The sequence below is a fragment of the Daphnia magna genome, linkage group LG2, assembly GCF_020631705.1.
Source record: "Daphnia magna isolate NIES linkage group LG2, ASM2063170v1.1, whole genome shotgun sequence".
In the NCBI taxonomy this organism is placed as follows: domain Eukaryota; kingdom Metazoa; phylum Arthropoda; class Branchiopoda; order Diplostraca; family Daphniidae; genus Daphnia; species Daphnia magna.
This window is the reverse complement of record NC_059183.1, coordinates 10,168,156-10,239,906: the sequence shown is the minus strand read 5'-3', so window position 1 is coordinate 10,239,906 and position 71,751 is coordinate 10,168,156. Positions and strand designations below refer to the sequence as shown.

The window sequence follows — 71,751 nt, the reverse complement described above, 5'->3', positions numbered from 1 at the left end:
TTTCGTTGAAACCCCAAACATCCAATTACCATAGGACGATTGAAATTTAGCATCTTTCAATTTCTCCCCTGTTGTTCAGGGTACTCCCAAACAGCCAGAGCTAACTATTAGTCATCCATCGATGCTTAAGTTAACTTGATCCATCTCTCTTATTCATTTTGCTTTTTTCTAACTATAGCAATTAATTTGTCCAGTTGATACAGTAGATGCGTGATTCCGTGTATATATATCTTGTCGGCGAACAAAAGAAAGTTTCGGACACGTTACACGCTTGCAACTGGGGAAAACAGTGGGATGAAAGTGGTCTAGCAATTAATGAAAACAAACAAACAAACGAAAACAGTATCTGTGAGCACGTTTTACATCAAATGAGTGAATTGTATTTCAACAAAGGCAAAATCTTAAACATATTTAGCCCCTTTGTGGAATAATAGTTCTTCCTTATGCCAACGTTTCCCCACGACTGTGTAATAACCACCTCACCCCCTAGCTATTCCTCTTCAGTGCTTTTCGTTTAAAAAGTTGCCTACTTCTTCGACGTCTTCGATGACTTTGAATATTGGCTCACATAACGTGCAAATTGTTCGTCTCAAAAATAGGGTCAAGAGGAGACAAGAGTGTAGAATTTCTCGTCAATGAAATATTTGGACAGTTGTATGAGTTTCCCCTTTTCCGACGTATTCCGTGTATTTTTTTTTTTTTCTTTCTTTATTATTATTATTATTATTATTTTCTTCCCATGCCCGACTCCTTATCTCTGCCACGATTTCTCTCCTGGAATTGTTCCATTTTAGATTTTTTTTTCTTTATTTTAATCCTTTGCCAGAGGAGGGCGGGGTTATTTTGGAATATCTCTCCCGACCTATAGGGTATCCAAAACCTAAGTTCTACATAGGCCCTCTTGATCATGTCTGTTACAACAAACGCAAAGGATGAGTGTTGCAGAAACATATTCTAATACAATACACTTGTCAAATTTTATTTGAAAGCTTTTAGTTTAGTGCGTCAGAGTGTCGTTCAAATAAAATGTGCATGTCTGAAACGGTCTGCAGAAAGCAATGGGTAATATAAAGTGATCTTGCATCTCATTTTAGTGTTGTCTGTTCTTCAAACAAAAAAAAGATGCGATCAAACTGAAATGTTACCTTAGACTAATTTTTTTTTTTTTTGAAGTGTATTAATACTATTGTCTGGAAATACCTCTAAATGACTAATCGGACAGTTTATTTTGTATTTTTTCACATTTTTTGTATTTTTTAAAATTTTTTTAGATTTTTTCATATTTTTATGACCTCAGAATCAATGGCAAAACTGTCCCAACAAATGTTACAAACTGTAATTTTGGTAACAGACACATGGTATGAACGACAATGGTATGACTGTCCAAATAGCTGAGGATCGTACAGATCTATTGTGATTTTTTGCTTAACCAAACATTCTTCGCTAATGTAATACTTATCTCAGTAAAACGTGCGGAGTGGGAAAAGAGACGAACAAGGGATGCATACGGTCAACATCATGCAATCCATAATGTACATTTAACCAAAATGTATTGTGTGGCTAACAATAGAGAGTAGAATCTACTGAGTAGGCCTACAGCTACCAAACATTACGAACCATTAATTTGTAATGAAATACCTGGGCTTTCGTCGTCTCCCTATCAGCCACATTAACGAAAACTTACGCATGTCATGATTCACAGCATTATATTCTGCGTATTAGTTATTTCAGACACACGTCATTTAAAAAAGAATTAAATAAGGTGAGCGCATAAATTCTACTGACAAATTGATGTAAAATCCTTTTTTCCATGTGCGGTTGGATAGGATTTTGACGAATTGTCCTAGCCTACTTAATTTTGGAGGAAAACGTGGAAGACCTTTTTCCTGCTTAGGCAAACGAATGCCCGGGTTCATTGTAAAATAAGGGATCAGTGTGAAATTCGATCTCGTCTTTGATCAATGTCAAGTCGTATAAAATTTGTTCTATGAAATTGAGTTTGCTAACAGCAATTTGATTGATGATGGATTGTTTCGGGCAAATGGGCGAAACGCTGCAAACGTCAGCACTTGCCAGTAGTTTGTTCTCTATTTCAATGCTCATCGAGTCAGTAGCTCGACCTATGTCGGATGAAACAGAAGCATCCGTTTCACCCCGAGTTTGCCCTCTACCATCGCCCATGGCTGCCGCAGCCAATGCTCTCCATCTTTCTTTGTTGCTCTGTACTGGTAGATTGATCTGTTCGATGCTAGGAACTCGCTCCAACTCGTCTTTTTTTCCGAAAAGAGTTTTGGTAGGTTTAACAGCCCGTAGATTAGAACCACCTACGTTCGTAAGAGTTCTCGCTATTGGGTGAAACGACAAGTGCGCTGCTAAGTTTACAATTGCCAAGTAAGTATGGCCGTGTTGTTTGAACGATTCTACCATCGTACAAGTCTGCCACTGTGCATTGCGTGCCGTCTTGTTGTGATCCGTTGATTCGCGTGAATGCGAAACTCGTTGACCGTCGGCAGCATTCGTTTCAACTAGGGTCCGCATCACAGCCTCCTGTATATTTTTTTTTCAAAAGGCTTTAGGCTTGATTTAAATTGTAAGTGATTCATACGGAGTACAATTATCGTGTGGTGAAAATAAAATGTTACCATTGGATGTCCCTTTCTAAACGTTGATTTGGTTGCGCTGGTTAATATTTCATGGTAGTCAGTAACCGTGTTTTGCCATGTTTGGTTTAACTCTTGAAATTTACTGACCACTCTGTCAAAGCCTTCCACGTCCGATATAGTGTTCTACGAAGATACAGTTTCATTCAGGAAGGAATAAACAAGAAAACTAGTTGATGTCTAGGGTAATATACTTCCCCATGTGCGTAAGAACTCCTTTCTGACCTGGTAGTTTTGCAAGAACTCCAGCTTGGTCATTAACTGGGTTAGATCGCCTTCAAGCTGCTGCATCTGAAAAAACATGGCTTAATAAAACTATAATCTGCAGAAGCTGTTTTTTTAAATTGTGTTATGTACCTGGAGTAGGTGAAGGTGTTGCTCCTCGCTCAGTTTTCGACATTCTTCTTCGTCATTTTCCAGAGCCGATAAAACAGATTCACGAATTTTCAAGTTTGTCTAACGGAATTTCGAAAGTTAAACTTCTATATAAATGAAAGCATAATTGATACGACTCCTTCGACTCAACCTGAAAAAGCTGCAAGCTTTGTAGCTCTTCGTACTCAAGTTGTTCTCTCTTTTCTGCTATTGCTGTTCGTTTTTCAAATGAGGTCACTTCTTCTCGTAATAGCTGTTTCTTACTTTTTGCCAATTTTTGCTCCAGCTCTGTCACCGCTTCTCGTCGATCCTATCAATATTCTGCGTGCAGTCAGTTTTTTAAGTAAAAAAAAAAAATCCATCACTTACAATTACGCGCATAGCAGTGACGGCATTCGAACGGTGTTTATTCCGAGAAGGTCGGCTTAGGTCCAAACAGAAAAAGCATTTTTTAAAATTTGTAATTTTTTCAAATATAAAATATTTTAAAAATACTTATGTTTACATACTGCTTACATTAGTTCACTTTGAAGTTCCATTGTAAATGTCTGGCGACCAAAAGCAAGCCGAAGCACAAAAATGTTATCAATTGATTGTTGAATTTCACTATGACAACGGAGACCGAGCGGTATTGCCGAGGCCAGCGCGCTATCTGGCACAACAGTTGAAACTTACCATTATTACATGGTTTTGTTTCCGCTAGAGTCTACTTTACTCCCGACTGTTAGGACTTAAGTTTTCGATCAAAGCTTTTTTTTTTTCATATCTGAATAAACCTAGCGTGTCTCTAGTGACAGTTCTTCAATTGATTTTCAAAAAAGTTCTTCAAATAAAGATTTAAAATGATCTGATGGAAGTGCAACCAAGTGCCTTCAGAGGCGTGAATGGTTTTGCAAAATTATATATTTCTGTTTTCCCGTGCTTTTCCTGTACCCTGCATGTTGGAAAGCGTTGAATCGAAATTTTTAGGAGATACTTCAGTTTGGTCGTGCACATGAAACTTAATGGATGAATATATGATCTTACCTTCTCCAACGTCAGCATATGCTAGCATATGCTGCTGTAGAAAGGCATCACGTAGTGCCTGAAACTGTTACAGGACGAATTAAGACAATAACACGTTCACATCATTTCCAAATACGAGCCACTATACTAGTTTTCTGAGGCATATAAAAACAAATAATGACGACTCTTCTGGAATGCATCTCGTATCGTTCCTTTGAACTAGGCTAATTTGTTTCTTCACAAAAAGAGAAGAGTATACCGGGGGGTTGTCAACTCGTCATTTGGGTGTACGAATTTTTAAATAAAAATTGAGACGCTTGCTGCAGACTGTAATGAGCTATAAATATATCCAGTAACATTTGGTGAAAATTGAAACGTGAGAAAATAGGAATAAAATAGCTCAATGAATGGAACCTTAAAGCTATCAGCAAATCTGATATCGCCACGGTCTCCAGATCATTGTTTCATGTGAGTTTCGAGGGTTAAGCTTTGTTGAGTAACAGAAATAAATATATCCGCGGTTTAACTTGTGATGGCTATTCTACACATTCCCATTAGTATTAATCTATTTAAGACAAAATAAATTGTAATAATATCTTTTTAAAATGTCAACTACAGTGTTGACTGTATGGGGCAGATACGTTTCCGGCTATGTATCAATTTGGTTATACTATGCCCGACGATACATTGCTATACTATAACACATATCCCGTACGTATCCACCTCAATATGAGAGTAAACAGAACCTTTATATACCTTGAATCTAGTGTCGAAACATCGTTCACAAAGCCTCGATGCAGTTTCCCATTTAATTTTAATTGATTTCATTTACCCAATGTCATAAATGAACATTACGGAATATTCAATAACGCGTACGATCGATTCTGTCTGTAAAAAAAAATAACTGTGTAGTAATGTGGAAAAAACATAAAAAATTATTTAGGCGTGTTCTGGCTATCCCACGTCGAACACGGTACTAGCCGATACTATCATACCACTAACTGCAAAAAGGCTTAGCCATTGGGATAAATTTTCAGTTTCAGTATTTCACCAATAGGACATGAAATGTCTTTTTAAAATCTATAATTGTATAGGCGCTCATGTAACCCACTGGTTCGCTTCGTTGTCAGGCCTTCTATGTCCAAATGGTCTCTGTCACCAAGTCCTTTTTTCATGGGTATGCACAAGCAGCTATTATATTTGTTATCTCATTACTACAGAACAGGTTTAACTGCTAAATAAAAAATTCTAAATTCAAGTGAAACGTGGCAAATCTGATTGGTGAAATTTATTCCTGCTGAATATTCCGTTACCGAAAAGTAAGAATAACAACAATTTCAAAAACCTGAACCATACAGTGGAGAAAAAGGAGGAATATAGAGGGCTTAAATGGCATTTAAGATAATGACAGACATTTTAATGCTATATCAGTTTGCATATCGTGAAATATTACTTAAGTCAATTTTACTAATTTGATAAGATGTTTTACGGGCAGTGCAAGTTTGAGGCGCAAAATGTTATGTCGTAGGGATTTCGTAATTCAATTGTAGGAAACGTCGGCTCCTCACGGACATGAATTGGACGAGAACCGACAATATCACCCAGTTCTCGAGAGTTGAAAGTTGCAACCCGTTTACGCTCATCACTAAACCGGGGAAGGAACTTTTCAAAGAAGCTGATCATCTCTCCCGGTTTAACGTCACTAACGAATTTTTTAAAAGTTCGAATATCAGTAAAATGTTTCCATTATGATGCATGTCGTTAGTTATGATCACTCACTGGTATTTGACTGTTTGGGCACGAACCAGACCCGATCCTTCAAATGTGAATTCACACTCCGTCAGGGTAACTGGCACTGGATTCATGAACGAGAAAGTAGCGAAGCATTCCTGGCCTATCTGGGGATTTCCTCGCACCTGGTAAACGGAGGTTATTTTTAGCATTGAAATTATTTTCTTCCTGAAACAAATAATTGTTTGGGCTTATGCAGTTACCTGAATATCCAACTTTGGTTTATCCAGCTGGAAGTCGTCTTCTGCGCTCTACGATTGCTTAGTCTCTTGCACTGAAGCCATGGCGAACACCTTAATGTGACCGTAATCGACAATTCTGCCACGGTATTCCTCCCAGCTCATATGGAGTTGCAGAGTTTCTCCTATTTGAATTGAAAAACAATAGCTTAAGATACTGGGCTTTCCAAACATTAGAAAAAAAGAACAAAACACTGACGGTTTCCCGGTTGAAGGACAAACTAGCGATCGCTGCGTCCAATACGGCGGGCAGCGACTCCTGTGTAATAGACGGAATGGGCACATATGTATGTCATAATGGTTCTCGTTTCTTGTGAACGGTTCTGTGAAGTGGCATTGACACCGAATTTTGAAATACCGAGTTGAACAGACTAATCAAATGTTTAGAATACCTGAATTAGCATGCAACTTTTTCTTGCTCAACCAAGTCGAATTGAACGTCTTCATAGGAAGTTCGGAAATCAAAAATGAGCTGGGCCCGTTCTAAACTCCAAGCTGAGCTCATTGCTGTCATACGATAAGCAGGTGTGTACCCTGAATCAGCTGGATAGCGTGATTCATCGTAGCAGGGTTTGCGGGTGATGTTCACCGCACTTAGTTGACGCACTGATGTTCCTGGATACTGGATCATGTTCCTTTCTCTTTCCCTATCTCTTCTTTCCAGATACGGCGAAGTCATCCCTTGGCCTTTGAAAATGCGCCGTTAATTAAATAGTCAAAGAAAAAAGAAAAAAATCCTGTAGGAAATTACTAAAGAGGAAATTGAAAAATCCATCAGATAGTCTTTGGTTGCGAGACGTGTTATCTAGAGTCTTGTAAATGCCAGTGATATCTTCTACGATAGCATCGCTGACATCATTATCGGCTCCCGGTCGCTTGGTCAAAATCAATCGCCCAACCCTATTATCAGCTACTGATTTTACTTGCATAAATAAAATTTTGAAGTACTTGTTTACTCATATTTGTTTACAGGGATCTTCTTAAATCCTCAATGAGACATTTTGTCTTGTTGGAAGTGAGGGAGTTCAGCGTTGATTTCAGCAAAAAGCTGACATCAAATAGCTGGCCCATTCCCCAAATGCTAATGGTTTCATTGGATTCTTTCAATGTCCTTATCTTTTTGTAATACAATAAAAAAATGAAGAAAAATATAAAAAAAAAACTAGTTTTCATGCCTGATTGAATTCAAATGACACACATAACTTTACTGCAAATAATACATTTGCATGTGGACAACCCAAGCGTTCATTTAAGAAGACCAAGAAGACCATCAGAACTTTATCGTAGATAAACTACTGAAGGTTTTATGTCTGTGGTTGCACAGCTTTTGAAGATTTAAGGCTGAAAATTATTCAAAAGTCAGGTAAAAACTAGTAATTGACACATTTGAAGAATATGTCAGCACATACTGCTAATTTTCTTATAGAAAACTTTATAAAAAATAAAGTGTCTACAAGGTAGCAGGTCGAAAACATTCCAAATGATGATGTTTTGAGCCCTTGTAACGATTGGCATAAGGAAACAAATGATTAATGAGTAGTAGCCAATTCTACTGTTCACACAAAGATGAATGAGGTTGATTTATACATCCACTCCTAAAAGGCATTAAGATTGTGTTGATGAGTTTTTGTTGCTTTTTAGGAACTGGATGAGTAGCCTCTGTACTTCATGCTGATTGTGCTGTTATTTCTTGGGTTGAGTCCTAGCAGGTTGCATAGATTTTGTTCCATGTTGTGAGTTGTAAATTAACTGTTGATTTCTTGTCTTTCTAGTTCAAATGCAGGACGTGCTTTGTTGACTCATCTTCATCTTCGCATAACTGGCAGCTGGCAGGTGGAGTCTAGCTGGTTGTTGAATCGAGCCAGGTTGGCTTTCAGCCTGTTGTGCCCACCAAACTTTGTCGTTCTTCTTTGTTGCTTGGGGGTGTTTTGAGTAGGTATGAGGGAAAGGAAGTTTGTTAATTTTTTATTTAGATTGTGTTGATGAGTCTCGTTGCTTTTAGGAACTGGACGAGTAGCCTCTGGACTTCATGCTGTGTGTTGCAGTTATTTCTTGGGTTGAGTCCTAGAAGGTTACATAGATTGTGTTCCATGTTGTGTGTTGTAAAGTAACTGTTGATTTCTTGTCTTTCTAGTTCGAGTGCAGGACATTCTAGAAGGACGTGCTTTGTTGACTCATCTTCATCTTCGCAGAACTGGCAGGTGGGGTCTAGCTGGTTGTTGAATCGGGCCAGGTTGGCTTTCAGCCTGTGGTGCCCTGTTCTGAGTTTGAACAAGACTCTTGTGATGTTTCGTGATTTGTGAGAGTGCCAATTCAGCGCTCCTGTCTTCGTTCTTGTGTGGGTATTATCTTTATATCTTCCTTTGTGCAATTCGTTGATGTTTATTTTCCTTAGGTATTCTTTAAAGACTGCTGCTTGTTCGGCTGAGGAGAGAAAGTTTTTGAGGCATCTGCTTGGAAGTAGCTGGTTGCTTTCTTCTGAGGCTAGTCGGTCGGCCGCTTCATTGCCTGGAATACCAACGTGACTAGGTATCCAGTACAGATTGATTTTGGTGCCTGCTGACTTCAGGTTATCTGCTGTGGTGAGTATGGCGTTAATGATGGGATGTTTTTCTTTTTTTGATGATTCTATTGATTGGACGACCGATCTTGAGTCTGAGAATATTGTAAGTTCGGCCACTTCGTCGTCTAGATGGTGAACTAGTTCTAATGTTCTGTTGATGGCTTCGGCCTCGGCTGTGAAGACGGATGAGTTTCTGGAGAGGGTTGTTGCTTCCTCGATGTTAAGACTGGGGATTATTACTGCTGAGGTGGTTTTTCCTGTTGATTTGTTGAGTGAGCCGTCTGTATAGGCGATGGTGGATGCGTTGAAGTGGTTGTGTTTGATCTTGTTAAAGAGTGCTCGTGCTTCTGAGGGATTGTTCATTGACATTTGTTTGGAGAGAGGGAAGTATCTGATAGCGATTGGGGGTTCCTTCCAGGGTGGTCTTTCTTGTAGATGGGGGTGTTGTTCAGGTTCAGCTTGGAATAGGTCTATGTCGGCTAGGATGGTGCTGCCCATGGCTATTTTGAGCGACGGGACGTTAAGATCTTTCCAGCTTTTGGGGGTTCTTCTCATCTCCCAGCATCTTTTGTGCAGGGGGTGGTCTTGTAGTTTTTCGATTCTGAAGATATAGCGGGCGGCTAGCCAGGTTCTTCTAGTGTCTAGGGGTGGGATGTCGAGCTCACATTGCATTTCTTTGATTGGGGTTGATTTAGGTGCTCCTAGGATAATCCGGAGGATGTTGTTCTGGACGGACTCGAGCTTTTCTTTTCTTCCTTTGCTGGATGATCCGTACACCGTTAGTCCATATTCTAGTCTGCTTCTGATTAGGGCCTTGTAAAGTATGCAGAGTGAGTCTATAGAGGGTCCGTGATTTGATCTAGAGAGGACTTTGAAGAGATTTTGAATTTTAATTGCTTTGCTGATGGCTACCTCGGTTTGTTTAATCCAACGCAGACTTTTGTCGAAGTGGATCCCTAGGTGTTTGACTCCATTAGCTTGGGGGATTCTTTTGCCATTCAGGAATAGTAGGGGTTCAATTTGGGTTCTTCTCTGTCTGCTGAAGTTTACTAGGATGGATTTTTCTGGCGAGAATTTTATTCTCCACTTTTTGCTCCATTTGCTGACAGCGTCTAGATGGGGGGTGAGTAGTTCTTCCGCTTCTTGGCCGTCGCTTGAGTGGACGTGACTTTCAATGTCGTCAGCAAACATGTAGGTTTCTCCTGGTGGTTGTAATGTTGGGAAGTCATCTATCATTACCGAAAATAGGAAGGGGCTGAGGGGCGATCCTTGGGGGACTCCGACTTTATAAGGGGCGGTCTTCCGATAGGGTGTTGCCTATTCTTACGTTGTAGGATCGATTGCGGAGGAGGTTGTTGAGCCAGCCCAAGATGTTGCCGTTCACGCCTTTCGTGCTTAGCTTGTAGAGGAGCCCTTGGATCCAGGTGGTGTCGAAGGCTTTAGCGATGTCGAGGAAGATGGCGTAGGTGTTGAGGGGCCTTATATTGTTGAATCCGTCCCGGATGTAGTGCTCGAGTCCTGTTAGGTTGTCCAACGTGCTTCTTCCTTTCCTGAAACCGCATTGAGTCTTCAATCTCAGGCCTTTTGTTTCGAACGACCATGATAATCTTTGGTTGATAATTTTCTCCATTATTTTTCCAAGGCAGGATGTGATGGAAATGGGGCGGTAGGACTCTGGTTTTTCTGCTGGCTTGTCAGGTTTTCGAATTGGGATGATGGTGGCCGTTTTCCAGTCTGGAGGGACGAAGTGAGTCGTGAGCATGCGGTTGAAGAGGTGAAGGAGGTGCGTTTTGTTGGTGTCCGTTAGATTAGCGATCATTTGATTGTGGATTAAATCTCTTCCCATGGAGTTGCTGTTTAGTTGTCTGGTTGCGTTGTTTAGTTCATTGTTTGTGATTTGGGAGTTGAGGGCGTTGGGTTCGCTCGATTCGATTCCTTTGGTTATGTTGAGCTCAAGTCTTGGGTCATCTGGGATGTCTTCGCTTTGGTGGTCATATTGGATGGAGAAGATTCTGGTTTTTTCTTTTGCTGATGTAATGATTTGATTTGTAACAGGGTCTTGTATTGGGGAGCAGTTGAGGTCTGGGGCTCGTGTGCCGTTGATCCACGCCTTGGTAAAGCCCCAGGTTTTGGTTGCGTTGCTTTTTGGGCTGAGGTTGTCGATAAACTTGTCCATTGAATCTTTTTTGGCCTTGATAATTATTCTTTTTTTTTCGTTTTCTTTAATTCTCCAGGCTTCTTTGTTGGACTCGCAGTTAACTCCTCCTTTGCTGGGGTCGCATCGATTTCGTACTCTTCTTGCTTGAGCTACTGCTTTCTTGCAATTTACTGTCCACCACGCTTGGGCAGGTTCCGGTCTAACTTCTTCGGTTGGCTTGGAGAGCTTGATTCTGCTGGCTTTATTGGCTTCCATGATGGCGTTGTAGTAAATCAGGTATTTGGTTTCGGTGTTTTCTGTTGTGTAGTATTCGCTGTTGTAGATAATTCTGTTGATTTCGTCGTTCCAGGTGATCCAGTCGGCTTCTTTGAAGTTCCAGGTTGGTGGTCGTGCGATGGATATCGAGGGTTCGGACTTGACTTTGATGTGGATCGGGAGATGGTCGCTGTTGAGGTGGGGGCCGGTCGTTATTTCGGATGTCAGGGCCAGATGTGGTGACATCAGTGTCAAGTCAATGGTTGAAGAGGTGAGTGTAGTTGGGTTTTTCCTTGTGCCTAAATTTGGTGGGGTGGCTAATTCTAGGTCGTTGTCTTCTTCTAGGATGTGGGCGATGGCGCGTCCGCTTTGGTTAGGGTGGCTGCAGGTCGTCTCCCATCTGCCGTGATGGGCGTTGAAGTCGCCTCCTACGATTAGATTTCCGCCTCTGCCCTGGATTAGCTGGTTAAGTTCTTCTTCTTCGATTGCGCTTCCGTTTGGTACGTAAACTGAAAAAATGTCCAAGAGGTGGTTCTGGTTGTTTCTTTTTATGGCTATAGATACACCAATTGCTTCTAGAGTTTTAAACTGGGGTGTAGGTATTTGGTGAAACTGAAGTGACTTGTGGATTAATATGGCGACTCCGCCGCCTGGACGGTCCGTCCGGTTTTTGTGAGCTACATGATAATTTTTAAATTTAACTGAAAAATTGTCTTTCCAATAGGTTTCTGAGATTAATACAATCAAGGGTTTGAAGAGATGTAGGTGGTATTTGAATTGAACTAAATTTGCTTTGGTTAAGCTTCTTGCGTTGTATTGAATAATCAACATCATTTGGATTTGCTGGGTGGTAGGGTTGCTAAGTTGTTTTTGTTTTGGAGTCTTTTAAGGTACGGGTAGGTGAGCTTGTCTTGGGGGGTCTTGGGGGTTTGGATTGGCTGTTTGTTCTTTTCTCTTGGGTTAGGGGGGTTTGGTGCTTCGTGATGGTCTTCTTCCATGGTAGCGCTCGGCTCTTCTTGGTGATCCCCTTCCATGGTGTCGCCTGTATCTGCTAGCGAGGGGAGATTTTGGATTAGACCTATCAGTTTGTCTAATTTGTTGTTTGTTGAGCTTTGTCCTTTGTTGAGGTTGGATAGGGTGTTTTGGATCTGGTTGACCGAGTCTTCGAGGCCGTCGACTTTTTTTTCTAGTGTTCTGATTTTCTCCCGTTCCGTTCTAAGTTGGGTCATCTCTGCTTGGATGGCCAGGATTTGGCCTTTTAGTATCTCTGCCTCCGGGTTTGTTTCTGTGTTGGGCAGGTTTCTCCTGACTGCTTGGCTGTAGGTGGATTTTTGTTCATCTATTTGAGGACGTCCATCGTTGATGGTTCGGGAGATAGCTCTCATCTGTGAGAACTTGGGGCAGTTGGGTGAGCTTGAGGGATGGTTGTTGTTGCAGTTGACGCATTTTGGGGGTGCGGAGCATTTGGTCATGTCTTCGTGAGGCTTCCCACAGTTTGGGCATACCTCTTCGTTGCTGCAGTAGTTAGCGGTGTGACCTATCTTCTGACATCTCTTGCATCTGAGGGGATTGGGTCTTTGGGTTTCAGGGTGGAAGACTAGGCCATTGAGGAAGATTTCGTGTGGGGGAGGACCTTCGAATTCTAGGGCGACAGTGGTGGATGGCAGTTTTTCTGTACCTTTGGTGGTGGTGAAGCGGTGGACATTGGTTACCTTGTATCCTTTTTGTTTGAGCGCTTGGTGGATGTCTTCGTTAGTGTCGCCTGTCGGAACTTGTCTTATAACCATTTTCTGCTTAGTGTAACTATTTGGGAGTGAGCAGGAAACTTCTATGCTGTCGTTCAGGACTGATGTGGTTTTCAGTAGTTCTTCTTGTTGTTTGGTGGAGGTGGGGCGGATGATTAGGTCACCTCCTTGTGCGATTGAGACTTTGTCGAAGCGGCCATATTTCAGTTCGAGCTCTTGTATGATTGACGAGATTTGATCGGATTTCATGTTCTTAAAGGTGGTGTTCTCATCTCTTTTCATGAAGATCGGCGGTAGCGTGTTGTTCACGTGGGAGCCCATGGCTCTAGAGGGGGGGAGGATCGGGCGGGATCGGCCTGGTGCCGGGCTCTTTCCTTGTCTGTGCAGGAGCGGGGGAGTGGCGCTTTGTAGAGAGAAGGGGGGGTGGATTTTTAAGCACTTTTCGACACGTCTATTCACTTTCAGAACTCCCGCGACACTCGAGTCCCCCTAAAAGGCATAGCAGTTGACATCACTAAACGTATGGGTACCCTAAGACATTTTTTTACAGTGTGTGTAAGTTTTCTTAATTCAAACAACAAATAGAGTTGGCTAACGTCCGAAGTTGCCAGTTCGATGAAATTGTGAAAAAAAAATTGGACATGAACTAGTAAGTAACAGTTCTTGCAGAGTAATAGCACGATGTACCAGGAGAGGTGGGCAAACGCAGTAGGGCTTCCCCGCTTAAAACTGTGCCAACTTTCGGTAATTGTTCTCACTTCTGCCGCTAGGTTCTCTAGTGTTAGTGGCCCTCAGATTTGGCGCGAATTATCAAAAGTAAAGCGTCTGCCATCTTGTCGATAGTAGATTCCATTTCGTTGTTTCATTTGATCATTTCGTTCTTTAACTTAGGGTAGTAATGTGTTTTTGATTAATTCTGTTGCGAAATGGTTAAATGCTTCGTGGTTGGATGTTCTACGGGACACAAATCAGCCAAAGAAAATGATGCTAAGGTATTTAAACCACCCAAAGAAGAAAGGCAATTCATTTTCTGGGGTAAAAAATTGGAAAGAAGTGACAGAAAATTTTCTAGAAAAGATCATGTGTGTTCTAGACATTTTAAAGAAGAATTCATCATCAAGAACTCTGTAAATGGTGGTGCCCTATTGAGTAGCTGGAAATTGAGAGATGATGCCATAAGGGTGGGCTAAAAAAGGTTACCCAGATTTTTTTTTTAAATTTCTTGTGTGGAGAATTTACTGATTAAACATTTCGATGGAAATGACAGCTATATCAGGGATTCTTTTGAGTCGGTTATTGAAAAGGTGTCAAAATTCAGCTTCTACTCTGTTTGCTGCGAAACACATCAACGTGTGACGATTCCATTTCTAGTCTATGAATACATTGTCCTTCGTTTTCGCTTTCAAGCTAAGTTGAAAAAAAATGAGATGGATGAGACCAAAAAGTCGAGTATGCGACACAAGTCAAGAAAACTGTCCAAATTGTGATCAATATCGTAATTTTTATTGCATTTTTTTGTTACATTTCAAAAGTGATAAAAACAAACAAGAATTAACAATTATTCTGAAAAAAATAAATAAATTGTAATTGATTTTACGTTATTAGAAACTAGCATTGTGTTAATTTTATTGTTACTGAACTAAAACACCCTTAAACCACGATGCTTTATCCACAATGGTTAAACTTGGCGCCAGATTTGAGGGCCACTAACACTAGAGAACCTAGCGGCAGAAGTGAGAATAAGAACTGAAACTTGGCACAGTTCTTTCCTCTCGCGTTTGCCCACCTCTCCTGGTACATCGTGGTAATAGAATACTGGTGTAGCCACGGCCATGTTAACTCCCCCTCTCGGATTTTTTCCCAAAAGTTGTTGCCAATTTCACGTATCGATTGTGAGAAAATGAGGCAAGATATCGATTTAAGTGTCCCATAACCGTAACGCCACCTATGAATTGAGTTTTAAGGGTTGTTGTTGTTATAACAACCCATATGTTTATACATACTTTTTTTCACACTAATTAATTAAGCCACTTAAAAGGCAATGGAAGGGCCCGCCATAAGCGTGGCTACACTAGTATTCTATTACTCTGGTAATACTTTTCCAATTCAGGAAATGTTCTAGAATACTACACTTTAAGACATTCTGCGTCTTCTCCAGTCTTTATAAATAATTAATCATCCCTAGTTTATCCATGAAAATTAATTCAAGTAAAAGGCTAGGGATACTGTTTAGTATTTTTTGCGTTTCTAGTGTCAAGAAAATATGTAAACATGGGTGATTCAAATGTGGATATGGGGATAATGGAAATGTGGTAAGTACCTTCTAGCGGAGGTTTCTTCAAGCTTAAATGTTCTCACATTTCACGTGAAAGGCCACGCGTTGCCCGTCGTTGAGTTGCGCCAACATCATTTCGCCCATCAGTCTCTTTTCTCTTTGACTGTTTTCGTTGTTCTCTTCCATCTGAGCTTCGACCAGTTGGTTAATGAGATGGAAATCCGGGACAGGCAAGGAGAGATCTTCCATCGTCTGATTGTGGAGACGTAGCTTGTCCTGAATCCATTTCAATGTCAAGTTCTTGGCCACGTTGGCTTCATGCCCGCTTCTAATGTAGTCTTCCATCAGATGGTTCAGGTTGATTTCAAACAGATGCAGAGCGTCGGAGGGATTACAGAAGAGGCAAATGTCGACAAAAAGCTGCCTCAGCTTTCATTTTCCTCTTCTTCTTCCATCATTTCTTTGCCAATTTTTATATTTATTGTTTTCCTCTGTTCATTTCTTTCACTTTGTAAATACTCAATCTCTTTTTCCGTTCTTTTTTTCATCTTTTCCTCGTCGTCCAGCAGATTTTGTGCCGCCATGATGTATGAACCATGAACTCTCAAGCATTGCACTGCACAAATTTCTATGCATAGCGCCCTTTTTTCTTCGTCGTCAGCAGTATGAAAGTCAATATTTGACCAATAGATGGCCGATGAAAGGAAACGTAAAACCCAAATAAAAGCAGACAAAATTATTATATAAGTTTTCCAAGAAAAATTACACACGTTGACAAAGAGCACGCCCCGTCCACAGTAAAAAAAACAAACAAACAGGTAGTATATTATAAAAGAACTGGTTATTGACAAGACAGGGAGTATACTCACGAATATCACAATATTGGATGGGGGACCATCCTCACAGAAATGATCACAGACATTTTCGCATCTGTTTGCAGTCCTAGGCCATCTGGACGATCAAGAGGTCTAGCCAGCTCTGCGACGCCTCCTACAGCACACATGCAACGCGATGGGACTAAATTGCGTATTCAAGCCGGCTTAGGAATGGAATGTGCAATTACAGGTGCTTTGCGCGCAGATCTCGCCACCAGCCTTACCTTTAACTGCACATTCCATTCGCCTCAATGGAATGTGACTAGACAATTGTGGGATTTCCCACAACTGCTTAGTCACCAGCTTTCCCTAGCTTAGTCACCAGCTTTCCCTACCTTGCCTTAAAATGAGTTATCAACCCTTTTATCCAGTGAATTTTGATGGTAAAACACCATTGGCGACCAGATGAGTGATTGGTGGATTTAACTATTTTTTTACGTTACCTCAGATCACAAACTTGAAAACGAAAAAGTGAACTATATTCGGAAACTTTCATTCTTCTTATCTGTCAACATTCAAAGATGATACGCTAATTAATAGATTTATAAAAAGAGTTATGCTATTCACCTATTTGCCTCCTAACCTACGTCTACGCAGGATTCAGCCTCCTCGGCTGATTGGCAGGCAGATGATGAGTGGTACAGTAGGTGTGGTTAACATTTCTAAAACGTAACTTTTGATCAACAATTCATAAGCGAAGAAGTGAAGCAGAGAACTAAATAATTTAACTTTGATTCTCTTTATATGTCAACGTAAAAAAAAAGTATTCTATAAAGAGTTGTGCCATTGACCTATTGGGGACTAGGTAAGGCGAGGTGAGCGATTGCTTCGGAGTATACGCCCTGCGGCCGATATTGGAACTAAAATAAACTTGTGCATTCGGATATCGTTATTTCAGGTGAGCTGGCAAATTTGATTTGTTTAATCTGAATTTAATTTGAATTGATATACGAACAGATGGAAATAGAAAGGAGACTACTACGAAACCCAATGGAATTGGAGCCGGCTGATCATCATTTGAAGTTTCCCAGTTGATGAAACAGCCTTTGTACATGAACCAATCGGGCACACACAAAAAACGGACAAGAAGCATATTGCAGTATAATAATTTATTTCATTCTTCACTTTTTTAGGAAAGTTGTTAGGATGTGTCTGAACAATGTCTCAAAAAATCGCGGCGTTAATATTTTTCTAAAAACATTATATCTTTCCTGAAACTTGCTTCCTGAAAACGAATTTACGAAGAAAAAGGAACACGCCGGTAGATTAACATGGAACATTTTCGATGAAAGGTGAATATATTTATGTAATAAAGTTAATTATTGTGCTTTATCAACAACTAAGAACAGAATTAAAAATGGTTCAAACTAGAAATGGTTACTGTAACGAGACATCATCGAGAAGGACTTCAGTAAGCATACCAGAACATAAATTGAAAGAGTTTGCGATGTCCCCGCCCCGATCAATCCAACCAATATCATCGGAAGTTAATTTGGATGAAGCCAATCAAATTGCGATCATCCTTTTCTTTTGTTTAACGCACATAGTCACACCAGCGCTTAAAGCATTTCTATGCGACAACGGCTTACAGTTACCCGCCACTATTGACTATGACTATGCGAAAATGCAAAATGGTAAGAAGAATTGACATTAACCGCAAAAGAATGGCTGACTTTCTTGACGCGTCCTATTCTATTACCAGTACCACGTTTAGGAAAGCTATCAACGCGCGCAACGATATATGTCATCTGAAATATCTATCACTAAGCGAACACTGGAAGCAGTACACCTCCGTCTGGAGGACATTGTGTCTCAGTATTGGCAACCCGGAGGCCGCCGTCAAAGCGAGTGCAAGTCATCTACAACTTCTTGATTATGCGTGAATATAGAGGAGCAATCGAGAACCAAGTTTTTCTCCTAACCAGTCAAGATTATAATGTAAACGTAGGTTTTGGTCTTGGTTGCATTTTGTTCGGCTGCCTCACCAAGTACGTGGCTCCGTCTCTGCGGAATTTTCTAATCGACGAGAAGAATCAATCTACATCAACGGCTCTCGATGCTTTTGATAATTTAAAACACATGATTTCAGAGCAAAAGTGTGATTCTAATTACCTCTCAAAGGGAGGAGATATCAGAAATGATATTGCGCTTCTTAAGCTATCTATGAAGGCTAGGAATAATTCATGTCATGGATTTTTTTTTTTAGTCTTTCAGTACTGGGAAAATTATTTGGAAGCCTGGATACAGCTCATGGAGATAATCAACGCTCGAACAGCATCTGCAGAAATGCAAGGTATACTAGAAACTCTCATGACTTCTATGAACGAAAATCAACAAATACATCTAGCAAACGTTCTTTCTTGGCTAACTAATCCAGTGATTCCGGATATCTTAACCGGAATAGTAGAATCAGTAATAGTAAATTTCGTATGTAGAACGACCGGCTAATGTCATCGAAGATGGGAAAAGCACTGATTTTTATTCCCGTTTTTGTCTTTGCCCAATCACTGGATTAGTTAGCCAAGAAAGAACGTTTGCTAGATGTATTTGTTGATTTTCGAAGTTTTACAAAGTGAAAGAAATGAACAGAGGAAAACAATAAATATAAAAATTTGCAAAGAAATGATGGAAGAAGAAGAGGAAAATGAAAGCTGAGGCAGCTTTTTGTCGACATTTGCCTCTTCTGTAATCCCTCCGACGCTCTGCATCTGTTTGAAATCAGCCTGAACCATCTGATGGAAGACTACATTAGAAGCGGGCATGAAGCCAACGTGGCCAAGAACTTGACGTTGAAATGGATTCAGGACAAGCTAAATCTCCACAATCAGACGATGGAAGATCTCTCCTTGCCTGTCCCGGATTTCCATCTCATTAACCAACTGGTCGAAGCTCAGATGGAAGAGAACAACGAAAACAGTCAAAGAATTTATTATTTGACTCAATGGATTCAAAGAGAAAAGAGACTGATGGGCGAAATGATGTTGGCGCAACTCAACGACGGGTAATGCGCGGCCTTTCACGTGAAATGTGAGAACATTTAAGCTGGAAGAAACCTCCGCTAGAAGGTACAGTATCCTGCACAAAAAGGTGAACACCGATTTGTTTTGAAAAAGCCATCTGTGGGTAGAAAATATTAATAGTATACCTTTTTAAGGAGAGGTAGGGCGGTTTTGGCACAAAATCATCATAAGGGGGGTTGGGTAATGTCAGTTCAGACACCTTTTTTTTTGCCCTAGGTATTAAATGTCTGGAAAAGTGTAGACTCGGTAGACTCCCCTACCCCCCGGCTAAGTAGAACTATTTTTGCAATACAAAATAGAGTCTTTCCATTACTTGTTATTGTCATTATCGGGTCGGGTAATCGGGTAGCATATGGAAACACAGAATTATTTTATCAGTATGCTAGCTGTTAGTTATCAAATTGTTAGTGGCTTGTGGGATACGTTTCCGTCGGCGACGCAGTAGTTCCGCGTTCAAAGCTTGTATGCGTTAATAGTATTCAGAGCAAATCTAACTAATGAATATAATTAAATAAAAATTTTTGATGAGATGTATAATATTTAAAATTTTGAAAAAAGTATTTATATGCGATTAATGATTATTTAATCGCATCGAGGTCAAATAAAAATTAAAAGATTACCTGATAACGAAGGAATTTCGTGATCCAATTATGAATGGAACGGAAGATAATTTCAATGGAAAAAATTAAAACTAAAACTACAACGGGCGAAACTCCGTAAGCCGCCATGCAAGAACCAGAGTAATAGAATACTGGTGTAGCCACGGCCATGTTAACTCCCCCTCTCGGATTTTTTCCCAAAAGTTGTTGCCAATTTCGCGTATCGATTGTGAGAAAAGCATTAATGCTGCGGTGATAATCATTGGCAGCATTAATGCTGCGGCAATGGAGCTAGTCTCAAGACGAACCTGCGCGCTTCAGGTGAGACTGGCTGCAGCATGCCCAACCCAGGCTTTGCTTGGTCTGCAATGCGTCCTTGAGTGTAAATTGCCCAAATGGTAGCCTGCTTGCTCACGCAGGCCATCCCATCCCCTATTGACGGGGAAGCGAGTGGCGGGAGAGCCGAGCCAAGGCGGACTATGAGCAAATTTAAATTAAAGTCGCCGGATGGTGTACAGACTGCACGGGCAAGGGCTTATTGGCCTTCTCAAGGATGAACAGTCGCGTATGGCCTCAGCGCCATGCGGAATGCATTACCCACAATCGTCTATCTGAGTTTGTAAAGTAGCAAAGTTTAATTGCTGAACTATCTAACCAATAGCTAGGCAGACCTTTCCTACTCCCCATACTCAATACTCACATTCTAAATTACCTATTCACAAACTAATAAGAAAATGTCTTTCAGGGATTTGATAAAAAGTCTACCAACCGTTCGGTTATCTCTCCTAGTCTCGATTGATCTCAATCGGCTACGCCAGATACCATCGAGAGATGATTTGATGCGCCCACTACCATCTCGAGAAGGCCCAAATTACTTGATGACCAAGCGTAAGAGGGAAGAGGATGCGCCAGCAACCCTTCCCGTGGAGAAACGTTTCAAGGGTCTAAATTTCAAAAACTACAAAGCTCCTGTTCGGTTCCGAGCACCACCTATGCGTACGGAGGCACAGATCTAGGCAGAGGTTGGCAACCTACATCGCAGTCTATTCCAGGGTTTGCACCCCTCTAAGAACATGACGAATAAACCACAACCGATGTCAGAACGTCCGGTCCGACCACCTCTGCCTGTGGCTGAACCTGAACAAGATTTGCCCCCGTGGTGCCGGCAGAGCTTTTACGATTATAATTACCAGTTTTCTTTTGATTAGCCTAAGTTAATAGTAGTGTGTGTTACCAAAATTGTGTGCATGTGTGTATGTGTGTGCATGTGTGTATGTGTGTGTGTGTATTAACTTTGATATAAATTAACTAGTCAAAATTACCTCTTGTGTGCATGTGTGTGTTTGTATGTTGTAACGTTTTGGCTGTAGTTAAAAATGCACTGCTTTAAATCCCTTACAAAAATTGTCTTGTCTTTCATTGGTGTTTGGTGGGGGTAGAGAAGTCAGTGGGAGTCTACTTAGGGGAGACTGGAGTATGCCGGGACACCGGGTCAAGAGGGACAGTAGGGGGAAAAATAGTAGATTTTAATAAAATTAAAAATTTTTTTAGTATGTTATTTAGATACATACAATCTACTTTGGCATGAAATTTGGTTGAGTTTTGTCAATAACTGTATCAGTTATTAACAAAACAAAAAAAAACGGTTTTTTTTCGTTAATTTTGTATCCACCATTTAATGTTTATAGAAAAAAAAATCGCAAATGACATGTAAATTTAATATGGAAATTAAGCTTAATCATTTCTTTATTGTTAAAAACAAAAATTATAATTTTCGATCAATTACTGTAGATAATATTAACGTTTTAAAAAATTGTCTTTATCGGGAAATCGGGACAGTTGTTTTTGACTAAAATGGGACATTAGTGGGCGGGTTTGGCCTTTAAGCCCATCAATCATCACCGAGCTCATGACGCCATTACTGTTCCTTACAATGATAACAAGCAATCGATGATTCAGCATATTAATCGATTACAATAAGCCCAACCCCCACCTATCTTGTAATAAGGGTTTTTTATCATATAAGAAAAAAATTTTATTAACAGAATAATCAAATTGAAACATTTATTAACTTATAGAGTCTATGCGGTGGGACGCTATTTCAATTTTTACAAATTTTTTTAATGAATTTTTAGGCGAAAACGGAGGACGTCCCTCACCACCCACCCTAGTGTCCTCACTTGCCCCTCAAAATAGGCTCCTCCCACAAATCGAAGAAAACTTTAAAGGTCTTATATGGGAAAATGGTTTATTATTAAATTATATAAAAAATATGGGGGGTACATTACCGTATGGAATACATAAAAACAAAATAATAAATTAATTTAATGATTAGTTTGGGAGATATAGGGGGAAAACGAAAACCATCCCGGCTTACTCCAGTCTCCCCTAGTTCAACGAAAAACCTATAGCAAAAAAAACAAAAAAAAACAAATTAAATTCCAATCAGCGCATGAAATAAAACCAAAACAAAACAAAAACACAGACGCATGTAAGTTTTGATACTCATTTTATTATAAGACTGATTTATTTCAATTTTTAGTTTCCGTCTGTTATTAGCTTCTTACCTATCCAATCTATCCATCATTGTTACAGATGAGTCATCTGTAGCCTAACTCTATCATCTACACGACCAAGGCCGAGGAATAATAAATAATAAAGGCTACCGAGTTTTACAGCACGTAGAAGGCTGATTACCACAGTAGACTTTTTAGAAAGTCGAAAGACATCGTTTCTCTGTTGTCAGAGATCTCGATTCTTTACAACTACTTCGGCCCAATGTATGTGCTAGAAGAAGTGATTCTTATTGAAAAGGACGGTGATGGGAACGATATCGAGAAAACTCTTGTTGGTGAAAAGAAAGTGCATGCGTGTTTGTTTACTTGTGCAGTCACAAGGGCTGTGCACTTCGAGCTTGTGACTGATCTGACAACACAAACCTTTATGTACGCGTTAAGAAGAATGATGTCCCGTCAAGAAGATTGAAAAATTATCTACAGTGACAACGCGTCAACGTTTACTTGTGCTGCAAAATTAGTGACGGAAGATCCTACCCTAGCCAACTGGCTCTCAAGTAAGGGTATAGAATGGAAGTTTTCTCCTAGCCTAGCTCCATGGTAGGGTGGGTTTTGGGAGAGGATGGTCCGCTCCGTTAAAGAACCGCTAAGAAAGGTGTTGGGGAAAATGAAGGTTAGTTTCGACCAACTTCACACCATACTGGTGGAAATTGAAGCTATCGTGAATTCACGGCCCCTCACTTATGTTTCTGGCGACGCACATTCCTACGAAGTTTTGTCTCCACAAAAGTTGCTGACCGAAAGACAACCTGGAGCTACAGCAGAGTCACCCGACTCAACAAAGATGAGCCGTGATGGCCTCATCGAGCTGGACAGGCGGAGGAGAGAACACACCTTGACATGGTGGAGGCTGTGGCAAGAATTATACCTGTCTGATCTTCAGCGATTTCACTGTCGCAGGGAAAGGGCACCAGAATTCCGCGTGTTGGCGAAATCGTCCTGCTGAAAGAACCTAATATCAAACGTGTTTCGTGGCCAACGGCTATTGTTGCAGGAGCGATACCTGGAACCGACGCAAAGGTGCGAGCGGTTGTTTTACGACTACGTTCGGGTAAGGAAACCACCAGGAGCATCCAGACTGTCTACCCATTAGAAGTCCAAGCCGATATGGACACGCCCGTCGATGATACCGGAAATGGCACAGTGGAGAAAACTATGTCTACGAGAAAGAAGAATCCGCTCCGTAAGAAGAATTTGGAATCCCGCGAGGACGCTGGCGATTCCGGCGGGGAGGATGTTGCGGATTGTCAAAGTCCACCTGAAGAGAGAGTTTCTAAATTTGGAAGGCCCGTCAATCGGCCTATTATTTTTTACTTGTAATGTATGTTGTAATTGTAAACTTTGTGTAGGCCGCCAGGAGCGCTGCCAAGCAGAGCCTTCTTGGTGGCCGATATCGGCAATAGCCGTTGTTAGAATTTTTCCCCGTGTAGAAGCAGACGCCATTATTTGTGTCAAAAGTCGGTTTCAATAAAATCAGTGGTAGAACCTGCCTAATTTAAACTCACAAAGGTATTTAATCGCAGGTATTAGCGTTATTATTAAGATTTAATACTTTTTAATATCCGTCAATCGTTCGGTCATGTTGCAAAGACCGAGAGGAAATGATCGCTTTGGGTAAACAAAGAGGGCGATGGAGAAGTCAGGCAACTTCATTCGGAATACTGCTGAAAGCTAAAAGATCGATAGCTTCTTTTTAAATACCTATGCGCATTAGATACATTTGCGCCACCTGGTCGATTACGTTTATAGTGCCATTGAATAGGTTCTGTAGGTCGCCATTTATCCACTCTGGAATAAATGCAGAAGTTGACTAAAGGCAACCCCAATCAATGACACTTTTAGCCAAATGAGTAAGAAAGGTGCATATTGTATATAATGTGTTGCGATCCATACAGATATTCAGCCTCGTACACGAAATGTCGCAGAACGGTTTCGATTTTTCTTACGGAATTTACATGAATTTCATCCTGTAGCAGACCAAATATTGAATAAACCAATGATGAGAAATGTGAAAAAAGGCTCAGGTAAAATTCCATGAAGGATCGGATAATAATACAAAACGAACGACCTGAACTCTGAGCCCTTCCAGTAGGGAATATTCTCTAAGGTCTGCGGTGTTCTTGTTATTTCAAATGGAGGCTTAACTTCCATTAGCCACTTATTAAGTTCGTCTAGAATAGCCCGCTGTCCAATATACCACAGCTCTTTGTTATACAATGAAAGAGTCCAGAGTAATAGGAAATACCGTACAATTCCCAAACAGACGCAGTGCATATATTCTGGGATGAAAGCGGCAATGAAATGAAATCCTGGAATCCTGAGAAATGGTGTATCACCCAGGAGGCCATGAACTGAGGCACTCTCTCCAATGAGTACCTGTAGTTAATGGCACAACGGGATTTAATTTTAGTGTCCCTTTGTTCGTTTAAATATAGGACGTGGTTACCTCTAATAAATCAGAATCGTGTTGCTGTTAAGTCCGCAAAGGGAAACTTGTAGACCCATCTTGAGGATTTGGATACACGCGAGAATGTCCTTTTCCTTTTCTAGCAATTTGGCCTGGGTAATAAATATCAAAATAAGAAGGAATTATTTTGAATTGCTAAATACACCGGGGTGAAGTGTTGAGATTACCAGGATGTAGGCAGAAATCACATCCGTATAATCCATTGAATTGAGTCGTATTTTGGAGCACAGGACGGGCAACAGCGTCAACGCTAACAATTAAAGGCTTTACGTGGTATGTTGTCCCATCTACTACTATTCCAGTAGTTCCAAGACGAATGAGTTCATCAACTCATGGCTTGATAAAAATATGCATGGAAGGTTTTTTATATCCATAAAAAAGTGCAAACACGATTACGTTTGAACGTCGGACCATAAATGGTGCCTCGTTGACCACTCCCATAAAAGACCAAAACCCAAATTTACTTTCGCACTTTTCCTTTTATCTATTAATCATGTAGGCAGACTTTTAAATTACTCTGATTACAGCACAATTCCAGAGAAAGTAGCTGGATTTACCATTAAACATTATTGACGAACTACGTTCATAAGGATTCGCTCCACCTACACAAATAAGGATCGGGATTGTGTTATCGCAGATGTATCCTCTGTGACGACTTTCTTCATAGAGTATGCCAGGAACTATATCACCAACCACACCATCAGATGGTTTGCGGTTTCTCGCGGATGATCCATATTGCTTTACGTAATATCGTATTTGCTCTTCGACGAACAGCATTATTGTGTAGCAACCGCCGTGAATATCTTTGACGTTCTTTATAAAGGGATGGCAACTTGGCTGTTCTTTGATAGGATTTCAATCCACTCCAGTTTTCAAAGTTTCGGAACATTTGTTGCAAAGACATATTTTTCGTATGGTGTTCTTCAGATGAGCAAACTTTTATGGAAAAGATATGGACTTCTGAATGCATCTTCCACGTCGTTTTCTGGGAGAGCGATTTTCAATTAAGCCAAGCGGTCCTTCAGCGCACAATTAGATGGCCCATGTTTCACGTAAAAAGCAGTGCTTAATAAAGCGAGATATTGTTTCTTTGCCTCTACATTGACTAATTCCTTCTAAAAATTAGAGTTTGATAAACAAGAAATAAATTTTAATTCACTTGATCATCGAAATCACAAGAATTACCAAAATTTCGTTGTCGTCATCATCTTCAGATTCTCCAAAATCATTTGTGCTCCAATCAATCAAATCGCAATCTAAATGATTTTGATACTGGTCTTCTTCGCAAAAGTTACTATCCATCGATAACACCAGTTGAAACTAACACTAGGGACTTGTAAGCCTTCTGTAGGTTGGAAAATAATAACTGTAACAGATTCAGACGGTTCTCCGAACTTTGGTGAATTTCTATTCCCCTTTTAGTTGTCGTAAAACATAAAACATTTTTTAGTTTAAGTCGTCACTTGTTGTAGTATTTCTTGTTTGTGCAAATACAACATTTTTATGTCAATATGCAAAAATCCCACCAACCGGTAAGCATCGGAAGCTAACTCGATGGAGACTCAACTGACGCAGATTCATAGCAGCGTGTTATACCGTCACGCGAACTACTCCCCTTCCGGACTGCGTATCTCCGTGTCTTCCTTAGAGCAGACTCCTGGTAATTTCTCCACCATTGTCGCAGTGTTGTCCAAGGTGCGGGTGACTCATATCTGCGAAGAGAAAACCACTCTCCGTTTTCAACCGCGACAATATGGTAGTCCTTCGGATAGGATGATATTTCTTCTTCTACGTTATAGTCCGTAAATATTGGCCTTTGGCAGAAAGATAACACAAGCTTGCAAAAGAAGGCTGCTTCTTGTCGAAATTGAATTCGGGGGTAATTTTCTGGGTAATTTAACGGAAATAAATGAGGCCTTTTTTTTACATTTACATCCGTGGAAAAGCCAGTCAATGCTACCAGATAAAATACTATACGATAAGATAGAGACCTTTAAAGTAAATACTTTGCCTTTGTAGGTCTTGAGATATCATGCAGCAATGACATTAGGTGAAGAGCCAGAGCAAACTTTTGCTAAAATGTCTGGTTACTTTTCTTTCACTAAACGAATGTCAAAAGCTCGTAAGTCTATTAGTTCTTTTAGAAAATTTCTTTTTAAAATTTTTCTCATGTGGTTGGATCGGATATCATTTTTCAAAGGCAATTTTGTACGAGAATGCATGCAAGGAGAAGCAAATGGTTATTACACTAATTAAACGTTTAAGAACTTTAATTATCTAAAATTTATTAACACACATCAAGAAACGAGAGATGCGATTTGCATGTTTCAATTATTTATTACTATAATTTAACATATATATATGTTGTTTTTTAAAGGCGGGTGTAAAAAAAGAAACTCACCAGGAAAAACACTTGTCACGTTAAAAGTAAGATCAGTTGAACTAATTGTGTTGCTTACTGAAAATAGAAATTTTCATTTACCTGAAGATGTGTTGTAAAAGGAACTTGGATGGAACTTATTAACACCTGGATTATAGACAAGTGCTTTAAAGAATACGTTACTCAAACGTCAAAAGCTGAACTTGAACACGATGTTACACAACTAAATCACGGTGGATATAAACTATCCATGGGGAAGGTAATTTTTTAAAATGCCAAGTTTGAACTAAACTAAAACATCTGTGCTAACAGAAACTTCGTATAGCTTTGACATTCACACATATAGTAGTAAATTAGATTTCGATTCGTTATTAAACCACTATCACGATACGCAAGTTGTTTTTAACGCGAGGCTTATAGTTTTTGAAATAAACGTAGAAAACGGAGCGGCAGTGCTTGCGCGCCAGAAAAACGTTGGTCCCATGTATTTTCTTTTAAACTACTCGGTAATTTTGGTTAATTCAGCAGACGTGGAAGATGGAATTCTATTTGAAGAGGAATCGGAAAAATTTTATTGTTGTAAGGTTAAGTCATAATTTAATTTTTAATTTTGGAAGGAATTGGGGATTTTGGGGTCAATTTGACAATTTGTTGGGTAAAGTTGGACAAAGAAAGAAGTGGAGAAGAAAGGAGAGTGGAAGGGGTAGTTTATAACTTTTAACAAGCTAAAACAATCTATATGATCATTAGTTTACGTGTCATTGCAAAAAAATTAGGGAAAAAGAGCTAAGAATATGAATTATTTATTCTCGATTTATTTCGTTCCATCCCCCCCCCCCCTGTCTTGTCTTTATCTTAAATTGAATTTCTTTTTCGTAAAAGAAAGTCCAAATTAACCCTACCCGGGTCTGACAAGAAAGACAGAAAAATTAAAATCTTTTAACTTTTTTTTGCTTTGTTTAAAAACAGTAAAAAAATTAGAGGAGTTGGGGAATAGAATAAAAAATTATTCGTAAAAAGAAAAAGGTAATTCCTGTAGAAGGATAGGAGATAAAAGGGAAAAGCTGGTGTTTAATATGGGTCTGATCTCCCCATATATCATTTCATCATTTTGGATTTGGCACAGGTCCCAATCTGGGCCTTCAATTTGGCTGTTTTAAATAAGATGACGACACAGTTTTCTCATCCTTCGGCACGCAGCTTTACAATCTTGCTGAATTACCGAAGGAGGCAGTCTGGAAATGTATCTGGCCAAAGGATATTTTATAGACGGACGTTTGCGATGATCTTGGCAGCCGTAGATTTAAGAGAAACTTAAACAGTCCATTTTGGAACTCTTTGTCTTGAAACTCTCCTTCTTTCCAGCATCCACTTTCTTAAGGGCTTCCAATTCATCAAAGGTGGTCATTCCGATTGCTACACGATTGTGAGACAGAAGATTTTCTGGATCCTCCAAATTCAGTCGCGTTAGTTCTTGAGATGTCCAGTTCTTCCAAATCAGGTTTCAGTATTTCTTTTTTAAATGTTCATGAGGATATTACCGACTTCATCATAGATAAATTGAGCTAGTGGTTTCTGCGACTGAAAAAGGCGCAGAAAAGGCCCATCTTCGTTTGCAGCGCTGATGAAAAAGGCTACTTTGACACGCCGGAAGCGATCCTTAAAAGGAACCTCTAGTATCTTCCAGCTTGGCTGATTGGGTTCTTTTGTGTCCACGGCTGTCTCGATATATAATTTTAGAGCTGGAAAACTTCCAAGAATTTTTATGCAACGGAGACCTTTTCAATCCAACGAGTGGTGCAAGATTTGGGTGGGAATGTTACCTTGACGTTTGGAAAATTTCCCTCTGCAATTTTTATTTATTTCTGATTTTTAAAATCTTAAAATTAAATAAGCCAGCAAAAACAGGTATGTTACTTTCACTTTAACTGGTTAGACGTGCAGCATCAATAATATTTGAAACGGGGATTAAGAACGTATCAACATCGTCTTTTGCATTACAAAGTATAAGGCAGCAGATCAGAAATAAAATCCGTCTAGAGGTTTTTGATCTTACCGTGTGTAGACTAATATAAGTATGATTTCCTTGAGCTCCTCTTTTCAAAATTGGATGTCCAATTCACGTAATGGAGTAGAAAACTGAAATGATTAGCAGGGCGACAGCTGAGACCATGGGCACAAACACTGTGTAAGACCAGCCACCAATTTCTAAAAATATTCAACCAAAATTGCGAACCGGCCACTTTTCTCGTAACAAGTTCAGTCCTGCCAATTCCTTCTTCTTATTTCTTGTGCCCAATAAGATAACTAATCATTTCCTAATGAAGCAGTGATAGGAAAAGGAGGCCGCGCACGCAGGCAATGTATTATACGAGGAGAGAGATGTGCGCAACACGATCTTCGTTCGGGACCCGAATGAGACTGTGGACGAGTATCATTGCGACCAGTGTTCATATATGCATCCACGTAGCCTATGTGTGTATATGTATATGCATACTACCCACTGTTGTTTTGTTCCCTTTGCTCTTCGCAGCAAAAACAAGGTATATATATGGTGTAGGTATAGCACCGGTGCATAAAAAGGGCTCCATAGCGAAAGTGGAATTTTTCGCTGGACTCGGACCTGTCAGCTGTTGGCAATGAAGTAAAGCGATGGTCGAAGAACATAGGGGAACAAATAAATGGGTTGATCCTAGCGATGTGAAAGAAACAGGTGGCCGACTCCGTCAAGATGACCCAGGGTATAGAAACGTTAATGGCCCTAGCGTTCGGATACTAAAGGCGGGTACGGTATATACTAACACAAATTAAAAGTTTGAAGGTAAAAGGGAAGGGGTTACAATCACTTTCACTTGGTGAACGGCAATCCACCTAAGGGGATGTCACAGGTTTGGCATTGTCATCTATCAGCGCAGGAATTATGAAAATCTTATCCAGATACCAATGATATTCCTAGAAAAAGTAGTGATACTAATAGCAAAAGAAATCAAACACCTGGTTATAGTGTTCGACCAAGACCTTTTTTATGTTCAACACTCAACACAAACCAAAATTGCAATTTTGAAAAGCCTTTTTCTTATGACTATTGTTTTTTTTCTCTAAAAAAGGGTACTTATTTGCGGAGACAACTAAACGAAAAAATAGGGGACTTAGGGCGGAGCATAAGTGTAATTTTCCAAGAATCCTCCAAACATTGCCCTAGCATCGAATCTTTGCGTACCCTCTACATAGCCCTAATAAGAAGCAAGCTGGGATATGGACTAATAGCCTACGGTGCATCAAACAAAACTAGACAACGCAAGCTGGAAATAATCCAAAGTAACATCCTAAGGATGATACTAGGGGCGACCGTTTCTACATCTATAAAGGAAAAAGTTTAAGCTAGCTCTGGAATCAATTGAAATGAGAAGGATAACTTAACCACACGCTACCTTAAAAATCGAGCAAATGCCTGACCATCTGTCGGAAACTCCGACGGACGAAGCTCACAGCCTTCGTCCGGGTGACAACCCTTTGGCCGAAGCAGGCTAGACTCAGACGAGTCATCCTCGGTAAAGGGCCGCGCCACCGAGAATAAGGAAGTCCATTAGCGGAAGCAAGTGACTTAAGACGGCCTACGGCTCGTAAGAGCCGTAGATAGGAGGCTTGAGCGCGAAATTGTGTTATTGGAACTGCCTGAGAGCTTTTCCATATATATGGAGACACCTGTTGAGGGTGAAAGGAGCGTCGTGAGGGTTGAACTCATTCAGGCGGAGCCTGCAGAGTTCATCCCGCCAGAATATAGGTTTAGTTCCCGCAGGGTTATCGGGAAGTTTACTGATCGATAGCCGGCAATCATCAACAGCGCTGCCCTCTATTCCAGGATCGGACGCTCGGACAAATTAGACAACGGTGTAGTTTTCCGTGTATATAAGGGAGGCCGTCGAGCCATGCTAATACACTCGCTTTTCTTCACCGAAATGTCGCGTCAAGTCTATTTATTTGCTAACCCGTTCCTTTTGCAGATAAGTCCGAAGCCCTCCTGCCACCGTCTCCTTTAGCCTGCCAGCCGCCTGTCGTGACGTGCCAGCCTGCGACCGAGCCAGACACACGGAGCCTTCACTTCACCGCTACTAAGAGTAATACTCTGCGGCCGTATCCTCTGTTGAGCCCGACAAAGCCCAACAGAATCAGACCTTGCTCTAGCCCGATAAGGCGAATAGCAGTTCACGGACTTACCAGTGCTAGTCCAACAAAGGCGATCGCAGTAGTCTTCGAAATAGTGCTACGGCACTTGAGATAAGTTTAACCGTAGCAAGGACAAATAGTCTGGCAGGCTTACCACCGTAAGACCTGACTGACCTTCTGCGCCAGCAGTAATCTGGCCTTACGGGATTATAATTCCTGAAATTGGTCCTTCGAACCGGAGATCCCGGTGTTGAAATTTTTTCAAAGTTCCAAAAAACAAAATTTTGTCGGACTCTGAGAAAAGTTAGGACTCAGCCGCAAAATACATTTTTCAGCTGGGACTTAGAAAATCTCAAATTTTTTTTGTAAAGAACTTAGAAAAAATTTACAATAACCAAATTTTTTCCGCTTTCTTCTTCTTTTTTGTAGTGTCCGACAATATCCGTTCCCCGGCCGTGGACACTGTCTACCGCTCGTTCGGGCGTTCTCTAGAAAACAACCATCTACACTCGCTGTGGATCGGTTTAGACCGGGTAGTCCCACGAGAAGTTTTCCGCCGGTTAGGACTACGGGAGCCGTTCCCTCGTCCCACCTCAGCGCCGAGCAAACTAAAGACGACTCCAATGGCCAGGTTCGCTACCTACGCCCGACCACCGGACCAAAACCTGAAATTTCTCAACGAGAAAGAACGCGCCGAGCTCGAAGCGGTGCAAAAGGTCAAGGAGGAGCACGCCCTCGCTATCTTAATCGCCCAGCGCAAAGATAAGGAGGCGGCCGAAACCGCACTCTACCTCCAGCAGACCTTCCTCCTGCGGAGAGAAAGAAAAGGGGCTCGTTCAGCGGGAAGAAGAACTTGCCAAGAGTTCCGCAGCCCGAAGACTTGCGGCCAAGGCCCCAGAACCGTATGTTCCGTCGCCGATCGTAAGACCTGCCGTGTTGCAGATTCAGGTGCTGCCTGATATACCCTCTCAGACCGGACCATCCACCTCGGCTCCCGACGCTCTGCTTATCACCCCGGAACGGTCCTCCAAGTCTGCCAAATCCTCCAAGTCCCGCAGCAGCTCCACACGCTCGAGGAAGGAGACGCCCGGGGAGACACCCCGATCCAGCAAAGAGAGCCGAGGTCGGACATCCTCGTCTGAGAGAGTGCTCGCAAAACAGTTCAAAAAGCACGGCATCCACACCTCTGAGGACGAGGAAGCCGCCCTAAAATCCCCGACAAGCCCTTATTCGGCCTAAGGTCCTTGTTTATTTCTGTTATTGTTACACGAAAAATAAAATATTTTCAAACCGAACTTGCGTGTCTTAGTTGACTCAATTCTTCGGGAAAAGAAAGGATAAATAAAATGACGGAATCGAGATCAATCAAAACCCGAGCGGCAGTGGCGGCAGAGGTTTCGGATGATCGGTTTGCGTTGCAAGAAGTAGCGTTGGACGAAGCAAAAAGCAACATCGCCAACCTTAACGGGTGGGTGGAAAGAGTCGACGCAAAATTTACAAAGGAATCTCAACGGCTGGGCCAAGAAGCTCAAACTGTAGCCGTCAGACAAGATGGCACGATAGCGGCGTTAGATGCAAAGGGGAGAATGCTTGAAACGGAAGTACGCCGAATCAGTGTGTTACTACCGCAAGTAGAGCTCCAGCTTCAGCAGAGACAGTCGGCGATGGTTGAAGGTGGGCTGAAGAGAATAAGAGAAGAGATGGACGCCCGAGAGACGAGCATCGTTGCGACTCTTCAAAATATGATCAGAGACGAAACCACCAAGGCAATGAAAAATGCAAGGACGATATCCTTATTGAGCTGAGGCGGATTCAAGTAACAGATCAAGTTGAGACCTCCGAGAAGGGGGGGAGACTCCCAGGCCCACCTTTACCCACGGGCAACCCGGGCGGCCGCCCGGTGTCCACAGGTTCAGGGGGCCACGGCAGCAAAAAAATTTTTTTTAATCTAAGACAAAAAAAACGTGAATTAAAAAATGTATTCTTTTCTTTATTGATAATTTAATTTGCTCGGCAAGTTATAAAAAATATATGTAACACAATTTTATAAATTCAAAAAGGGGTGAAAGTTCGAGCAGTACTGCAATAGCTACTTCAACATCAGGGTGCCTAGGGGGTGCTAAAAGTTATCTTGAGAGCTAGAGCCCTAGAGAGGGCAAATTTCGAAATTATTGAAACAAAAGATCAACGCTAATGGGAAGACTCACAGGGATTAGTGATGACTAGTTCGTTGAAAGAAGCAGAGTCAATTCAAGTCAGGTTACTCAGCTAAATTCTGTTTATTGAGTGTCTGACTGTGTCTTTTAGTATGAATACAGAATCTAAAAATAAAAGGGCTTCAGGAGCCAAGAGAAGGAAGGAGTCAGCCATAAGAAGAAAAAAGTTGAACCATTTTTGACGGAAGTTCCCGAAACTTTCAGTGTTTTTTCGTCCGATTAGTGCAAGCTCGCAAAATTCAAGTGAAAATGAAATTGCTTGTGTTCCCTTTGGATTGCACTGTTGGAGAAATTTTATCCACCAACAACGATGTAAGTCTGCCAAATTCACCTTCATCTTTTGAACAAAGTCCAGATACTCAGGAATTGGAGACTGGCCATGCGGGCCATGCCGATTTTTCAGTAAAGCCAGTGTGTAGCTCAGTAGATCTACAAATCACTGACGAAACTTCAACTTTGACTTTATTTTCTGAAGACCCGGCAAACTGGGATAGAGAAAACGAAAATTTAATTGAACACTTGATTTTGAATCCTCCAAAGAGCAATTCGAACTTAATTTACCGTTCTAGTTCTAGTACCAGTAGCAAGTTTGGTAACGTGGATGACACCGAAAAAAGGGAAAGGTTTGTTTCAAAAGAAGTTTTTTATCGAAGACTGGTTAACGGTTCCAAAGAGGGGAGGGGGGGGGCGGCAATGGAGAATGGTGCCCGGGGTCCCCGTCCCTATAGAGACGGCCCTGGAGACTCCTCAGACGAAAGGATGACGGTGAGAAGCCGTCACTCAAGTAGCGCATCGGCGGCAAACATCTCTTGTGATACAAGAGATGAGTTGACGGCCGAACGAGACACCCTGATGGGTCACATAGTGAGAACGTCGAAAGACAAAAGGGAACGCCGAGTGAATACACTCAAGGCGCAGACCAGACACGAGAGAATCAGAGAAATAACACGGAAGTTTGCTGGAATCTTGACGGCAGATGATAGAATAAGTGACCGCGAGCAGCTAGACGTAGCGCTGAGTGAGATAGCGTTGTTGGACCAGTTGGCAGAGTCTCAGAAACGACACCCTACACCGACGACTACGACACTTGTCAATCGCCCAGCGTTACCACTTCCGTTGTTTAGTTGAGATATAGCAGCGTGGGGCAGTTGGAAGGCCACCTGGGCGACTTACGACGACGATAACACGCTGACAAATGAGCAAAAGTATCAGTACCTTCGGGGCTGTTTGAAAGGAAAGGCGGCCGACGCGGTTTCGTACCTGAAATACGGGTCAAATCAATACCGCAAGGCGATGGAGTTATTAACCGATAGATTCGGAGATGAAGATAAGCTGAAAAAGCACTATCTGGCTGAATTGAAAGCGATGACGAACACGCGATTGAGCGAGACTTCAGCTCTATCGCAGTGGCAGAAACTCCATGACTGGCTGGCGAATAACGTCTCGACGTTAAGTAGCCTTGGAGTAGACACTAGGACACACCAAGCCTATCTCGCCCCGGATCTACTGGCGTCCTTTCCAAAGGCGTTGGTTAGCCGGTGGAGGGATCGGTGGGACGATGATAAACCAACGTTCTCAAAGATTTTGAAGGTTCTGGAAAGGGAAATAAGGCATCGAGAGGAAGATGAGACGTCGGCGGCGAGTTGTAGCGGGAAGCCCGTGCCAGAGTCGGCCGCTACAATGTCGAATAATGGAAACAGGGGCATGCTATGCCTCTTTTGCCAAAAACCATATTTGCACCACAAATGCAGCCATGGGTCGTCGGCTCAGAAAAGAGCGGCCGCGGAGAAAGAGGGTCGGTGTCTGAAGTGTCTGGCCCGATCGCATCGGACGGAACACTGTATTTTGCGGATACCGTGCCGACACTGCGGAAGCACGGAGCATATCCCTGCCGTATGCGTGGCTAGACCACGGGGCGGGGGTTATGCGACAGCTTCCGCAGGAAACCGAGGATTCCCCCCTCGAAGAACTCCAAAAGTGGTGACGATAGACACCACCACGTTGACGGTCTCCACTAGATCGAAGACGGGAGTATTGCCCACGTTCACGGCTTACCTCAAGGGGAACGCCGGTAACAGGGTAAAGAAAGTCGGATTAATAGACTCTGGAAGCGAGAGAACGTTTGTCCGTCAGGACAGGGCGACCAGAGTCGGAGCTAACAAGATACAGGCGGATTACCTGGCGGTCACGGGTTTGGTGACCAGAACAAAGTTGGCAAAAACCATGCGGTGTTCGGACTCAAGCTAACGGGATTGAGCCAGGACGCCCCAGAGATAAAAATCGAAGCGATTGCGAGGAAATTCCTAGCAAACGCGAAGAAGGTCTCCCCGACAGATTTCTCAAGGAGCCTGATAAGCGAGGGGAAAGACTTAGCTGATGACCGGTACATAACCGGACAACAAGGCAGTCAGTTTAATATTATCGTCGGCTGGGATTTGATCTGGTCGATAATGCAGCACAAGACCATCCCAGGTGCAAATGGGCTGGTCGCGTTTGCAAGCAAAGTCGGCTGGCTGATCTTTGGCACGATAGGTGTAAACAGCAAAGCGGAAGAGCAAGTGCTAACCGCGACTATAGACGCTCAAAAACCAATGATGGACTTCAAGGAATTTTGGAGTCTAGAACATATGGGGATAACCTTGCAAGAAAAGGCAGAACCCGCATTCTTGGAGGCCTATCAGGAGACGATTCAGCGGGCCGAAGATGGGCGATACATGGGGTTGTTCCCCATCAAGATCGGCCATCGCAGAATCGAATCCAACCGGAACATAGCGATGATACTGCTGCAAGGGCTGCTGGGCAAGACCCAATTGGAAGATAAACTGAAATATCATGAGATACTCCAGCAATGTATCAGAGACGGATTTATTGAAGAAGCCGACTTAGAATTCACCGGTAACTGCACCTACTTGCCTCACCGCCCGGTGATTAAAGTAGGCGCGGAGACAACGAAAATTCGGCCGGTGTTCGATGGATCAGCCCACATGAAGGACAGACCTAGCATCAATGATGCTTTGGAAATAGGGCCAAATCTAAGCCCGGAAGTATTAGCAGTCTTGTTGCGGTTGCGACAGAATCGGATAGCCTGGACTGCCGATATCACTCAGGCGTTTCTCCAAGTGGAGATCCGCCCGGAGCACGGGCAGTTGATCAGGTTCATTTGGATCGATGACCCTAGGAAAGCACAGCCAGACTGATTGAATACAGATGGAGAAGAGTACCGTTCGGGTTGTCATGCAGCCCGTTGATTCTCAAGGCCGTCATCCTCAAACACCTGAAAGGGTTTGAATAAATATACCCGGAGACCGTGCGGCAGCTACAACAGCAGTTATACTTTGACGACTGGCTAGGGGGTGAGACCAATGTTGATGAAGCGGAGAAGCGTATTCGCGAAGCTAATACGATCTTCAAGGCCGCGAAGATGGAATTGTGCAAATGGACCTCCAACAGCGCAGAATTGATTGAGAGACTGTCGGAGGTCCAATTCAAGGAAACGGTGGAATGCACAGCGGAAAGCAAGTCAGCCACAAAGGCGTTAGGGGTGATCTGGGATCCAGTATCGGACAAATTTCGGTTTGATCCGACGCAGGTACTTAGAGAAGCCCGCGAAATTGGTGACAGACCCACCAAACGGTTGCTTTTCAGCCTAGCGCTGAAAATCTTTGACCCTTTGGGTCTCATCGCTCCTGTGACGTTGGTGGAGAAACTCATCATGCAAAAGGTCTGGTTGGCTGGAACAGGATGGGACGAGCCCATTCCAATCGAGGTGATACCTCATTGGAAGACTTTTATTGACGGGATAACCGAATTAAAGAACACCTATTAGCCCAGATGGGCCGGGGAGCATGACGGACGACTCCATCTATTCTGCGACGCAAGTAATGACGCCTACAGTGTGGTGGCATACTTGCAGAGGACGGATGGAAAAGACCCGGTAATGCTGTGTAGCAAGACGAGAGTAGCGCCGGACCCCAAGAAATCCGTCTCTATTCCGAGACTGGAACTTCTGAGCGGGCTTCTGGCAGCAAGACTCGGAAGCTACGTCGAGAAAGCGACGGAGAGAAAGATCAAGAGAAACCTACTGTGGACCGACTCAGCGATAGCTTTCTGGTGGATGAAAGGCGAGGCTGGTCGGTGGAAGCAGTTCGTTCATAACAGAGTGACGGAGATAAGGCAGACAGTGGAAACTGAGAAAATCAGGCACTGCCCAGGGTTACAGAACCCAGCAGACGTAGCATCCATAGGAGCTACGGCTGCGCAGCTTAACGCACAGAAGAGTTGGTGGACTGACCCATCTTGGATGGGAAAGGAAGAGGAATGGCCGCAGTCACCAAGCTCAGTGACCGAGCTCCAGTTGCAGGAAGTCTCGGTCGAAGAAAAGGCAGACGAAGTAATGCAATGTGCGGTATCAATCGAAGCGAAATGACATGAAAGATTCAGCTGCATGCAAACCATGGTAAGAGTCTTGGCCACGATGCTGGGAGCGATAAAGAAGTTCAAGGGCAAAGAGAATCCGGAAAGCCCGGTGGCAACGGTCAGACACCGGGGGAGAAAATTGAAGTTCCTTGGGTTGACCACGGACGAAACTCGAGAGGCAACGCTCGAGCTTTACAAAGAAGCCCAGGCGACTCACTACGGAGCAGTGGTGAAGAGCTTTAGAGCTGGGAAAACAGAAGTCCCATATGAGTTGAGGAAACTCGGCCTAATATGGGGAAAAAAAGACGAGATAATCAGGTGTCGAGGCAGGCATCTAAATTGGATGGAATACAATAAAAAAGCAGCGCTCATTCTGCTACCGGCCGAGCACTTTATAACCAGAAGGCTGATTGAACAGACGCATCTTCGGTTGAAACATACTGGGTTTGGAAACCATGATGGGGGCACTCAGAACAGATTTCTGGATTCCGAAGATGCGTCAAGCCATCAAAAAAGAGACAAGTAAGTGCACGAGATGCCAGCGAATGGACTCGAGGCACTTCGATGAAATACCGGCGCCCCTACCGTTGGACCGCCTGCAAATGTCCAATCCGTTCACGATAACAGGAGTAGATTTTGCAGGCCCGTTTGTAGTGGAGTCGCCGGCAAATAGCGGCGACAAGACGAAGGTATTCGTGATTGATCTATTCAGTCAAAAAACTCATGTCTATTGATCTCGATCTTTTGGATTTCTTCTACTGTTTTTTTACTAGTGAATTTACCGTCTTTTTTGTGTACCCTTCCTTTAATGTCTTTAATTGCTTTTTTAGGCTATCTCTTGTCATCTTTGTGTGAACTTGTGCATATTCTTTTGCTTGCCAGTATTTTGGCTTCCATTTTTTGTGCCTTTCTTTTTTGTTTTCACACTGATTTCGCAAGTGTTGCAGCTGGCCTAAGTTCAATGAACCTTGCGTTCAACCTTGGACCCTCAACGGATTGGAGCTTGGACTTCCCACGGTGCGACGTCTGAAAAACGTGCACTTCGGCAGCCATCTTTTCCAATCAGCGCACGAGATTCGCCACACCCACTGGATGCTGTAGCCCAGCCTACTTTTTTGCCGACTATTTAATGTTCGCAATTTTGTATGTTTGTGTTCTTTCTGTTTCGACTTTTATCCCAACTTGAGGCTTTGTAGCCGTCGCGATTGGGTGTTTTAAATAAAAGTTTTTTTTTAATTCAGAAAGCATCCAGTGTTTCATTTTTTATTTTCAATTTTACTTTCAGTTTCAATCTTATTTTCAGTTTTGGAACGTTTCGAGTGGACTCTTTTAGCGTGTTTTAAGTGTTGGTGATCTAAAAAGCGTTGCCTTTTCCTAAGGCTTGTACATTTTTTTCACTTTACATTTTTTGTTGGATCTGTTTTGTTCTCTGCCAACTTTTAGTTATGGCGACTAACAAATCCAACCTGGATCTTCTGCTTAGCGAGGCGAGTTTATCGAAAGGCTTTGGCCTTTTTCTGAGACGGTCTGCGGGTAATAAGCATAAGCTGTTTTACCATTGCCAGCCCAGTTCCAGTGGAGCGATTGATATTTCTATCGATCAGCACACCTTTCTCGTCCTGCCGTTGAAGACCAAGCGCTTCCCGAAGACGTACCATCGCATCATTGCTTCGACACGCTCTTGGCGAGCCCTAGCCAACAATTGGGAAGCCGTTCTTGCTGCTCCCGTTCTAAGTGAATGTGATGATATTGCTCTGAGTCCGTCATGGAAAATTGAACTTGTGCCTATATCAAGCGATTTCCCCAATGATGACGATTTTTTCACATCTGGAAAAATCCAGCTGAAAAGATCGTCCAGTTATTGACGGATCAATCGATTGGTGAGGACCTTTGCTTGATTCCCCATCACCTCTACCTCCCGTTCCACTTTCTACACTGGTCTTCGTCCAAGACGTGATGGCTTGTTCTGCTCAGCCCACGGGGCCGAAAAATTTAATTGATGTCATCCCATCACCTCCGACGTCCGGTGTTACCACCGATACTTCGGTCCATTGTTTATCACGCATGATTGCTGATTACAATGTGATTTTTCACGCGCGTCAGCGCCACGCCCTGCTGTTAGCCGACGGAAGACCACCATTGGTCCCTCTACCGAGGGCTTTCCAGGTCCCGACCATGCACCATATAGCGACTGAAGACCTCAACAATAAATTGAACGCCACTATGACCAAATGCGCCCAAGAATTGAGCACGCTCCTCATCGAAGCCGAGGAGCTAGCGCTCGAGGGCATTTTGGCCGAAGTGGCCGATACTTTGGTGGACTGGACACCAAATGAAGAAGAATTTAAAGCCATCGTTGATTACAAGAATCTTCGATTAAAAAATTTGGCCGAGTACAAAGATGGCGGCGGGCCTTTGGAATTTTACCATCTCGAAAATTCCAATGGCCGCCCAACTATTCAGCCATCTTCGGCCCCATTCAAGGACCATACGGCCGCTCACCGCACCACAAAGAAGAAAGACTTACCGGATCAACCCGCACCGGGTCAACCCGCTCAACCCGTTCAACCTGTTTCATCGCCGGCGCCCACCAAGGCCCCAGAGATTCTTCCTGTTACCCTGGTCAACCTAGAGCCTACTCCTGAAGCCCTAGAGTCAGATTCATAATTTACCTGAACCAAAAAAATCGACGGTGACGTCTCTTCACATGTGCCGTAACGAGAGCAGTCCATCTCGAAGTTACGACCGACCAGGAGTTTTCCACGTTTATCTTCGCGCTGAGACGATTCTTTGCGCGGAGAGATTACGCTCTACTCCGATAATGCAAGAACGTTCACGTTGGCCGCCAAGTACCTGAGAGCAGCGTACAGAGACAGCAGGGTATTTAACACGCTGGTTGATCTCAACATAAAGTGGAGTTTTTCACCGTGTCCAGCCCCTTGGTGGGGTGGATTCTGGGAAAGAATGGTGCAGACCGTTAAACGGCTGCTGTATAAAACGTACGGGAGCGATTGTATGGAAAACGATCTATTCCAGACGGTGTTGACTGGGATAGAGGACACGATCAACACGAGACCGTTGACATACGTGGCAGAAGATGATATGGAGCCGCTAACGCCCAAACAATTGGTGACAGGCTATCGGCAACAGCAGCATCACCCAGTCGATGACGAGGAGAGAGAATACCCGGGTGACGCTGACAAAGAGAGAGTGGATCAGGAGAACCCTGGTGGCTCAATGGTGGAAGGATTTCTACACGGAATATGTGATGGATTTGGAGCAATTTCACTGCCCAACCCTAGGACACGTCAAGGAGATTGAGTTGGGACAAGTCGTGTTGATTCACAATGAGTCGGCCAAAAGAACAAGATGGAAGTTTGGGAGACTAGTAAAACTAATCCCCGGTAATGACGGAAAGACGAGGCGTGTGAACGTGCTCATCGCAGATAAATTCAGAGGCAAAGGGTCGATCATGATAACGAGAGACCCAAAGAGTTTATATCCGTTGGAGCTCCACGCGGGCCAGATAGATGATGACCATCGGAACACCGGACCTTACGAGGACAGTGAGCTTTCGCGAACTCAGTTAGACCAAGGTTTAACGGGGGGAGTGTCGGAAATTCTGACGGACGAAGCTCACAGCCCTCGTCCGGGTGACAACCCTTTGGCCGAAGCAGGCTAGACTCAGACGAGTCATCCTCGGTGGAGTGCCGCGCTACCAAGGGTAAGGAAGTCCATTAGCGGAAGCAAGCGACTTAAGACGGCCTACGGCTCGCAAGAGCCGTAGATAGGAGGCTGGAGCGCAAGACTGTGTTATTGGAACTGCCTGAGAGCTTTTCCATATATATGGAGACAACTGTTGAGGGTAAAAGGAACGACATGAGGGTTTAACTCATTGAGGCGGAGCCTGCAGAGTTCATCCCGCCAGAATATAGGTTTAGTTCCCACAGGGTTATCGGGCAGTTTACTGATCGATAGCCGGCAATCATCGGCAGCGGTGCCCTCTATTCCAGGATCGGACGCTCGGACAAATTAGACAACGGTTTAGTTTTCCGTGTATATAAGGGGCCGTCGAGCCATGCTATTACACTCACTTTTCTTAACCGAACTGTCGCGTCAAGTCTATTTATTTGCAAACCCGTTCCTTTTGCAGATAAGTCCGAAGCCCTCCTGCCACCGTCTCCTTTAGCCTGCCAGCCGCCTGCCGTGACGTGCAAGCCTGCGACCGAGCCAGACCCACGGAGCCTTCACTTCACCGCTACTAAGAGTAATACTCTGCGGCCGTATCCTCTGTTGAGCCCGACAAGACCCAACAGAATCAGACCTTGCTCTAGCCCGATAAGGCGAACAGCAGTTCCCGGACTTACCAGCGCTAGCCCGACAAAGGCGACCGCAGTAGTCTTCGAAATAGTGCTACGGCACTTGAGATAAGTTTAACCGTAGCAAGGACAAACAGTCTGGCAGGCTTACCACCGTTAAACCCGACTAACCCTCTGCGCCAGCAGTAATCTGGCCTTTCGGGATTATAATTCCTGAAAATTGTCCTTACAACGTGATACGGCCCTTAAGAAACAGTTCATTCGTGTAAAGGTAGAACAGTCTGGCAGGCTTACTCCCGTAAGTCCCGACTGACCCTCTGCGCCAGCAGTAACTGGCCTTACGAGATACAAATCCTGAAACCATCCACTCTATTCAACATCCAGTGACTGTATAAAATCCCCCAAAACATGAAAAAATCGAAACACCCCCGCACTTAAACTAGCAACAGAGCATATAACACTCGCTGGTATCGATCCTTTCAAATAAATCCTGCAGTAAACCCAACACGCTGGGCAACCAAGGCAAAAACCACAAACAGAACTCAAATTCTCCCCATAAATAAAAAAAAAAGAGCAAATCAAACTAAGCTGCTGCTGAACTCCTTAACCAAGAACTAGAATGCAATCTTAGGCCAACAAGAAGGGCTTACATCAATAAATCAGCTAAAGAAGATAAAAAAACCTTATGCGGTATACATAATGAGGGAAGGGACATCAGAGGGAGGGGAATCTTTACAGCAGAAATTTATGTCATCCTCAGAGCTATGGAAATCACATAGTGCCAAAATGACTTGACTGAGGTATTGGCCATATTTACAGACTCAAAGTCAGTGGTACAAGCTCTAAAATCCCTCAATATCGGGAACCACCAGATAATCTATAAAATAATAAATGCCGCAGAAAATTAAGGAAGCTTAGCCACCAAAACAACACTATACTGGATACCTAGTGTAAGAGTAAGAGAACATAGGCCGTTTATTTATATCCCGGTACAAGTATACACAAGATGCGAGCACGGGCAAATCTAAGCTCAATAGCGAAAAGGAGGGTTTTTTTAAACACTTAAGTAGCAACAGTTGCAAACGCCATGGGAGAAATCATCAACACGCCTAGGCGGTAGAGACAGAAGTGGGTGTGGTGAGAGAGTAACACACTACGCGCCATCAGTAACTACGGGTCATGGTGAGGTACCGCTAAGCGCAATAAGAGCGGCTAAAATCGAATGCGTGGTGACGTAGTGTGTGCACTGTGCGTCACTTCAACTTCAGGACTACGGCAAGTTGCCGTCAAGCATAATGAAAGCAGTTTCAACTTACTTCATTCCTTCCCCCTATCCAAAGAGGATGTTGATCCTCCATCTCCTTCACTGAATAGAGATTACATACTGAACACTTGCATATATAAACATCCGATTTTTTTGTTTTCGTCAAGAATAGTATCACTGTTTACACAAAATTGTTTAATCTTAGGGAACACTGTTACATAGATATTTGTGTTAAGAACTAAGCTTCTTCCATATTGTTGCGGTGATTGAAACTATGGACTCGGTTGTCATGTCCGGCGATCTTTTTATCGGAGATTTCCCGCAATCTAATCTGAGATGTCCAGCAGTCTTGTCGGTAGAGATTTCCTTCCATAGCAGCTGTTCCCAAAAAGCATAAATTCCCGTGTGTTTCTAATGAAGCTGAGAAATACAACATACACCTAATTATGGTTGCCGATCTCAGTTACTATAGATAGATGCGGTAGTGCTCTACCGCTACGTGGCACTCTAGTAGAGTTCTTCTATACGTACAGTATCCTGCACAAAAATCCGACCACCGATTCAAATGTTGAAAGCCATCTTTTGGCGGGGTAACGCGTTTATTTTTTATTTTTTTTAATAGGTAGGGTAGACGGGGTGAGGAGATGACAGGGCAGGGTTGGGAAAGTCTACACCTTGCTTTTTTTCTTCAGGGCAAGTAACAGGTCAGGTCATTTATGAATCCCTCAGGGGGTGTGTTTTTTTAAGCGACAGTTGGAAATGTTGAGCTAAGGCTTTGAAACATTCCTTACTCAAAAAAATTAGCTAGCTGTTTGTGCGTGGTTTCGTAGATACCGCTGGCATATGTGTAGAGGTTCCGATTAGAACGCCGGAGACCGGTGTTCGATTCCTGATATGAAATTTCATAATATAGGATATCTATATAAAAATCTTCGTTCTTTGGGTATGTTAATTGCTAAAGAACAAAGAAAATATTTTATTGATTTTATGTGATTTTGATGCAAGTGGCTAAACAAAAACCATTCCATGAAAAAGCGTGGTTCTTCCAAATTTTCCAATTCCACAAATTATTCGGGTTTTATTCCATCCAGGGGACCACTAATCAGAAAATTTCGGGGAAATTATGTTGGAGATAGACGAGTATATGAGAGATGGATTCAACATAACTAGGCTTCTGTCTGAGACAGGCTTGCACATTTATTGTAGGATACATGAGAACATAGTTGTAGTCTTCTTCAACACACGAATAAACATTGAAGAAAAACATAGAATTAATTACCTGAGTATACAATACTCGATGACAAGAACTGAATATAACTGTAGAAACGACTGGCTTCAGTGGAGTGAATAATTAACACAGTTTTACACAATGTGAGCAAAACGAAAATGAGAGAGACTTCAGCGTGGTGTTAGCGTGGTGCTAGCTTGCAGCAGAACTTAAAAAAATGGCTGCTGGGATGTCTTGGGCCTATGATGTATGGAAGAGAAGGCCGAGGCATCCGTCATTAGTATGTGCTGCCATCTGTCAGGTGCTGCCATCTATTGTTGACATGTTGTATATATTCCTACAAATTATACCCACACATGATGAATTGTATTAACAACCCAAAAAATTTGAAAAAAATACAACAATTTTGCTTTTTCCCACTTACTTGGGGGTTGCTAAGGCTTACCCCAAAAGACTAAAATCCTTTTTTGCTGTGTAATCCTTTGTGCGAGTTTTTTCATTTAGCGTGTAAATTAAACTTACAATGAGAGCATCTCCATCTTGGGCCAGCTGCCTCGTTTATGAATATCAAAGAAAAATAGTTACAATGTATTGCACAGGCTAATTAGTGGTAAACTTACCATAAATTCCTTACATCTTCTTTTTTTATTTGATGAGTATTTTACAACGAAACGGCTGGTCTTCATGACTCCTAATTTCTCACATTTTTTATGCTTTGGCACACCCTTATTATCCGTATTTTTTTTAGAAGATGAAGGCTCTTCCTCGTCTTTTTCGCTAAGATTACCTGAAATATATTCATGCTAGCCATTCTTGCGTTGATTTAAATTTCTTTTAACGGAACAGTATGGCCATGAACATCAAGAGATGGCGTTTACAGCCAGCAACTCCCATTAGGATAACGACGCTTCAGATTTGAAATACCGATTCAATGCGGAACTACGGCCATGTTGGTCGAGATGATCTGCAATGGCTGATTGAAATCCAAAAGGACTGTCGGATTGCTCAGCTTTCACGGCTGGCCCAGCTTTTACGGCCGGCTCAGCTTCCACGGCCGGCTCAGCTTCCACGGCCGGCTCAGCTTCCACGGCCGGTTCAGCTTCCACAGCCGACTCAGCCTCAACGGCCGGCTCCACCTAGTCAGACAGCAAAGCCACGCAGTAAAGCACAGCCTTGCCGTCCGGCTACGCCTTCCCAATGGAATTACGGTGACGGGATTTTCTACGATGTATACATTAATTTAAATTGCAAAAAAACAATGAATAAAATATTAATACCTTCTTTCATTATGAAGATACTCGTAAATAAGAGATCTACAATTGTGAATATTCACCACCCAAATCCAATTCAAACAGTAAAATTGAACACGCTTCATTTATTGTCCTTATCTCTCAGCCATTGCCCTGTTTTGACCCTAAGTTTGTTGCCCCGAATGACCCCCTTTATAATTTAATTATCTTAACGGTAAACTCAGATGTTTTCCGCCTGACTTTTTATTTTGAACACGTCTGAGCTCATTTGACCTTAAATTCAGCTCTCTGTCTTGCCGTATAAAAGATATACAACCTCCATTTGAAAAAACAGTCAAGCGTCATAACGTCAAGTAAGTCACTCAGTCAGTCTGCGGGCAGTCTTTTGACAGTCTTCTAAGAGTCTTCTCCCAGCTCTTCTCTCAGTTTTTACCTTCTTTCTTTGTCCGCTGTATTTTATAATGTGTTATGGATATTTTTAATGAAGCAAATTGTAAAGAAAAAATATCGATAAGGATTACCTGACTCGCATGAGGAAGAATTTCCAGCTGCACTTTGTTTTCATGAGCTAACATTATCTGCTTGCCTGAAACAGCAGTGATTTAATGTAACAGGAAGAATGATAACCATAAATGTCATTAGGGGATTCAGGTATTTTTACTCCACTGAACTTTGAGTTTGTTCGAAAACTGTACACCAGTTGTGCATTTCTACATTTCATCAGCTTTTCATCATCAAAGAGTTTAATCTTTCCCGAACAAGCCATATCAACTATGTGAATCACACATATCTTTTCTTCATTCGATGAAGCCATTTTCAACACAAATTAACTTAGAAACATCATTGAAATATTTACGTCACTTGTATTGTTTAAAAAAGTCAACTAGCAGACGATGTTGAATGATGCAAAACTTGTGTCAGATAGATGAAAGTGAATAAAAAATTTGTTACGAGAAAATCTATTTACATAAATAAAATGCAGTTGTAAAAAAAAATTATTTTCCAAATTTAGCGGGTAGGATGCGAGGTTGCCGTTCCAGGTAAATAAATGTGACAGGAGGAATCTCCCAGATAAATTGATTCTGCTTCGAACCAAACGGCAGATAATTACGTCTGCTTTGATGCTAAATTAACAAGTAGGAGCTGATCTATTTAAGGATGTTATTGGTTTGTTTTCCCCTTAATTTGACAAAAACCGTAAAATTGACACATTTTCAAAAGCGTCTGTTTGGTGTAAAACTGCCAGACAAGGAGTCTGTTCAAACACCATAAAAAGCAGCGTAATTTTCTTAATCTATTGATGATTTTTTATCCATGCCACGTGGTTTGACAAAAACGTCCTTCACGCCGACTTTCACGACCCGTCATGGGTGAACGCGTCCGATGCCAGCCGACAGAGATGGGTTTAAGTCTTACTTAGACCTCCATCTATCGGTAGCATACGTCAAAGCTTTTGCCCTTAGGTTTGACATGAGTTGATAGCTGTCTCTTAGTCAATAAAGATACCAAATATTTCGCAATTTCTTATCGGAAATCGAACACTGATCTACGGCGTCGCAATCAGAGGCTCCACACATATGCCATCGGTTTCGACATAATTGTAAACAGGCAGCTATCTAATTTATTTGGGTAAGGAATATTACACAGCCTAAGTCCAATATTTCCAATTGTCGGTTTAAGAAAACACACCACCCTGGGGGTTGCAAAAATGTCCCGACCTGTTACTTGCCTTAAAGCGTAATACTTTAAGGCATCAAAAAAATTTCTAGACTTACCTAACCCTGTCCTATGTGTCCATCACCCCGTCTACCCTCCCTCATAAATAAAAACAAACAAAAAACCCTTTACCCCACCAATAGATGACTTAAAAAAATTAAATCGGTGTTCGGATTTTTGTGCAGGATACCGTACAATAAAGAGAGAAATTGTTGTTTCGTGGGGATCAAAAGCTGGGCTCATTCTTCAATCTTGTCAATGGATTCTAGCTGGGCGTCTATTATAACATTCTTCATTGGAATATGCTGGGAATATTAATAACTTTAAAACGAAGGGAATTATTATTTTTTAAATTATTTAATTAACAAAAAAAGCACATATAGCTCGATGAAAATTTGTTTTATAAATGAACGAGAATTTCACGTAAGGTAACCAAGATAATTCATCACCTCATCTGGAATCGAACACCGATCTCCAGCATAACATTCACAAAGGCTACACCTACTCCATTGACAACGACGTAAATATTTACAGGCAGCTGGAACATAAGCTAAATTGTTTCGGTAAGCAACATTACCCAGCCTAAGCCCTAAATGCGAGTTAAAATTTGTTGTATCAGTATTGGAATTTCTTTGGTTCGTCATTAATTGCGTGAAATCTGAGCTAAACCCAAGTCAAAATCTGGAATATCTCGGTATGATCATCAACTCGAATCTCCTCTCCCTCGCTCTACCCGAGGGAAAAGTCGATGCCATTTTAAAGTTCTGTTTAGACTCCCTTTGGTCGGGCAAGTCTGGGTGAGTAAGCTTTCAAAAATCGTGGGAAATTATTCTTAGGTCCTTCCCACGGTGCCATTCGTCGAAGGGCATCTTCGTAAATTGCAGTCGTTCTACATTTCCCTCTCCCATGACGACATGGATAAATACAGTAACCGTCATTCACTTTGAACGCTTTTGCGTTTTACCATAAGCGCCCGTGTTAAATGCGCATGACTCCGACCCGCTTATTCTAGTCTAACATATAAGCTATTTCTTATACATTTATATCGCTTAATAGCTAAGACAATTTTCTATTTAGCTGTGAGATTGAAAAAATTTTCTGATTGCTGGTTTTTCCGTCAAAGTAAAACCCAGCTATCTTTGAACATGGTGTTTCTTACATGTTAGCTTATGGAGAAAGGGTGTTTTTTTTTATTTAATTGTACACAAATGGCTTGAACCATTTGCATGCCGTTTGATGGCATTGATACGGATTTCATTCTTCTGTAGATGCTAGAAATCCCCTGGTACTAACTTATGATATGAATTCCCTGAATTAATTTTTTGTCGACACACGTGTAATTTAAGCGAATCGGCGCGGTGTCCCTCCTCTGGCATACTCCGAGAAAACTTGTCTTGCTAGGGAAGAGCCGTATGGGTTTTTGGTGGAGTTGAAAGAATATCTGGAAAATGTTTTCTTGTAGCAGTGAGTGATAGATCGGCAAATACATTATTGGATGTAATCAAAGAATGGATTCTACCTGGTTCTATCATTATATCTGATTGCTGAAAAGCATATGACAAAATAGAGTTAGTTTTTACTTATATTTATTTGATGTATGTTTTATTGTTAATAATTTTTGTTGTTAAATTAGGGAACACAATAACTACATTCATCTGAAAGTTAATCATAGCTTGCATTTTAAAGATCCAGAAAATGGAGCACATACCAACCAAATAGAGGGTAAATCAATTTATATTGAGTCTGATTAGTAATAAGTTATTGTTTTTTTTCAGGATTGTGGAATTTAGCTAAAAAAAGTCTTCCAAATACAAACAGAAGCAAAAAAATTTTTGCTGGTTATTTAGCAACCTTTATGCTGCGTACTAAATGGAAAGGAAAAGATGGCTTTAAGTTATTTATGCAATATGCAGCTAAATTGTATTCTGATGATTCTACTACAGATGTAACTGAAACAAAACGTTTAAAGAGAGCTTGTAAGGAAAACCTACTTTACTTTATTTTACTTATTTTACGAAAACTTTATATTAATATTTATTATTCGGAAAAACAAAATTGATTAGGAATAGGGGTCTCGTCAACTATGTCTGTGGAGAAGTTTAAGTTTGGTGAGTCTACACTGAATGTAAAGTTAGATGCTATGAAATAGTTTTTTAAGTGTGTTAGAGTGTCGATTGAAAAGTAAAATTTATTACCGTATTGTTTAATGGGGTGGAGCATATTTGGTGATGTGTGGTGTTTTCTTCTGTTTTAATTGAGTTTTCAGTTGCGTCGATTATTGTTTTTGATATTAGTTCCTAAAGTTTGTTGTTTTCCTTGTAACTAGTAATAGAAAGTTTTATTATAGTAATAGTTATATTTACATCGGTTAATATTGATAGGTTTTGGAAAGTTGATTTGAGATCCGGTTTAGTTGATTTTGTTTCTTCTTGTCCTAATGTTATTGTTATTTTCTAAACCAGAAATGGAAAAATAGTATGAAGTTAAATATATGTGATGTTATTAATAATTATTACCGTTTCTAATTTTTTAGTTTCTTCTTCAACATATTTTATGGTTCCATTTGATTCTGCTAGTGCTAATTTTAATGTTTCGTTTTCTGTTTCTAAATTGGCTATAGTAAGTTTTAATTTTTTGGACCAGTGGATTGGTTTTTTTGACATCTTTAAGGTATTACTGTTGTTTGTATTACTGTTGTATTACTGTAAAAATATTAATATGTTGACAAATTTATTAATTGATCTATAATTGTTGATGATATTAGTTGTTCCGACTATGCAAATGTATTCTGCAGTCCTCGTTCCGCATTTTATGCTCGTCGCAGGGTGTTTTCCATAATATACTATGCATACTACTGTGCACAAAGGATGCTTTGATTTAATTTATTAAAATACTAACAGTTGTATTTTTTGTCCATGTTCAATTACCTGTCAATGTTGCTAACTTAAATATAGTCTTTTGCTGTAGGTTGGTATCGATTCCTGTTGATTCTGGGGAACACCGTTTTCAGTACTTCAAACTACGTTGGTAAACTTTTGTTATACTCTGATTAAGATTTCACATGATCATCTTACAATGCATGTTTTGGTATTCAGATGTTTTCTAGCAGCATGGGAGAACTTTTTATATAGTTGTTTTGGAACAGTGACACTAATACCTGCAGAAACTGTGCACAGCTTTTTGGAATTGTTATTATGGCATAAAATTTCATCTCATCATCTGAGAGTTACGATTCAAGGTGACAAAATAATTGTTTTATTATGTTGATTATAAAAGAAATAGGTGGTGAGCTCACTATATATATTAGTGAACTACTCTGATGAACTACATGATGAATGATACAATACAGGTTATTTCCTGAATAAATATAGAACCACGGCTTCTTCATTTATATTGTTTCATTATGTGTAGGTGCTGGCATGCTATCCATGGTAAACTCAGGTCTAAACACTAATAGAGGTAAGTTTTTTATAACACTTTGTTATTGAGAACTTGTGTGTGATTGTAAGATATAGTAATTAGTGTATATTTACAAATTTATTATAGCCCCAACACAATAGCTTCATGGTATGCACTCTATATTTAGAAAGATCTACTATTGCATGTCTGTTGTGCTTGGGTTAGTTGTAACCGATAAAGATTACAGGCTAACTGATGTAGTTAAAATTGTGTAATGTACAATCAAATATGAATGTAGATTTCACTACTAAATTTTTAATTTTTGGCTATGGGCTACAATTTAACTATCTATATGGTGGATATTCTGTTGATGATTGTATCTATTAATGAAATAGTTCTCAGTTATACGTATTTGATTTTGTATTTATTACTTATACAATTTAAACTAATGAAATATTTGTTTTTTTTTACATTTCTTGTTTGGGACAAATTATAAACAATCTCAGAAAACATTTGTGTTTGCAGCGCTAGAAGTTTTCATTTTCATTTTGTAATTTGTCTACATGATTTTTCAATATTTTGGAACAGTGAATTTTTTTTTAGACATTTTTTAAAATGATTAATATATGAAAACTATCAATGTTGCGAAATTGGTTAATTTTATTATCTACATGTTGGCATGGTCATTAGGGATTGGCCCCGATTACACACCGAACTACCCGAAAAATTGCCGTTTGGTTGCAACTCGGGTAGCTACTTTTCAAGCGGTTGGGAACGGTTACGTGGGGCGCGGGGCAGATCCCAAATAGTCATAGACCACTGGTTCATAAATATGGCTATTTTATTGTAATAAATTTGTAGTCATTCATGTTTGTCATATAAGAAATAGTTAAATATTTATTTCTTTAATTTTTTTCCCATGTTATTTAAGAATTGGCCTAAGTACTTTAAGATGGCCTGGCGCATTAGTTGCGGTGTTGTACCTTTGAGGTCCTTCCATGTTTGTGTAGTGTAAACTAATCAAAATTTAAATATGTTAATTAATGATATTGATCAAAATCATAATTTTTTTGTTACTACCAAATATTTCTTCTATTATTTTAGGATCCATGGGTTCCCGCTTTACAGTACCAGTTTTTCCACCTTTACCAGATTTCTTGTGTGCTTAATTGTGATTTTCAGATTATATTGTTATTAGTTGATAATTTTATACATATATATATATTACTTTTTAGATATTCCTCAGTAAATGATGATGTCATCAATTCATTGAGGAATCTATACAATGTATATCCAGAATTTTTCAGGGTATCTAACGTCCAATCTTCTGGTTTAATGTTTTGCACTTTTGTTTCCAGAAGAGTTTTTATTGTAGCTGGTATTTTAAATGTTGCTACGTCTGGAAACTTCTAAACAAACAAAATTAATATAAGTATTTTATGAAATGTGAATTGTTTTAAAGTTGTGTAATAAGTTAATATATATTTCTGGTTCAATTCTATTCAACGACTGGCGGTGAAATAGGACCGAAACGGATTAGGACTGGAGAAATAGGACTGGATATTTTCAGTCCTATTTCTCCTGTAGAAATAGGACTGGGAGAAATAGGACAACTTTTTAAACACATTTTAAACAGTCCTATTTCTCCTTGGATATAAGGCTATTTCGCTTGCCTTTATCTTACATATTTAAGGACAATGAGCCTCCAAACCGGTAGGCGAAATTGGGGAGTAGAAGAGCGTTGGCTTTATATGCCTACGCCCTTGAAAATTACCGTTGACAAAATGGCAACGCTTACTTCGCTTGCATGCTAAGAATTCCTTATCCTATTAAACTTTTTATTGCAGAATATGAACCGTCATTTTTGACTGAATACAGTTCATTTAACAAATAATTAAATTTAATAAATCTAAATGTTGTTTAACTTTTTCTATTGTAAATTTTTCGTACATCTTGCAACACAGAGGGGGTTGCGTGGGATGATTCGTACCTTGGAATCTCAGCCCCTTTGGTGAATAATCCCCCTCCCTAGAAGGGTGAGGACCACACCCATCGTAGCCCCTCTATGATGCAAGTCGTAAGAAGAATAAATAATAACCAAAGTAAAATTGCACTCACATTTATGAAATGATTAAATTTTTGGTAAATGAACTATATATTGTAAAAAATTTCGGTTAAAGTACTGAAAAAAATTTTTTTTTATCATAACGAGTTCTTAAGCTGCAAGTGAATTAAGCGCTGAAATTTTGTCAACGGTAATTTTCAAGGACTGAAGGATATAAGCCAACCCGCTTGTCTCGGATAATTCCCCTCTCATCTTGCCTACCGGTTTAGAGGCTCATTGTTCTGAAATATGAAAGAGTAGGAATAAAAAACAGACATAACCTTAAGGAGAAATAGAACCGGTCAAAGGAGAAATAGGACTGTTTAAAATGTATTTAAAAATCAGTCCTATTACTCCCAGTCCTATTTCTACAGGAAAAATAGGACTGGAAATTTTCAGTCCTATTTCGTTTCGGTCCTATTTCACCGGATACCATTTTAATCGTGCAGTGTATAGTTTTAACTTAATGTATATAGTTTATAGATAGTTGTTATAAAGAATTATTTGCATGTTATCTACTTCTTAGAACTTAAAATGAATTTGTATATAGTATTTAACCCTTGGGGTTTTTGTTTTTTATATAGATATACCTTAAAGTCATTGTTAAGCATATTCAGGTCTTGTTCGTCCTCTGAATCCTCATTGTGTTCTTCTACTATTTTAATTATCACATTGTTGTTCATCTCTATATCAGGAATTATAATGTTATCTATTTGCAGTTGTTTTTCCTTTAATTCTTTTATTTCTATAAAATCACAAAAAAATTGTAAAAACTTTAGAAATTTTTGTCGTACAAATTTTTTTTAACCTTTTTCCTTTTCTTCTAATTTCTCAAGGAGAGCATTTTTTTCATTTTGTAACATTGTTACTTGTTCTATCTATATTAAATATTATTAACTAAGTAAATAATTGTAATATTGTATATGAAATAAAATAATAAGACTTGCCAAATTATTTTCACTTTCCTCATATAGAGTTTTATAACGTTCACTCTCCTTCTGTAATCAGATTATTATATATAAATATATTGTTATGCAACTATAGTAATAAATTACCTTATATTCTTCCTTGCATTCATTAGATTCATTTAATTCATTTTCTAACTTAATTATTTTATCTACAAGTGTAGTTTTTAATTCAGTCATTAATTGTTTTTTTTGGACCGATGTCATTCTGAATTTTTAAATGTATTATTACTTTACTTTTCTTGGCCTGCGCCAGACGAATCTCAACATAGGCTGGTCTTTTGGGTTCACGCTGATCCTGTGGTACATTCCTTCGATATCCGCCGATATGGAATATTTGAATTGGCGGCTCCGCAATAAAACGCAGACGAGATTTGATAGTAAAACGGGGCCACGCAAAAGAAAATCGTTTAAACAGACTTTTTTTTAACTTGGCAGAACAGTCGAACACGACTCTGATTTTTTGGGGTTTGTTTGGGTTGATAATGAAATGATGTGGTAGGTACCACACCCTTCCCACTGGCTTGTCTAGTTTGTCGTAGTTCACTCAAAAAGCGTAGCCGTTCTCGAGGTGGGCCTCAATGATCTTTCGATATTTCTCTTCTATGGGAGAATTTTCTTTCAGCATTAGGCGGCACTCGATGGCAAGAAAGCGCAAGACAGCGTGCGCTCTGTTATTCGGGATGGATGGAGCGGCATTTTAAAAGGCAAGTCTACTTGCCAACCACACGCAATATGAACAGCGGAGGTTTCTAAAATTTTCAGAACTCGAGCGTCATCTTTTGAAATTACCTTCGGGGCTCGCAAGTCAGTTCCTAACGATTCTTTGGTGTAGAATTTTTCTATAATTTTAATCAAGGGTATGTCTTCGGAAATGTAATTTACTTGCACTCTGCTCTTTCTACTTGGCCCGTGGATAAGGTTCGCTGGTATTTTCCCTATTACTGTCCATTCGAACGACGTTCGAATGGCGCAAGGAGCGCATTCATTGTCGGGGGGTGAGCGAATTCTTATATTCGATGCGCCTTAATTATGTCCATTCCCATCAATAATTCAACTTTCTCTGAGTCGGTGGGTGGTAGGTCTAGGTTTTGTAGATGTGGCCAGTTGGCCTTTAACGTTGGCTAATGAAGGTTACGAAAGGAGAGCTGGATATCTGGCACTGTGAACGCGTTGTTAATGCTGACGAATATAACATTATTTTCGGATACGACAGAAAAGCTGACGAGAGACGAGTTCATCAGTACGGACTGATGAAAGGAACCGAATCTAATTTGGAACGAATTGTCCTTTAGTCTAAGGGCGCATTTTGGCGTCAACGTTTAGTTGAACCTTTTCAGTTCAACAATTCTGAGGAGTTAACGCTAAAATGGAATTCAACGTTGATGGTTAACTGTCCAGCTTAACCACTGTGTGGACGGTAAAATGACAGTTGTTGTCAAATTATTTCCGCTAGGTGGCTGTCAAATATTTCCACTGGTTATTTTTCTCAAAAGCCATTGTTCTGAAAGTGACAGTAAATACAATTTTTTAAAACTCTCTAAACTCTACTAAAACTATTTGTAAGTCTCATATAATTTTTTGAAATAACTAAATATTAATTCAATTATCTACGTATAGGCAAAATGGCAGATAAAAGAACACTTTGTCTTTTTCTGTCACAATATGTTTTTGATGGCATTCAATCATCCAGTGAGGAAAGTGATTCTGATTCAGAGGATACAGAATTGCTTACTGTTATCGGATCCACCGAAATGGAGCGTCATCCTCGTCAAGTTGGATACCTGAACGTGGTATCTGTATACTCTGATGCAGATTTTTTCAAACACTTCAGGGTAACGAGAACAACATTCCAGTATTTGTTGGCTTATTTACAAGACAACAACTTCCGCTGTGATATTATATTTCATGGGGGATGTGAACCCATGTCTCTCTATGAAATATTGTATATTAATCTACAGTACCTAGGAAATCAAGGTTCCCTTAGGCTGCTTGCTGATAAGTTCAATAGAACGGACTCCTCAGTTTGCAACGTAGTTTCCCAATTTTGCAATTTCATGTTTCAAAAGCAGCGGGACTTTATCAAGTGGCCAAACAGAGAAGGAATCCCTGCTGTGTCTAGGGCTTTTCGCAGGAAGTGTAACTTTCCTGGAGCAGTATCTGCTCTTGATGGTTGCCACATACCCTTTCATCCTAAAGCTCCAAATCAGGTACCATATCGAAACTACAAAAAATTTTGTAGTTTCAATCTTATGGCTGCTGCCTTACCCGATCGGTCGTTTTCATATGTGTTTTGTGGGTTCCCGGGCAGTGTACATGATTCCACTGTATTCCAAAGCAGTTCCTTATTCCATCAGCTAGATACCGAATGCCACCAGTTTTTTAATCAAAATTCATACCATATCGTTGCTGATTCCGCTTTTCCCTTAAAACAATGGCTTATTACTCCATTTAAAAAACTGAATGGGCGGCTACCTAGGAGCCAAAGGATTTTCAATAAGAAATTGTCTTCAACCAGAATGGTTATTGAACTTGCATTTGGGGATATAAAAAATAGATTTAAACGATGTCTAGATATCAACACTAGCATTGAAAAAGGTGTTGATATCGTCGTGACTTGCTGTATATTGCATAATGTTTGTATACAACAAGGAGATCTTTTCTACGGTGGAAAGCTGGACGAGGAATATCTAAATTGCAACGTGAACAACCAACCGTATGCTGTAGGTGTGATAGATCGCTTGGCTGAAAGAAAACGGCAACAAATCTGTGACTCCCTACAATGAAGACAAAAATAAAAATTTGTTATCAATCCATAAACTGAAATAAAGTACGCATTGTTCTTCATTGTAATATTTTTATTACTTTTTCATTTTATTACAACATTTTGGTAAATTGTAGTGGCAGCTTCCGGTTTATGATTCAAAAGTAATCCTGTATCCATTTGGTACGTTTAATACGTCGTTATTTCGATTCTTGGTTCAATATTTGATTCTTGTTTCTTAGATATAAAGCATATTCACTTTTTGAAGAAAAAAAAAATAGGACACTAGCAAGCACTGTATGCCATCACGCCAAAACAAGGCGTCCTATTTCCGTGAAAAGATAAATTTGCCATAATTAGGGAATAAAATAAATCATACACTGATTTTACTACTTATGATGATGAAGAACTACATTCATCAGACGAAGAACTTGATTTTGAATCAGAATGCGATCGCTTTCTTTTTGACTCAAAGTTTTCGTTGTTGGAAGAAAATGTCTTCTTGTTTCCGCATTTCTTCTTTTTCTTTTTCTTTTTTTTGGAAGACGGGACCAAACTTTTCATTACGTCGATTAATTGTTGCGTCTTTTCCATTCTTTCGTCATGTCGTTTTTGTTTGTCTTTTTTTTCTTCTAAAAGACGACAGGATCTTTCGTCACGCATCTCACGGAAAACTTCCAAAACCTTGTCGGTTTTGGAAGCTTTGCTGGGTCTCTTCCTTTTTGTTTGAGTTGATCCGCTTGCTTCGTCGAGGCTATCCAAAAATATGTCATCATCCGATATGTAAGACAACATACCGGAGTTGTTTTTTTCAGTGCATGATATACCTACAGGAATAGTAATACATAAAGAGAAAAATAAATAATAAAAACAGTGAGAGTCTGGAAAATGATTAATATTGATATGATATATGACTTATAAAAGGGGGGGGGGTGATCGAGAGAAGAATTCTTAATACCTAGGGGTTTAGGTTCCTCCTGTAAAGCAACTCCACAAAGTGACGAATTATTTGAATCATTAGCCGTCTTGTTAATTTCACCTTCTGTAACAAGAATAATATTAAGATCAAATTTTGTTACAAAAACTTATATGGCACAACAGTACCCCGATCTTCACCGATCGGGGAAATTTGCGATCGAGGCCAAAACCGAGGAGCATGTTAAAATACCGGTATTTTTCTGTTGTTTTTTCACCAATTCGAGACACTGGTTGTTTATTTGATCGTTAATCAAATTTATTAAAAAGAAGCCGTGTAAACTGAAAATGGATAAAAATCTGTGTAGGTTAGTGGTTCAAGATCTTAGACGGGAAAATTTCAGAAAAAAGTATTTAAAAAAACCATCATCTTCTTAAACCAAAAGAGCGTTAAAAAAAGCGATCCACTAGATCAAAGAGTTGCTAAAAAGTCCAAAAAAGGTAAAATTTTTATAATAAGCATAATTGATAATAAAAAAATGCTCTATTTAAAAAACTGATTATAGGAACTAGTGTCACCAAATTATTAACTCAATTTATAATATTTTATGATGTAAAACCGATGACAAATGATGGTTGTACTGGAACAGTTATATTATTATTACGTGTACACATACTAGGAGGAAAGCTTTAAAGTTCATGATTGATTTCTGGATATCTACTCAAATTATTCTTCGTTGACTCTAGAACCCTCTCCGTTACTGGAAACTCATTTGAAGGATGTAGAAGACCAACGACTGCTGCGTTGCCGCGATGGCAACAAATGTAAAAAAAGATGTCGAACAGCCCTATTGGCGGGGTAGTGGGTTTTTTGTTGGTTTTTCTTTGAGGGGGGGTAGACGGGGTGATGGTCACGAAAGGGCAGGGTTCTTGAGAAAGCAGCTTTCGATTTCGTACCCAAGATGAAACTGGGCTTGGGTCTGCTTCCTGTCGGCATTTAAATGTCCTTATAACTGGAAATTAAAAAACTGGAGAAATTTATCACTTTCTGCATCATTTTCAAAAAAAGTTATGGGCACTGGGGTATTTAAACTTTTGCTATGACGTCATCTACAATTAATCCGTATTTTCAAAAGATGTTGTAAAATTATCTGAGGGACATCCGAATCCCCATAATTATGATAGGATTACCAAGGAAATGACGGGCTTTCTCTCGGTTCTTCATGGCAGGACTCGTGTTTGGGATTGTCAGGTAAACTCAGTTTAATTGTAATTTATCTCTTTTAGCAATATTAAGTTGTTTTCCATTTTATAGGTTCTTCATAACGGAAGGTGGAAAACTGGAGCTGCTGCTTTTTTAGAGGATGAACAGAAACAGGTATTTTCAAAATTGTCGAGATATGGTTCCGTAACCAAACATATGAGCCCAGAATGTAAATATTTATCACAAAATTAAAAAAAAAAATAAATGTAAGAAAGTCCTTAAATTAATTTTTATCTTTTGTTCAAAGCTCGCCGAGATCACATAACCGAGGCAATATTTTACAACAACGAGGAAAAAGAGGAGGGTATGGTAAACTCGCTTGTAAAACGTCTTGTAAAAGTAATCTATTTTTTTTAACTGATTAATGTAAACCCTCATGCCGGTTATTAAGGAATTATTGTCTTTCAAGCAACCAAAAAAGAGACAGAGTATGCTAAGAAATTGCATGACTCATTAGTTCTGAGTGGTTTGGAAGAAAAAGATCTCCCCTCCATCTTGAGACGTTTGCAACAATTGGTCATCGATAAGAAAAGCACATCTAAAACGTAATAACGTAATAAATGAAAACGAACAACTCCCCTGTTTACACACGATAATTCTACCCAATTCACAGCCAATCAAAACCCGGCTGGAACCCCTGGGAAACAATAAACAGTTTGGGGGGATCTATGCGCACCTCTTCAGCCATGTCTGGCTGAACAATGCGACATATAGGGGAGACCGTTCCCATATTGGACACTGTCCCAAGTTAAACAGTGTCCTAAAAAATAGATGAAATCGTGATAAAAAAAATTTTCTTATTAAATTATGATTCTATTCACTTTCCGCACTTGGTGCAGAAATTTGAAACACTTATTTCAATTACATTTCTGGTAGTGAATGAAATAAGAATCTGTGTGAAAAATTCGAAATTTTTTTCTCATTTTTTGCTACATTTATTCATATATTTTACTGCACTATTTACGTTTAGTTATTTTAAGTAACTAGCTGACTTATTCAAGGAAGTAGTCTGAAAAGAAAAAAAAATTATTCCTTCTAGTTTATTAGGTTTAAAAATTTTCCCAAATCTCTTTTTTTGGGGTCATATTGGACAAAAACCAGGGGTAAGATTAGACAATTAGTGGGAGTGTTTTGGGATGGGCCAAATCAACTCGCTGAAAGACTAACCAGAGTTATAGATGAAATATATTTGATGGTGGACGTTCCTCATTTACTTAAAGTAGCAAGAAATAACAAGGAAACCCATCGTTGTGTTCAGGTATTTCTAATTTATAATAGTTTAATATCTTTTAACTAACAGTATTGCCCATCCAGTTTCAGGGACACCTAGTTAATTACAAACACTATGAAGAACTGTTTGCTTTAGCTAAAACAAAACAAATAACACTAGGATACCATCTTTCAGAATCTCACATTCATCCTAACAATTTTCAAAAAATGAATGTTCGGTTGAGCGCCCAATTATTCTCCAATAAAACAGCAATGGCTTTCAATGTGCTTCGAAATTACAAAGAAGACACAGAAGTTGGAAGACTTATCAAATCAAAATTTAAAGGTGTGTGTTTAATTTTAAACTTTTAAAATTAAGTGTAATGATCAGCAAAATTATATTGTGTTTTCTATAGATACAGAGAAAATTGAACGCCTCACCAAAGTTATGAACGACGTTTTTTATATACTAAACTTACGCTTCTGTAAAGTAGGGATCGCCAAGGATACATTTCCCCCCAAAAAAGAAAACTTAATCAAATGCTTCAAGTACTGTCTGAAACAGGACATGTATATGAAGAAAATGGAAGAAACATTCCAATGTTCGTATCACAAACAAGTCTTCATGCATGGCGTCTTTCGATTAGAAGCGCAATTAATTTGATTGAAGAGCAATTCGACGCAGGGTTAAAAGGTGTATTAACCTGAAAATTTAATCAGGATTCGCTAGAGAGGTTAATTTGTTTACGTTATTCAATTGAAACAATCATTATGTAATTTATGATTTTCAGACTTTTCGGTATTGTTCGTTCGGTAGACAGTAACCCAACGTAACATCTTTTCTTCAAATAATCCATTACATTTCTCTTCAAGCACGACTCAGTTACCTAGTAAAGCAAGTAAAAGGAAGTAACATCGATGATAAGGAGCCAATTGAGCTGCTAGTTACAATGTCTAAGTGTCTACAGGAACACGCCAAAAAGAGTGATATTACCGCTAAGGAGTATAAAGAAGCTATTAAAGATAAGTTACTCGACGAATTAACCATACATTATGTTGATGATGTCTCAGAAGAAGGTACACGTGATTTCAATTTAAACGTTATGGTATATGACCTTTGTGGTTACATAGTAAAGACAAGAAAACATTTAACTGCTTGTGAAGCTTGTAAGAATTTGGTGCGTTGCACTGAACTTGATTTACCCAAAGATTTTACAGCTGACCAATATACAGCAATGAGAAATCATGGTTATCCAGTTTACGTTACAGTACCTTTTTGAAACCATTAGGATTGTTGAACTAGTAATTCAGTCACATTTCGAAAATCTCAATCACATTTACATGCAATATTCATTTGAAGTTTGTTGTGACAAAATTTCAGAGTCGCATACTATTCCACTCTTCTGTGAAGAACACAGAGACTACAATCTGAAATATCTAGTCATGGAATACGTCAAAGTTCGTTTTCACTTAGAGAGTAAGCGACTAAGAAAGTTGTTGGTGTTACCGTCGAAAACTAAAGTACAAACTAACTTTAAAATAGCCAAGAATTCTTAATGAAAGGAAAGTTGGTTTGATATTAAAACAGTCCGTATCATATCTGGAAATGTATTAAAATACAATACAAATTAACAGAAATAAAAAACTTTTCTATTGCCTTACAGTTATTTTGCAATATTTTGATGTTGGCTTACAAATTGTATTGTTTACTTTGTATTCTTTCTGACTTTTCCTAGTGAATTACATATCACAGTAAAACAACGTTGACGATTTTCAAATTTTTACAATTTTGCAGCGTTGCTTTTTTTTATTGTAAAAATTTCAAAATGTCTGACGGAGTGGGATTAATCCCTTAGGGAGAACATCTGCACAATACCTTTTTTTCAAAATAGAGATGGCCCATTTGGTTTTCCAAATAGGCATAGGTCCTGGGGAAACTAATTGGTCAAGACCAAATTGCACCATCATTTTCTGTTCTGTTTTTTCTTGGAAAAACTTTGTTGTTTTAGTGCTACGAACAATCCAATTTGAAATGGCTGAAGATCCGGAATTTCGAAGTAGAGGAGATCGTCGATCGAGGGTAAGTTTTTTTTAATTTAAATTTCACGAGGCATAAATGACGGGCGGCTTGGCGTTTACACACACACACACATCAGAGGGTCGATGATGAATTGCCATTCAATGAAGAATTTTTTTATTCCCTTCTTCAAGAGGGAAGAGAAACAGAGAAGAAAAAACACAAGTTGCGTGATTTATTGAACTCCCTCCCTCAGGGAATTTTTTTGAAAATATAAAATCATTATTGTTTTTTATTTTTATTTAAGAAAAAAAAAACATTTTTCTGCCCAAGAGCAGAGTGTCCTCTCTCGTGCGGTTTATGTCCCAGCTGCTTTCTATTTCACGTTTCTGTTTTTTTCTTAATAAAGCGTGTCGTGGTGATCACTCGGGAGTGGTATTCCCGTTCGTGTCTGTACACGAAATAGTATTTTCTTTTCCTTTTTTTAACAGCGAGAGTCCAAAAATGCTAGGAGAGTCTTTTCCAATTTATTTTTCATTTTCTTCTTCGCTTTTTTTTCCTGCTTCGCTCTCGGTGGTGGCCGCCGAATTGGGGTGTTAATTTTTAATCAAAAAAAATTTAATTTTTTACTTATACATTAAATTATTATTAGTTTTTTTAATAGGTATTTTATATTCTTTTGTTTTTGTAATATTTCAGCTTGTACCGCAATGAAGAAGGATTACTCCGTGTCTAGTATTTAATAAAATTTAAAGGTTATCCAGACACCGATAATCAATGGATTCCTGCAAAATTTACAAACTGCAGGACTCTTAATAGAGAATTCAATAAAAAGTAAGGTTTTATCGTGTATTACAAAAATTTCTGAATTATTTTTTTTTCTAAAATTTTATACATTTTTTGGAGGAAGATCATGAATAATGTACTAACACCACCCCAATCAAATTCGGATGAAATTGTAGAATTGTTTGAGGATGTTGGTGGTGGTGGTGGTGTGGCTTTGAGGATGTTGGTGGTGGTGTGGCTGATAGAAGGGAAGGCTTGGGTGTGGATGGTGGTGAGAATGGGGGAGTGGATGAATTTCGTGTGGATGGTGGTGTGTTTGTGGGAATGGGTTGCTTGGGAGAGGATGTTGGTGTTGGCGGGGATGGCGGAAAGATGTATGAAGAAGAAGAAGAGCAACATATATCATTCCATGATGTAACACCAAAGAAAAAGAAAACAACAACAACAAAAAAGAATTAGAATGGAGGATAGGAGGAGAAAATATTCAAAATGTTTTAAAGTGAGTATCAAAATATATTTAAAATAATTTTTTATAATTAATTATTTTTTTTCGTTTAGTGTCACTTGAAGGGGCATTTCTCTAAGGAATGCCCAAAGCGACTTGTACAAATATTTTTCCGTGATTGCCAATAACTTGATAATAAACTCATGCAGTTACATGATGCAGCTGATTTTGTATACCCACTGATTTGCTCTGCTTTTCCTATTCTACTTATCACATGAAATCAACAACATGTCTAATGGATTTTCAATCCGAATGTGTTCACATGAATTTTCATAGACTTATTCAAAGGAGGAAAGTATTAGTTTCGACAATTTGTATTCAATCGAGAAACAGGGTCGACTAGAAGTGTCTGTCAAATACAAATCAACGATCTAAGTTTAATGACATTCACTTTTGACACAACTTTTGGCACACACATGTAAATGAGGGGGCATTTCTTTCATTCTTTTACGCTCGCTGGAATGGCGTCCCCCAGGCATCAAAGCCGGGTTAGATTGCTCATTTTAATGGACGGCTTCTTTGACGCTTCTTGACGTTTACATATCATATTATCAGTTCGTGTGCTAGAAATGTAAATCCACTAGGGCTCCTTTTCATTCCCGATTTTTTGGGACTAAAATCGAAATGACGTTGCAATTTGGGAATTCCGTATTTACTTGAGGTACAGCGTTTCACGATAGAAATAAAACAATCAAGAAAACGAGGAAGAAATGGGGTTTAGTCGGTATAGTACAGAAATTTATATACATTTATAAGGCTGGAACAATACAACTGAAATGAAGAAGTAAAGGAAAAAATTTTCCTAATTATAAATAAAGAGATAAAAATTAAAAAATTAGATGCCTTAGTTTTCTCACATCTCCCGGGTGTGTGAAGCATCTAATCAGTAGGGAAATGGAAAAATCACGAAAGTTTTTTTACTCCGCAGAGGCAGCGCCAGCCTGCGGCATCGACGAGAATGGTTTTTGAGCATCCTCTCAGAAGGTTTAGGCCGATCTTAGTCTTTCTATTCTTGGTAGTGTTGGCGACTATCTAAATTTTTTAACGATATATCGATATTTTTAGATAAATGTTAGATAGTCGATATTTTTAGATATATCGTTGTATCGATACTTTCCAAGTAGTTTTTCCGATACTCAATAGATGGCTTATTGTCAAATACAAAAAATTAAGAATAGATCCATACCCATCGCTGGTTTTCAACTCTGAACCTTTGCCATTCGATTGCTGTCTTCATCCACAGAGCTACTGAGAAGATAAATAAGTGCGCCATGCAAAGAACAATTATTTTGTTACCGAATATCGATATAAATTGCACAATACAAATCTGAACTGTTCATCGTCTGCTTTTCTTAAGGCTAAACAGTTTACAAAGCTAGTTTTATCTATATTTTTATCGAATTTTATATCCAATTTTTTTATTTTTCATGCTAAACGAAAAAATTAATACGATTTCTAATTGCTAAATAGTCCAAACGCAAAGAACACGAAAAATAAATGAAATAAAAGATGTGGATGGAGTGAGATTTGATCTTCGATACTTTGAATCCCAAATACTGTATGATACCACAGAGCTTTAGTGGCCTGCAATATTATTCAGTTTATGCTATAGTTAAAGTAAACTATATGAACGACAATCGATATAATTTTCCAAATAGAAAATCAAATAGAAAATAGTAAAAGTCAAACCTTCAAATTATCAACGATTACGACTGTCAAATCACCATTTTCCCAGACTAAGGTGCAATAAAAAAAGTTATGTTGTTTATTAGGATCGAACACGGATCCTTGTTGTCATGAGCATCGTCTTATACCACTATGCCGTTCAAGTTCGTAAATATTGCGTAAATTAAAAAGAATTGACTGTTGTTGGTTAGTATCGATACAAAATGCAGACGAAAATCTAAAATTATCGTCGTCTATAACACTATATTTGGCTGGATAGTAAATTTGTTTACTATTGATATCAGGGTTGCAACAGCAATGACTAATTCTTTTTAAATTAAATTAATTTCTAATTCAAATTACAATAAGAAACATTAGAATTCAAAAAATATAGGTCTGTTATGCAACCGATTTATAAAATCCCATCAAAAATCATTTGAGCAAGCTTTTCCCAACAATAAAAACGCTGAAAAAGTTTCTTCGATTAGGTATGAACCCACTGCCTCAGTATCACTAGCCTTGTTTTATACCACTGCGCCAGCAGTTTATAAACAACATTCAGCATAAAAAAGATTAATTGCTGTTGGGTAGTATCGATACAAATTGTAAACAAAAATCTAATCTTTCCGTCGTCTGCTAGCTTTCAAATGCGTTTAAAATGTATTTTCAAGAGCCAATCATCAAGAAAAAATTTACAGTCGTTTCTGGATTAGAACTCCGAACTTTATGATCACGGATCAAGTCGTTAACCTTAGCGCTACTACAAATTAGATTATTACAAAGTCTCGCCGCCATAAAGTTCTTGTTGACGACTATCGATGCAAATTAGAAAAACTGCAATTTTTTGGTTTTACTGTTTGAGGCTTGTTAGTAGTACCGTGGTTACCACAACTCACAATCCCTTTTGCATACAATTTTTAAATATTATGTTAACCGTGTTTTTTATATTGACACAATCATGTACGCAGTATATTTTTTGGCCAGTAGATGGGGATAATTATATACTTTATCGATAATCGTATCGTTATCTAAAAGTGGGCGTAGATCATTTGTATCTAACCAAATTAGATAATCGCCAACACTAGATAATCGCCAACACTACTGATGAGTGATCAGGAAATGGGTGGATAATACTGTCCTATTCCTCCCCCCTATGCCGTCGTATGGGTACGGGCTATATAGTTTTCAGCTGACAGAACAGCGTTGGCGTTGATGCACACATTGAAACAGCCACAACATTTTTGTTTCAACTCTGATTTCTTATTTTCTTGCATTAATACATTGCATATGAACTAGTTTATATAGCTCTTGTTATTGGGGGGAATAGGACCCATCTAGCGGAGAAATAGGACCCTAAAAAAAAAGATAGAAATAGGGGTCCTATTTCTCCGGGTCCTATTTCTCCATGGCCATTTTTTGGGTCCTATTTCTCCGGGTCCTATTTGTCTGGGTCCTATTTCTCCGGCAATCGTAGTGGAAGACCACGAGACTGTTAATATATCTCTATGAGAAACAACAATAATCATGGAATTAATGGTTAAGATTTTTGTACAAGATTGAGTCTTAAACCAACATGTGTGTTGTTAAGGACTGTTCAACAAATTTAAAGGGCGAAAACCCAACAAACCTGGTCAATAATCTACCCTTGTAGAACAAGATATCTTACATATTTCTTGCTATCTTTTCGTCGTCTTTTTTAAAGATATTCTAAAGATCTGTTTGATTAATATATTACCATATCTTTAAGTAGAAGAGACCAGATCTATAGGGCTGTTGGACATCTTTTTTCGCATTTGATTCTATTACGCAACGCAGCATTCGATGGTTGATTCTGTCTGCTATGACTGAGTTGTGCTGACTTGCCACCCGATAATTTCTTTTGCGATAATCGACATAAGAAATGATCGAAAAAGAAATGATAAAAAGTTAAATCTTTTCGAAAAGATTTGATTTTCAATAAATTTTTCGTAAGATTTATTCGATTGCAGTTTGCGGCATCTAACGCTAGAAAACATAATTATTTTGCGCAGTTATACTATATTACTCTTTCAAATGCAGTTAATATTAAAACTATAAAATAAACATCTTGTTAAAAAGCTATTACGTGATGTAAAATATGACCACAAATGGCTTTTAACCGTTTTCTGTTTTTAGAACCACTACCACTAGGCTGAGATCTGTCAAAATTTTTTTATTTTACTTAAAAATAGATATAATGATAAAAAGCGGAACTGTGGAACTGTCGGCATTTGTGTTATAAGGACCGCACGGTAAAAGCATCTCAAAAGATTAGTCAATAAGATTTGTCCTTTTGGGAACGTAAATCAATCCTCCCTGACTAATCAACCTCTCTACGGAGGCTGAGGACTGCAGTGCGATATTGAATCGTCTAGAAAAAATTAATGTTTTGGTTATTGCAATAAGTGTTGGTGAGAGTACAGTGAAACTGTCGTTCAACTATGATTGTAAACTTACACCTTACTTGTAAATTTTTTGCACCGTTGGATACTTTGACAGCTCTTTCAAATAAGAAAAATGCTTGAAATACATATCGGGCTCTTCAAAACTGTTTTTCAAGAATATAGAAGTTTTTACTTCATTTATGGAGCTTAACAAGGCTGAGATCAGATTTCGATGATGTTGTTCCATCTGTGTCTTCATCCGATCTGCGAAATAAAACTTCAAATAAGTAAATAAACAATACCCTTAAATAAAAAAAGGTTTTACGTATTTGAATGTGGGTCACATTGGTCCTGGTTTTGCTCAAAGACAGAACAAATGTACGACAAGGCTTTTGAAACATCCGATTCGTCTTCAAGCCACGATAGCTTAAATATTGGGTTAAATATAGCAGCAAACATTATTTATCTTGAAACATATCGTAAAACCTGTAGAAATTGTTAAATATTATAACATTACAAAGACCGTGAAAAATTATTGTGGGTGTTACCGAATATTAATTGGCATCTTCAAACTATCGATAAGTGGCTGGCATTGTACAATACTTGAGTCGTCTTTAAAAAGCAGGAGATTGGATTTTAAAACTTTTATAGTCGTTAAAAGATGACCGAGACCGACATTTTTTCCCCATTGTATAATATCAAGGGCTTCTACAACGGTTTTCATAACTTTAGTGTATTCTTTTATATATCGCTGTTCATTCCTTGTGAAAAAATAGGATTTTCAACTCTTCCATTAGTTATCGCAAAGCTTTTTCTTTTTTGCGCAGCAATTGAACTACACAGGCTGTGGCATTATATCTCGAATTCCATCGAGTGTCTTTTTTTACACAAATAATTGGCATAAATAGCATATAATGGTGTCAGAGTTATTTGAATTCGACGATTGCTTGTTCCACAACAAGTCCAGCTTATCTTCAACATTTTCTCACAGATCATTAAAACATCTACAGCAATGTTTTCCACGTCAGCTTTGCATATCAAATTTAATAGATGGCATGCGTATCTTTGGTGGACAGGAAGCGTAACTTGGCGACTGCATATGGGTATCGTTTGTGAACTAAGTATTTCTCCCAGATCAATAAATACAATATCATCGTCGTACTCTTCCTCGGAAAACTCGTCTGGGCCGTCTGATAAGTTAGACGTAGCACTTTTTATTGCAAAGGTATAACGCTGAGCCTCTGAAAGTGACAGTCAAATTAATATTGAAAGGCTCACCTCTTTCGCAAAAACATTTACAAAAATTGGATCCGTTGACGGTCGTAGAACCCTGCAGCTTATCAGTAACAACAAATTCAACATGAATATCTTCGATAAGTTTCGCCAAGACGTCAAAAGTATGACTACCCTTCACTCTACTAATGGACAGGTAGACATTTTTGCGTTGAAAACTTCCTTCAGTAAACCAATCTATGGTTTTGCCAAGATAACTCTTTCTTCGGCATGTCCATGCGTCGATCGTTTTACTTGCATCACTATTGTTTTCTAACTCCTCGGTCAGTTGCTGTCTTCTGTGTTCAAATTTGTAATGTAGTTTCCGTGTGAAAAAGTACGTCCAAATAGTTTGAGATTTGCAGCCAAGTTTGTGACGAGCCTTTTAAATCCAGGTTTTTCGACGGACTGTAAAGGCATTACATCAACAATTAAGCAGTTCTAGCAAGAAAAAAGATAATTATTTCTACGTAGTTTTTCATTTCACATTTTAGTTACATACCAATACCCAGTCGTTTAAATCATGTTGTGTGATTATAAACTGTTTGGGAAGCGCTTGTGGGCTACTGTTGTTTGCATTAGGCCTCAACTGTTCTTTCATAACTTTTAAAGCATCTTTACATTTCTTTTCATGATTCAGCTCACCAGTGGGGTAGTGTTCCTACACCTAAAAAATACGTTACAGTATAACAATTCACATACACTAAAATAAAATATACGCTGATAATTAGGTGTTAGGCCTTTCAACACACGCTGACACTTAGATGCTAGGCCAGAAATAAACATACGTTAGTATTATCTAAGTCGGCAGTTCCGACATTCAGATCTAGTTAATCTGAAATTGGTCCTTCGAACTTTAATAATTTTCCAGTTTCAGACAACGTCCATTCACACCACCAGAAGGCGGTTTTCAATCATTTCCAGACCCTTCTCGACTCTGGTGCCAGAACATACAGCCTGTGGAAGGATTTAGAGGGCACCATCCCAAAAGGTGTTTTTAGAAGCCTCAGGATCCCTGAACCTTTTCCTGAGCAAAGGACACATAGACCAGAGCTCCGTAGAGTAGCCCCGTATGTAAGGCCGGTGCCAGAATCACTAAACACGGCGCCATTATTAAGCAACGACGAAAAAACGCAGCTAGAGGCTCTGACGAAGGTTCGAGCCTCACATACGGCGGTCATCGCAGCAGCGCAGAAGGCAGCCCAGGAAGCTGAACTGAAAGCAAAACTAATACTAGAGCATCACAGATCAGAAAGGAGAGGGATAAATTTAGACTCCGGGAACAAGCCTTATCAGAACAAAGCTACTCAGAAACCGGGTAGCCCACCAAGAAAATGAAAGAACTAATGAGGCAGTAATAACCTTTTACAAGCTGTGCTACTACTACTTCAATAAAGAAAAATAAATGTTAGGCAAACCTCATTTATCAAAAAAAATTATTTGTTACAATAAAACACATTTGTACTGTACCTAACAGTGGTTACTGAGTTTGAATTATAATCACTCATACTTTCAATTTTTGACGTTTTAGAAGTTTCCATGTCACAAAACTATTAAAATCACAATTTCAGTGAAACTTTAAGCCAATTTCAACTTAAATCAACCGTATTGAATGTTAAAAAATAGTAATTATAGAACACAGACAGACAACGGTACTAAGACGAAAGTCAGACGACATTCATTATTTCCGACTTCATCTGTAATGCATTTCTAATTACAACGGCAGATGTCACTAAAAAATGATCGAAAACAAAAATCGTTAAAAAATTATTTATTTGGCTTTCGATCACGGTTAAGATTAAAAAATAAAGATTTGATTTTCGATTAAAAAATTAATTGGAATTTTGATTTTGATTATATTTTAATCGCGATTATGGCAAGTCTGGAATTGTCAAAGGTAATTTATTTTACACTAGTTCTTCGTTTTTAGTGGAAAAGTTGTCGTCTAAAGTAGTTTAAAATATAGGGTAGTCTGAAGATTTGACATTAATAGAATGGGTGTCAGAAGGTGCAAAGTGTCTAATTGTCGCAACCTAAAAAGCGGAAGTATAAAAGTATTTAGTTTACCGAAGGCGGGCCAACGAAGAGACCTGTGGTTGAAGAGAATGGCGATAAATTATGGCAACGGGAGCGTGAAAACCTGTTTGTGTGTTCACTTCATTTTGTTTCAGGTATTCATCTTTCTATTATCACCACTAGTGACAATATTAATATTTCTGTCATTCTTTTTTTAGGAAAGCCGAGTGGTGAATTCAACCAAAAACATGTTGATTGGGCACCGTCGATCAATTGATATCCTCTTTCTTTGGAACATTAATTTTTGATAAATTTTCCTTGCATATTGCACCGATGTCTCTTACTTGTCTGAATACGTCCTAATTGTTTGAATATAAACAACAACTTTTCATTATTAGATCTTGAAATTTATTACCGGTTTGGAATATGTACCCGACCAAGTACACAATTGTTCAGTGCAGGTTATTTGTTCGTTTATCTGTTAAGACACCGTGCAAATGTAACAGAATTCCCATTCTGCAAGCATGGTTTCTTCACTGTCTCTCCCCCACATCCCTCGTCACACAGCATCCACTAGAACCCACCATAAAACTTCAAGCAGCAACAGAACATACATATTTCCCATCGACTTCCCAAAAGACACCTGTGCCGCTCGAAGACATATTCTTACATCAGCCGACTAACACGGAAGCACCTTCGTCTAGACGGAAACTCCCAGAACCTCTTCTTACCTGTTCCAATGTCTAGAATATTCCTGTACCTCCACCGCACGCGCCAGAACATTCAACAATTTCTAGATTAAGATCACAATTTATAAATAACCGTAGATATAGAAATTTTTTTACTAATTATTCACTTAAACTCTAGTTAAGCGACCTGTCCGAACTGTCACCACAGTTCGGGGATGGC

The 71,751-nt window shown here is 39.7% G+C and overlaps 4 protein-coding genes, 3 long non-coding RNA genes and 2 pseudogenes across 7 annotated transcripts in view; 5 read left to right on the top strand and 4 right to left on the bottom strand.

The window, feature by feature from the left end:
- The window catches only part of LOC123469595 (serine/threonine-protein kinase Tao-like), an 8,010-nt gene extending 7,029 nt beyond the window's left edge, over positions 1–981 (top strand). The window contains 1 exon segment of the mRNA XM_045168614.1: positions 1–981. This exon segment is cut by the window's left edge and continues 1,119 nt beyond it. The gene's annotated coding sequence lies outside the window, so the exon portion shown is untranslated.
- A 277-nt stretch (positions 982–1,258) lies between these two features.
- Positions 1,259–3,903, bottom strand: LOC123466240. The gene is made up of 7 exons (XM_045168615.1): positions 3,552–3,903; positions 3,405–3,459; positions 3,187–3,345; positions 3,018–3,116; positions 2,886–2,951; positions 2,643–2,786; positions 1,259–2,547 (listed from the first exon to the last, which is right to left on the bottom strand). Exons 1-7 carry the CDS (start codon positions 3,572–3,574, stop codon positions 1,891–1,893), a joined length of 1,203 nt encoding a protein of 400 aa, XP_045024550.1. The 5' UTR covers positions 3,575–3,903; the 3' UTR covers positions 1,259–1,890.
- A 1,410-nt stretch (positions 3,904–5,313) lies between these two features.
- Positions 5,314–7,665, bottom strand: LOC116917073 (annotated as a pseudogene).
- A 9-nt stretch (positions 7,666–7,674) lies between these two features.
- Positions 7,675–9,858, bottom strand: LOC123469751. Its single transcript, XM_045169031.1, has one exon. The coding sequence runs from the start codon at positions 9,822–9,824 to the stop codon at positions 8,040–8,042; it is 1,785 nt and encodes a 594-aa protein (XP_045024966.1). The 5' UTR covers positions 9,825–9,858; the 3' UTR covers positions 7,675–8,039.
- A 25,958-nt stretch (positions 9,859–35,816) lies between these two features.
- LOC116936772 lies at positions 35,817–36,563 on the top strand. Its single transcript, XM_032943934.2, has one exon. It carries the CDS (start codon positions 35,817–35,819, stop codon positions 36,561–36,563), a length of 747 nt encoding a protein of 248 aa, XP_032799825.2.
- A 7,800-nt stretch (positions 36,564–44,363) lies between these two features.
- LOC123469754 lies at positions 44,364–44,806 on the bottom strand. The gene is made up of 2 exons (XR_006643104.1): positions 44,645–44,806; positions 44,364–44,463 (listed from the first exon to the last, which is right to left on the bottom strand). It is a non-coding gene; the product is annotated as an uncharacterized LOC123469754 (long non-coding RNA).
- A 5,272-nt stretch (positions 44,807–50,078) lies between these two features.
- Positions 50,079–52,667, top strand: LOC123469684. Its single transcript, XR_006642976.1, has 4 exons — positions 50,079–50,586; positions 50,655–50,908; positions 50,971–51,018; positions 52,063–52,667. It is a non-coding gene; the product is annotated as an uncharacterized LOC123469684 (long non-coding RNA).
- Positions 52,668–55,328: 2,661 nt separating this feature from the next.
- Positions 55,329–56,880, top strand: LOC123466454. Its single transcript, XR_006642781.1, has 3 exons — positions 55,329–55,589; positions 55,648–55,862; positions 56,680–56,880. It is a non-coding gene; the product is annotated as an uncharacterized LOC123466454 (long non-coding RNA).
- A 3,899-nt stretch (positions 56,881–60,779) lies between these two features.
- On the top strand, positions 60,780–63,862 carry LOC123469894 (annotated as a pseudogene).
- Positions 63,863–71,751: the final 7,889 nt, after the last annotated feature.

Excerpts from the sequence above, each read along its gene's own strand:
- LOC123466240 (XM_045168615.1), bottom strand. The coding sequence starts at position 3,574 with ATGGAACTTCAAAGTGAACTAAT. Across the intron at positions 2,952-3,017 it reads AACACCTTCACCTACTCCAG|ATGCAGCAGCTTGAAGGCGA; the intron begins GTACATAACACA and ends ATGTTTTTTCAG. Across the intron at positions 2,548-2,642 it reads TTAGAAAGGGACATCCAATG|GAGGCTGTGATGCGGACCCT; the intron begins GTAACATTTTAT and ends AAAAATATACAG.
- LOC123469751 (XM_045169031.1), bottom strand. The coding sequence starts at position 9,824 with ATGTTTGCTGACGACATTGAAAGTCACGTCCACTCAAGCGACGGCCAA.
- LOC116936772 (XM_032943934.2), top strand. The coding sequence starts at position 35,817 with ATGCAGCACAAGACCATCCCAGGTGCAAATGGGCTGGTCGCGTTTGCA.